General features: G+C 36.6%; 2 protein-coding genes across 2 annotated transcripts; both read right to left on the reverse strand.

Annotated features, from left to right (window-relative positions):
- Positions 1–28,870: 28,870 nt before the first annotated feature.
- LOC113764660 (ABC transporter G family member 17-like) lies at positions 28,871–31,582 on the reverse strand. Its single transcript, XM_027308629.1, has 4 exons — positions 31,223–31,582; positions 30,952–31,131; positions 30,611–30,879; positions 28,871–30,509 (listed from the first exon to the last, which is right to left on the reverse strand). The coding sequence occupies exons 1-4, from the start codon at positions 31,580–31,582 to the stop codon at positions 28,871–28,873; spliced, it is 2,448 nt and encodes an 815-aa protein (XP_027164430.1).
- Positions 31,583–36,217: 4,635 nt separating this feature from the next.
- LOC113766423 (probable bifunctional methylthioribulose-1-phosphate dehydratase/enolase-phosphatase E1) lies at positions 36,218–37,884 on the reverse strand. The gene is made up of 7 exons (XM_027310618.1): positions 37,838–37,884; positions 37,649–37,791; positions 37,445–37,569; positions 37,232–37,327; positions 36,997–37,116; positions 36,762–36,851; positions 36,218–36,280 (listed from the first exon to the last, which is right to left on the reverse strand). Exons 1-7 carry the CDS (start codon positions 37,882–37,884, stop codon positions 36,218–36,220), a joined length of 684 nt encoding a protein of 227 aa, XP_027166419.1.
- Between the last annotated feature and the right edge of the window lie 34,205 nt (positions 37,885–72,089).

The raw sequence follows: 72,089 nt of genomic DNA on the forward strand, positions 1-72,089 counted from the left end.
TCATTATAATAGCCGTTCAATAGGCTCAGAGTCATACAAGTACAAAATCAAGCCAGGAACATGTGCGGAAATGAAGTTTAAGTTGGAAAAGAAAAGACAGATTTGACGTCGCTTAGTGTATCGGACACTACCGAAGCTACGCTTATCGGACTGGGGTCCAATTTATACCGTTTCGAAGCTAAGACAAAGACCTACAACTTTGATGAAGATTACTTAGTCTAGTTCATAGTGTATCTAGGTCAAAATTTCAAATTACAGAACCAGAATCTCACAAACAGGTCAGTTAACCACACTATGCGTAAACGATAATAACTCAGGCTACCGAAGTCCGATTGAGGCATTTCTAGTGGCGTTGGGAAGCTAAGGCATAATAGTACAACTTTCATGTTTTGGCTAAATACCAGTTTAGTACATATCATGGTGAAAAGACCGACCGGATTGGTGAAATATTCAAAACTGATCACTGGATTCACCTAGGCAGTCAGGGTATTTCGGTCTTTTCATAGGTTATGTTGCTCCGATTGAGCTGAAATTTTGTAGGTAACTATAAAACATCATTCTATACAACTTTCATGTTTTAGGTCAAGCCTAATTCGGCCTCTAACATGGTGAACTAGAACCGGGCAGAACAGGGTATACCTTAACTTCAATTCTGGAAATTTGCTACAATCAAGGTATAAATCTCATTTTTAGCTTGAAACCATCACTACTACCTCTTATACCACCTTATATACATCATATACCACCCACACAATAAGTATGATAAGTGAAGCATTCAAACCCTAACTCAAATTCATCACCCCCCAACCATCCAAAATCACTTGATATAAGCATTACAAGCACCTTTGAACCACAAATAAGCTAACAACGAATCTAGTATTAAAAGTAAAGAGAGATTTCTTGGCAAGATACCTTAAAACCACAAGAAAGTAGTGGTTTAGTCTTTCCTCCTCCAAAACAACTCCACCAAAACCATCAAGCTTCCTAGTTGAGCACTTGTATGGTGTAGTTTCAAATTTAGTTGGCTAAAACTCAAGATTTGAGCAAGTTTGGAAGCAAGAAATTGAAGAGCTCTCTCTTGTTTCTCCCCTCAACAGAGTCGGCCAAGAAGCAAGAAAAATAAAGATATTTTGGGTCAAAATTTGGTTTTTAGTAAAGGTGAAAATGAGGTCAAAGTCCAACCTCCAATGGTTTTGCAACACTTGGCCCTTCTAGTGTTTTCTCTAATCCTTTGGCTTCCAATGGTTACATCATATAACAAACCTCTAATTATCCTCTAGCACCTTGTATAATAGTAACACTTAGCACAAAAATCACTTAGTCACCAAACTTATATCGCACTAGCGGGTCCCACGTTTATAACGCACTTCAAATTAATGTACACTAACTCATACTAGGAAAAATGATTTTAAAACTGTACTTGCTTGTAAAAATGCATAGAAATTTTAATATTTCCAAGGAAAGTATAAAATGTAGGCAAAGAAATAAAATAATGCTGAGAAAATGTGAAAATTTTTGGGTTCTCACAGATATAATGTCTCTAAAGAGTTAGTCAAATGCAAAATAGCCGAATGATATTTTGTTGTTAATCATAACATAATGATGTTTGATCTTATCAATAAATTGAATAATTCAGGTTTTAACATGAACCACTGAATTAAATTTTAACTTAATTCTCTAATCTCTTTTGGAAAGCATTTCTCAATTTGTGATGAAGTTCAATATGAGAAAAACGGAGGTTCCTCTCATAGAATTGATCAATATACTAAAAATTGCGAAGGACAGAATATTAAAAAAAAAGCAGGGGTGACAATGATTGTTAACTCTTCTAAAATCAAGAAAAGGTCTAAAACTAACGTTAAGAAGGTCAATTCTGTTGTGGCAAAAATGGCCACTGGAAAGAGAACTATAAGTTATATCTTAACTCATTGAAGCAAAAGAAGCATGTTGATGTTTCTACTTCAGGTACATTTATGATTGAAATATTATCTACTTTCAAATCTAGTTCTTAATTTTTAGATACCGGATCATCATTCCATATTTGTAATAATATGTAGGAATTGAGACAAAATATTTCATTGACAAAAGGAGTAAGAGTTGCTACACTAGCCGTAGAAACTTACTATCTTCCTTTACCAAGTGGGCATATACTAGAAACATCATTTCTATTTCTCTTTTGGATTTAGAAAGTTTTTCTATTACATAAAAGAGTAATTGTTGTTCTTTTTCTCTTAATGGAATATTATATAGTATTGTTCCATGCATTTATGGTCATTATATTTTGATTACTAATGATCCTATTCTCAATATAAATGACAAGAAACACAAAATATATAATGTGAAATTTTCATACATTTGACATTATAGATTTGGTCATGTAAATAAGAATCCCATTTTTAATTTACATAAAAATGGCTATTTGAACTCATGTGATTATGAATCATATAAGATATACGAACCTTGCTTACTTCAAAAGATTATCAAAACTCCTTTTGGTGGAAAGGAGATAGGTCTAATGAATTGTTTGAAATAATACATAGTGATGTATGTGGACCCATGTCAAGTACTGCTATGAGCGATTACTCATGCTTCATCACTTTTATGGATGACTATCCTAGATACAGTTATGTGTACTTAATGAAGTACAAGTCCAAAACCTTTAAAAAGTTCAAATGGTATAAGAATAAAGTTGAGAAACAACTAGACAAAAGTATTAACATACTTCAATCAAATCTCGGTGGTAAATACTTGAGCAATGAATTTCAAAATTATCTAAAGGAAAATGAAATTTTCCTACAAAGAACTCCTCTTCACACTCCAAAATTTAATTGTATACCAGAGAGGAGAAATTGCACTTTATTAGATGTGTGGTGAGGTCAATGATAAGTCATGTGGAACTTTCCAAATCATTGTATGTTCTAGAAACTACCTCCTATATTTTAAACTATGTTCCAACAAAAGTGATTGATATAACTCCATGTGAAATATGAAAAAGTAAGAAACCAATCCGAAATACATAAAGATTTGGGGCTACTCTACTAATGTGAAATGGGTGTAATCAAAGAAACTTGGAGCTAAATTCGATAAATGCATATTTGTGGGATATCCAAGATAAATTTGTGAATACTATTTCTATAATCCCATTGAACACAAGGTATTTGCCTCAAAACACACCATCTTTCTAGAGAAAAGAGTTTATTGTAGAAGAAGGTAGTGGAAGCGAAATAGAATTTGAAGAAATTCAAGATGCACAAACGTGTATAGTTCAACCAAAGGAACAAGAGCTTTTATCTCATGTTGATGAGGTACAACTAGAAGTTCAAAATACATAAGTACTTCATAGATCTAGCAGGACACATCATGCTTCCAAATGATATGAATTTTTTCTAAGTGAGCATGATGATGTGTTAATCATAGAAGATGATAAACCTATTTCTTATGAAGATGTTTTGTCTAGTGTAGATAAAGACAAATGACTTGAGGCCATGAATCACGAAATGAAATTCATGTACAAGAATAAGGTTTCAATCTTAATTGATCCACTTGAAGGGGTAAATCCAATTGCATGCAAATGGGTCTTCAAAAAGAAAACAAACATGGGTGATAATGTAATTAGCTATAAAGTTACATTAGTAGCGAAAGATTACAATCAAGAACAAGGTGTTGATTTTGAATAAACCTTTTCACCGGTCACTATGCTTAAATCCATTAGGATTATACTTGGTATAATAGCACATTATGGCTCTGAGATATGATAAATGGATGTAAAGAATTACATTCTGCAACGAAAAGTTAATTGAGAATATGTACATGACACAATCGGATAGTTTTACACTAAACAAGTAAATGAAGTGTGCAAATTTGAAAAATCAATTTATGGATTTAAACAAGTACAAATGAGTTGAAATATTCGTTTTGATGGGCCAATGAAATAGTTTGGTTATCTTAAAAATGAAGATGCACCTTGTGCATACAAGAAGTTTAGTAGGAGGGCAAGAATTTTTCTAGTACACTATATTGATGATATATTACTAAAGAAACAACATACCTATACTCTAATCAGTAAAGTTATGGTTATCAAAGAAATTCTCTATGAAAGATTTGGAAGAGACAGTCTATATATTTATAGAAACAGATCAAGGATGTTGTTTTGTCTTCCACAATCTACATATATAGATAGAGTGCTAAAGAGGTTTAGCATGGATTAATCTAAGAGAGGTTATTTACTAATCAGCCATGGAATACACCTTTTCAAAAACATGTTTCCTAATATAGATACCAAAAAGAATAACATGCAAAAGATCCCATATGCCTTACCTATTAATTTTATAATGTGTGTGATGCTATGTTCTATCTCCTATGCTTTAAGTGTTATGAGCAGATACCGAGTCAATCTTAATGAGAGTCATTAGACTGCTGTTAAAAGCATCCTTAAGTACTTGAGAAGGACCAAGGATTTGTTTTAGTTTATATAAAGTCTACTTTAAAGATTCAGGGATATATGAATGCTAGTTTTCAAAATAATAAAAATGACAGTAAATCACAATTTGGATATTATTTTACTCTTAAATAAAGATGCAATTGTTTGGAATAGTTCTAAATAAGACACTAATGCTGATTCTATAATAGAAGCAAAATATATTGCTACTTCGAAAGCTGTTAATGAAACTATATATACAAAATTGTTTATTTCTAAACGTGATGTGATTCTCTCCATCACAAATCTAATAGTTTTGTCTTATAATAATAATAGAGCAATTGCGCATGTAAAGGAGCTAAGATCTCATCAATGATCCAAATATATACTGACAAGTTTCCATTTGATTAGAGATATCATTGAAACAAATGATACGGAGATAGAAAAGATTTCTACAGATGATAATATTGGTGATCTGTTAACTAAAGCATTATTACAGAAAAAACATGAATGTCATGTAAATTCATTTGGTCTAAAGTGCATAAGTGATTGGATTTAGTACAAGTGGGAGTTTGTTAGTATTATGCTCTAAATCTAATTAATTTGAGACTTTAAAAACACATTTGTATTTATCCAGATTGATTTATGGCAATTTTTACTATTTATTCTTGTTGTTATTTTACTACAATTTAAATAATAAAACCCTTAGAATTAATAATCTTGAGAAGAAATCATAAGAATTATAATGATGAGATTCTTTTGATCCCTATGGTTATTATCCTTAAATATCCCTAGCTATAATATTAGTGAGAAAGGAGCATCACTAATATGGATAGTTTAGCATATACTAAATTTCTTTTTTTCGTAAGAAGTAGTAAATCTCATTGACTATGATGTGGGAACATCTGAACTAATATACGAACACTTGTAAATGACAAGTATATTAGATTGACTAATTGAGAATTTCATGGTGTGAGTGAAAAATTTCTCTATGTGACAATAAGTGTAAGTGATCTTTAGACTTGAGATCACAATAATATTTTGAATATGGATTATTGTATTTTGACTCTATCTAATATTATTAATCATTGAATAATTATATTTTAGATGTTGGGTATTATATAAAACACGAAAGGATGGTGGGTGATCAATAAATGATGATTCAATATAGGAGAGATACTCCTATAGCCACTTGTAAAAAATGACAACTCAATGAATGTCAGTGCAGAGTGGAAGTAAAATTGAAAGGTATGTTTCCAATTTCAACTATAAGGAGTTATATTTAGGAAACAAGAAAGTAATAAATAGCATAAAACTAAAAAAGGATAGCACTATCAAATAAGCTCTTCTATGCTAAATGGGATATATTTGCGATGAATGGATATTAGTTACATGGAAACTAATTCATGAAAAGGCATAGTCAAATCACTTGACTTGAGTGGTCATCACACATTGCTAGCTGTTAATGATGATCTATGTATATGAATTAAGTAATTAGTTGAATTATAAATTAAAAGAAATTTAATTTATTTTACCCAATTGAATCAAGAGTGTTATAACTCATATTCATTGCCAAGTTCAATGATAACCTATAGCATCATATAAAAATACTGTCCTTATTGAAGGATTAAAATGATATTAAGTAGGACTTAATAAGCTAAGCATATGATACTTAAGAGGTCATTTTTGTAGAGAAAAAAAATCTCAAAGAGTTATAGTGTTATTACTTACCCTATGAAGGTTTTAGTTGTTCACTACAAATACTTCTTATTGGCAATTTGTGTTATATACTCTCTCGCCTTGTCTTGTGAGAAAGAAAAAATCAGCACTCTCCCTAGGCTAAAAAACAACTGAAGGTCATTATTTAAACTAGCACTCATTTTATATAAGAGCTTTCAACCTTGGGTGGTTTCCATTGATAAAGTGGTGGTGTGGACTTCCATATGGAGAGCTTATTGGTGGCTACAATCTTGGAGGTGATAGACATTCTATAAATCTCATAAAGAAATTATTTCTCCTTGAAATAATCATCTCTTAACTTCTACACTAGTCATAAGATCTTTCAAGTAGATTCATGGGATTGGAAACAAATTTTATTTTTCACTTCTTAATGAAGGACTGCAAGCTGTCCAAGAGATTTAAGTTTCTACACGTGTTGATCCTGTCAAAGTTCTAGTTGACCTGGTCACTAATTCATGTGCTAAGAAGTTTAAAGACTCTTTGATGGCTTTAGTTCGTGTCGTTCAAGATCATGTTGGACCCTACAAACACATAGAAGAAGTTGGTACTGAGAAATGGACGGTTACCACATTGATTCGCGTGGAAGAAGGAGTCGTGATGGATCTGTGCCTGGATCCATCTGTGGATTGGGTTGTGGATCTAGTCCAATGCTTCGTTTCTCTTCGTTTTCCTTTGGTCGACATTCTACCACTAAACTGAGAAATGGAGGGTTACTACATTGATTCACCTGGAACAAGAAGAGTCGTGATGGATCCGTGCCTGGATCTATCTGCGGATTGGGTTGTGGATCTAGTCCAATGCTTTGTTTCTCTTTGTTTTCCTTTAGTCGATGGTCTACCACTAAACTGTGAGAGAATCTGCCAGGAAAATCAGCCGCGGTTTCTCATCAAATCAATTTTTAGTAGTTTTCTTATTTTCGTTCAATTTGTTACGTTTTTGCTTAACTAATTAATTATGAGTTATTAGCAATAAATGGCAAGCTAAATTAGCTATTTGTGCTACTAGAATAGTAGCTTAGGAAATAAGTGATGTATTCCATGTTCGATTTGGATTTGGGTTAGTTTCGGTCTTTTGGCTATAAATAGCCTTACTTATGCATTGTAAACAACAATTATTAGAGAGAGAATTTTCCCAGTAATAGTTTTTTGAGTAAAACAATTCTTTTGACAACAATTCTTTTGACTTATGAAAGCTATCTTTGAACATCTTAGAGCTGTGCTAAGGTGAACATTGACTTATCAATCAACTTGATTGTGGCATCGTTCTACCCTTCTTAATCTTTCCTGAGCGGTCCAAGATTGATTAAGAACTTCATCCCAAATGTTGAATCTAAATCTAGATCCGGGCTTGTAATTCTTGTTCTTAATTTTTTTTAGATGCTTGAGATTTGTATCAGTCAGTATTCAGAACTAGTTGCAAGTTATCAACATTATATCCTTTGTTCTTTTTAATTCCTAGGGTTCTTGAGTTGTCCTTAAGTTTTGTTGAGTTGGGTGTTTTTTTTTCTATTGTGTTGTTAAGTATTTGCTGTTTTCTATTGAGTTGGGTGTTCCTTGATTCGTGTCTTGTTTTCTAGTTTTGAGTATAGTTAAAAAAAAAAATCAATCGTGTGTTTTTGTTCTATTCGTGAATCTTTCTTGAGAAATCCAAAGTACTTACCTAGGGTTTCTTCAAGAAGTTGAGTTCTTGATTGTTTCTTGATTTGCAAATGTTATTTGTGCTTGATTCTTGAAGTCTTAGAAGTTTTTTTGAAGAAATTCCTTGTTGTCTGAAAATTTTCTTGAAGATTTCTTGAATTTCTTGAAACAAAAGTTTGGAATTCTTGAAGTTCTTGAAATCTTTATTGGTGGTTTTGGGAATCTTGAACAAATCTGCCATCTTCTTGAAATCAAAACCAATTCTTGTGCAAAACCCTAGAACCGAGGCTAAGTGAAAAAAAAAAGTTCAAACAGCCTTGATTCATTCTTGAATTTGTTAGCAACAAACCTGAAATTCAGTTTTGGAAGTAAGAACCAAAAGGCATGTGCAAGTGTAAGAAGAAAAAGCCACACATAACGAGGTTTCCAAATCAAAATCGAATTCGCTTGTGTGACTGCTATAACCGATTTTTGTTGCCCAAATTCCACTTGGAAACCAACTAACCACCTCCCAAATCCTTGTTCAACAAGGAAATGGACAGCAAACCAGAAAATTTTGATCATTCCAAGTTCAAGCAAATTCAGCTTTGCAAATTAGGAAAAAATTCGAACTTGTTGCTAAATCTATTTGATCCGATTTCTTGAATCTCAATTTCTGAAAATTCACATGAAATTTCCAGCATATTTAGTGTTCAAAATTTTGAAAATTTTCCAATCCATCATGACCACATCAGTGTTCTCATTTTGCTACTAAGTTCGAAACTTCTAATTGCTACAATTTGGTGTTTGTGATTGGTGGGTTGAAATTTACCTAGTGGGGAGCTTAGTTTATTCAAGGATAGCAACTATTAGAACCTGATTGTGAGTTCATTGAAGTGACTGAGTGAAAGCATGAGTCTTGAGAGTAAACACTAAGGGAGTGTGCGAGGAAATATATATTTGTTTCTTTGCTTACTATTTTTGTAGGTTATTTAACATGTCAAACGGAGAGGAATCACATATTGCTGACCTTAAACTCTCTATGAAAGCCATGATGAGTGAGTTTTGACGATTGATGAGATTGGAACTTGAGCCATTGCATGAACGGATAGATCACCTTGAGAACTCCTACAATAGAAGTGGATCAAGCCGTGGAAGGGATAATAGGGATGAAACTGAAGCATCGAATGATAAATTTAAGGAGGAAGAAAGATGGCCTAAGGCTGCCCGAAACAATAATAGGAGAGGCGGCCATCCTATTCAGGGTATAAAGTTCGAAATTCCTTTATTTCAAGAAAAATCCAATCCAAAAGCTTATTTGGAGTGGGAAAAAAACATAGAGATGATTTTCGAATGCAACAACTACTTGGAGAAGAAAAAAATAAAACTTACAGCAATTGAATTCATGGATTATGCCATGATTTGGTGGGATCAATTGTGCTTAAGTAGGAGATGAAATCATGAATGTGCAGTGGGAACTTGAGATAAATTGCAAGGGTTAATGAGGAAAAGGTTCATACCTAATTATTGCCATCGTGATTTACACCATCGGCTGCAAACATTCACTTAAAGGAACATGTCAGTGGAAGACTATTATAAAGAGATGGAGATAACCATGATGAATGCCGACTTGCAAGAAGACTTGGAAGTGATAATGACAAGATTTTTGAATGGCATGAGACCCAATATTACTGAAATGGTTGAAGTCCAACATTACATGGATATGAATGAGATGTTGGATAAAGTTGTGAAAGTGGAAAGGCGCCTCAAGAGGAGGGCTAAACTCACCCAAACACTAACTACCAAATTAGAAATTGGTGAAATTCCCAACTAAGGAGGGAGGATAAATCTACAGTTCCTTCTTAGTCAATAAACTTGAGATCCAATGCTCCAAAACCAGCACCTAAATTCGAAACTAAGGATGGTCAAGAAGATCCTATGCCATGCAATCGAGCAACAAATGTTCAAGTGTCATGGAGTTGGTCATATAGCATTTCAATGCCATGATCATAGCATCGAATGGGGAGGCAATAACAGGTAATGAAACTGAATATTAGGGCATGCCATTTTAAATTGAAGAGGAAGAAGAAGTAATGCCTACGAATGAGGACGTGCGTTGTGTGACGACTAGAAAAATTTCCTTATAGTTTTTCTTAAAATCCCCTTTTATTTGAAAATTATTACTTTATTATAGCCCTACTACTCAATCACCCCACAATAAGTGCAAATGAACCTAGAAAGTAGGGTTTCACTTTTCGTGTTTTAAGTCAGCATGAATTAGGGTTTTACGCCTATTCGTAGTGCGGCTATCCGGTACGAAGTGTGGATCAAATTTAGGAATTAAAAGTGAGTTTTAGATGATATTAAGTGTGTGATTAGAAGCGATAATAATAAGTTAGTGAATTATAAGTTAAAACCCTAGTATACGCGATTTAAGGAAAATCGGCTCGAACCGACGGGTACCGTTTGTTACCGGGTAAACACACCACTTGACCCATACTTTATTACCTTAATCTTCTCATTTCATTTCAGCTAATTAACCCTCAAAATATCTCATACATCAGCCACAATATTTGACCAAGAAAACAAGAGAAAAGAAAAAAAAATTGAGATGGATTTTGGTGGTGACAAGTGGAGGCTATCCAAGAACCTTTGACCCAAACCAAGACCAAGTCTTATAACCTTTCTTAGCCTCCAATCTTCTCCATTTTTCCAGCTGAAAACCGTGAGCTTGAGGGAGAGAGAGAGCAAGAGAAAGAACTCCATGTCATCTTGAGTTTGATCCATTTGAGTGAGAAAGCAAGATTCTAAACCGATTAAATCCTTCTTTGAGCACTTGGAAAGCTTGGTGTGCAAAAGGATTACAAGAAGAGGTGGTGGATAACTCTTATAAGCATCTTTGAGAGGTACATGGGCTGACCATCACATTTATTTTCCTTAGTCTTGTCTAAGTTGAGTAGTAACTTGTAATCTTGCTTGTGATGCTTAATTCATGTGATTTTGGATGATTGTAGTGATGAATTTTGAGTTAGGGTTTGAATGGTTCACTTGAAATTCCTATTGTTTGGATGGTATATGGTATATGTAAGTTTGTATAAGAGGTTGTGGTAGTGATTGAAGCAAGAAATGAAGAGATTTCCCTTTGAAATCCCAAATTCCAGATTTCAGTTTTTCACCTCCCCTGTTTTGACTGGTTTTGTTTGGCTAGGTTAGAGGCCGAATTAGGTTTAGTACAAAACATGAAAGTTGTAGAGAATGATTTTTTATATTTTTCTACAAAAGTTCAGCTCAATCCGAGCACTGTATCATGTGAAAAGACAAACATACCCCTGACTTCCATAGGTAGAACGTTATGGACAGTTTTGAATATTTCACCAATCTGGTCGTGTCTTTTCACCATGATATGTACTGAACTAGTATTTATCCAAAACATGAAATTTGTAGTATTATGTCCTAGCTTTCCAACGCCACTAGAAACGCCTCAATCGGACTTCGGTAGCCAGAGTTATTGTCGATTACGCATAGTGTGGTTAACTGACCTGTTTATGAGATTCTGGTTCTGTAATTCAAAATTTTGACCTAGATACACTACAAACTGGACTAAGTGGTCTTCATCAAAGTTGTAGCTCTCTGTCTTAGCTTCGAAAGGGTATAAATTACACCTCAATTCGATAAGCATGTCTCAGTTGTGTCTATTACGTAAAATAACGTCAAATCTGTCTCTTGTTTCTTGATGCAAACTTCATTTTCGCGCATGTTCCTAGCTTGATTTTGTACTTGTATGACTTTGAGTCTATAGAATGGCTATTGAAATGAGATGATTTTGTGTGTGACTTTGGGATTGATTGAGGAAAACAATGAAGTCATAAATGGCTGGAAAATAGGTAAATACAAAGGGCATGCTGCCCAAATTTTCACTCGAGGGTTAGGTAGATATACTTACGACTTGAGCAAGGCTTGAGAGCGAATACCATTTGAACCATTTAGGATATTGGCGTCTTCTTTTATCGAGATATATAAGTTAGAACTTAGCCGAAACTTGTACCCTTGGAAAAAATGAAATTTACGACTAATAGAAATACGTTTTCTTTGTCACTCCGACTCAAATGGAGATTTTAAAGTTTTACGAGTGAGCATAAGTTTTACAAATATTTTACTTATGTCCTTTGGTTTCAATGTACTCTTTTCACTACCAAAATCATATTTATATTTTGTACTAGTACGTATTCGAATTTTCTTTGAATCACTTAAATCTTGGGTAGTTGAAGCATAATGTGTTCTTTTGATTATATTAGGGTTCATCGGTGACTGACGGTATTATCCGGCAAGATATTTTGGATATTATTTTGCATAAATAGGTGAGTGTTCCTTATTTGTTATATTTTCATTGACTATATGGCTTGTTCTTGACTATATGGCTTGTGGTGGATGTATGATTACATGTTCCATGTTATCAATGACTGTTAAATGAATTTTACTAGGCGAGTGTGTACTTTATCGCACTCAACCTAAATAAATGTGAAATTTTCAATGATTAAATGATTAAATGCTAGTTGCGCATGAATGTAAGCCGTTTGGCTGAACTGTGCCCTTGCCCTTTGTTACCTGTCAACTCGAGCCAGAAGCAGACTCGGTCGGGCGATTTGGTGACCCTGGGTGAACGTTTGGTATACTCGAATATTACCTTGTAGTCTGGTGGAGCCTAACCAACGTCCAGGAGGGGGTGAATAAAATGAATGAATGAATGTCAATGCAAATGAGGGGTTTTACTTACAAAAATGCATTTCAAATGATTGGAGGAATAAGGGAATGAAAGGAGAATGAATGAACGAATGAATGAATGGCTCCCTGTGAGCACGTATCCTTTTAATGAATGTTATTATTGCTTTATATTGTCATGTTTCTTGCATTACTTGCTATTTATGGTTAATGCATTGGCTTTATTGTTTGATTATGTGTTCGGAACCTCACTGAGCTTTTAGCTCATCCCTTTAGTTGTTTTCCTTAATAGGGGAAGGTGAGCCAGAACGGGAGCTTTGTGTAGACTAGCTTAGTCTGGATTTCTGAATTTTGTAATGGTTCTCGCCCAAGTGCTTGGCACGGGCTGGATGTATGACGATTTGAGAACCTTTGTATATTCGATATTTGTGTTCCCTTTTGAGATGGAAATGTATATAAGTTTCGCTTTAAGTTTTGGATTGTTTCTATATTTATTCCTGTGGTTTTATTCCGGTCTTGATTGAGGACTGAAGTGAACAACTGAGTCCCGGCGAGAGTTGGGTAGGCGGTCCGCCAACCCCTTTGGTTCGCCTTAGAGGGAGGTGGGGCTGTCACACGTTGTTTGGTTGTTCAAAAAGTACTAGCTGCCCGAGACAAGGATGAAGAGGACGTGCAAAGGGATAATCTATTCTACACTCCCTGCCATATCACATATAAGGTGTGTAGTTTGATTATTGATAGTAGAAGTTGTACCAACATTTCTAGTCTGCTCATGGTTGAAAGGTTGGAACTTCCCACTACAAAACATCCCAAGCCACACCGACTACAATGGCTCAATAAAGGTTGTAATGTACTTGCGTATAGGCAAGTGAAGCTATCACTCCACATTGGTAAATATGAAGATGAAGTATTATCTGATATAGTACAAATGCAAGCTAGTCATGTGATTTTGGGATGTCCGTACGTGGCATTTTGATAAAGCTGTCAATTTTGAAGGGAAAAGCCAACAAATATTTCTTCATGCATTGTAATAGAAAGATTACCTTTGTTTCCATTACCCCTATATAGGTTTATGAAGATGAAATGAGGCTACAAAAGGAATATGAGATAGATTGTGAGAGAAGAAACAAAGAGAAAATTGAGAGAGAAAAGAAAGAGAGAGAGGCCGAGAATGGTGAGGAGAAAAAGGCACTTGAGAGCTCGGCCGTAGGAGAAAAGAAAGAAAGAAAACATAATCTTCTAGCAAAAGTCAATGATGTGAGAAGAGCTATAGGGTGTAACCAACCCTTACTTGTACTTGTGTACAAGGAAGAGTTGGATGTTTCTAATAAATCTACTAATACTTTATTTGCTAGTATTTCAATCTATTTGTAAGAATTTCAAGATGTTTTTCTGAAGGAAATATTGAATGGACTACTACCCATACGGGACATTGAACATCAAATTAACTTGGTTCCTGGAGCACCTTTACCCAGCATGCTCACCCATCGAATAGGACCTAAGAAGACCAAGGAGTTGCAAAGGCACGTGGACGAATTGCTAAGGAAAGGATGGGTGTGAGAAAGCTTCAGTCCATGTGCCGTACCAATTATCCTTGTTCCTAAGAAATATAGTGGATGGAGAATGTGCAGTGACTATCGAGCAGTCAATGCCATAATGATAAAGTATCATCATCCTATCTCTAGATTAGATGATATGATAGATGAATTGCATGGTACCATTATTTTCACCAAAATTGATCTTAAAAGTGGATACCACCAGATTAGAATGAAAGAGGGTGATGAGTGGAAAACTGCTTTTAAGACTAAACATGATTTATATGAATGGTTAGTTATGCCTTTTGGTCTCGCTAATGCCCCAAGCACATTTATGAGATTGATGAACCATGTTTTAAGGCCTTTCTTGGGTAAATTTATTGCAGTTTATTTTGATGACATTTTGATTAATAGTAAGAGTCAAAAGGAACATGTTGAACATCTCAAAGCTGTTTTTGTAGTGTTAAGACGGGACAGGTTGTTGGCTAATCTTAAAAGGAATATTTTTTGTACTAACCGTCTTGTGTTCTTAGGATATGTGATTAGTGAATAGGGTATACATGTTAATGAAGACAAGATCAAAGTTATAGAAAGCTAGCCGACTCCTAAGTCCATAGGAGATGTGCGGAGTTTCCATGGTTTGACAAGTTTCTATAGGAGATTTGTCAAGAACTTTAGCACAATTGTTGCACCTTTGACAGCTGTGCTTAAGAAGGATGGAAAGTTTGCTTAGGGAGATGAACAAGATAAGGCTTTCCAATTGATTAAACACAAACTCACACATGCACCACTCTTACCATTGCTTAACTTTGATTTAACTTTTGAAATTGAATGTGATGCATTTTGACAAGTTTCTATAGGAGATTTGTCAAGAACTTCAGCACGTACAATTGTTGCACCTTTGACAGCTGTGCTTAAGAAGGATGGAAAGTTTGCTTAGGGAGATGAACAAGATAAGGCTTTCCAATTGATTAAACACAAACTCACACATGCACCACTCTTAGCATTGCTTAACTTTGATTTAACTTTTGAAATTGAATGTGATGCATCAGGTGTTGGAGTGGGAGCCATGTTGATGCAAGAAGGAAGGCCAATTGCCTGTTTCAGTGAAAACTAAATGGGGCTGCTCTTAATTGTTTCACATATGACAAGGAGTTATATGCCATAGTTCGAGTATTAGACTTGGCAACATTATTTGAGAGCTAAGAAGTTCATCATCAACACTGATAATGAATCTTTCAAGCATTTGAAAGGACAGATTAAGTTGAGTAAGAGACATGCTTGCTGGGTTGCCTTCGTTGAGACAAATACGTCATCAAATACAAGTCAGGTAAAACTAGTGTTGTTGTTGATGTTTTATCACGTAGACACTCTTTACTAACCGCCTTAGATACTAAGTTGCTTGGAGAAATCTAATGAAAAAATTGTCTCTTAATGATTTTGACTTTGGAGAAATCTACAAATCATGTATCATAGCTGCCCAAGGCAAGTTTTATGTGCATGAAGGTTATTTGTTTTACCTTTATAAGTTATACAATTAAGAAGTCACATAGAGGTGGACTAACAGAGTACTTTGATGTTGCCAAGAATTTAGCTGTTTTACAGGAACACTTCCATTGCTCGCATATGATAAGGGATGTCGAGCATATGGTAGAATGTTGTGGAGTTTGTCATCATGCCAAATCAAAGGTTAATCCATTTGGATTGTACACTCCACTTCCTATACCTACACAACCTTGGGTTGACATCTCAATGGACTTTGTTCTAGGTTAGCTTTATTTGTGTTGCCTACGTATTATTGGTAAATATAAAGGGTTTTATATTCCCAAAACCATTTAGAAGTCATAAATATGAAGCCTTGTCTAAGTATTATTGGTAAACGGTCATATATAAGAGTAGTGTCAAGTTTAGATATTTTGTGTCAATATCTAGCAGTATGAAATGGTTTTGGGAATGACTTGGAATATAAAGACTTCTAAAAGTAGTTTAAGAACTTGACATTTCTATCAGACACAATTGTCCTAGACTGATAGACAAATGGAAGTAGTCAATAAAACCTTGTCTACTCTTTTATGAGCAATAATTAAAAAGAATCTTTGTTCTTGGGAAGAATGTTTCCCACATATAGAATTTGCATATAATAGGGTAATGCATAGTGCTACACAATTCTCACCTTTTGAAGTTGTGTAAGGATTTAACCCTTCGACCCCTTTGGATTTGTTCCCATTAGCTGTGTCTAAACGTGTGAACTTAGACGACAAAAGAAAGCTGAGTATGTTCAAGCTTTGCATGAAAAGGTTCAAGCCAACATTGAGAGGAGAACCGCCCAATACGTGCAACAAGCCAACAAAGGCTGTAAGAAAGTTGTCTTTTGTGAGAACCCGTAATTCCCCTAATATTTTTTCCTAGGGTTTTTCCCTTTAATGACATGTTTTCTGCATTTTCTGGCTTAGGAAAATATTCTTGGTGGATTTTATGAGAAATTATAGTTTTTAGATGATTTTTCTAGTATTGGATAGTTTTTAAAAAATTAAGAATATATAATGGACTTGGGACCCACTAGTGCGAAAAGTTCGGAAATATTCGGCCAATAAGGTTAAGTTTCGGATACTGGTTGAACTTTACCGGGTGTTAAGAGATAAGTAGAGAATGTGATGTGATTGATGTGAGAGGAAACAAAAGGATAGAAATGCTTTAAATGAAGTGACAAGTGTCACTTGAAGAGTGGATGACAACTATTCACTTTTTTGACTTAATTGACCCATTGATTAAATATCTCAAAATTACCACAAAAATCACCATTTCTTCACCATTGTGGCCGGCCCTCTCTAGCAAGGAAGAAAGAAAAACTCTTCAAAGAAAAACTCTCCATCTAGTGCAAATCATCCAAACCAAGTGCTTAAATTTGTTTCTACTCCATAAAATCCCTCCATTTGGTGCTAGTAAGTGTTTTTGTGGAAGTGTCCAAGGAAGCTAAGGTGTCCTACAACTCTCCCTCTCTTGTGTTCTAGGTAAGTGGTGATTGAACTTCCTCCTACACCTAATGAAGCTTAAGTTGTGCTTAGTGGTAGCTAAAGTGCTGAAATTTGTGGTTTATTTCTTGGTTTGAGATGAATTGGTGAAGTTTTCAATTTATTGATGAATTTTCTGGTTTCATATGAATGTGATGTTGTGGCTATCCTTGATGATGGGAATTGTTGTTTAATGACTCTAGTAGGTGTATATGATAGATAATTGTAACCAATTTTGGATTTGGAAGGAATTTGAGAAAGTTAGGGTTTTATATCCCCAATTCTGGCTGGTTTTATATCTCATGGTTAGAGGCCGAATTGGCCTTTGCTTAAAACATGAAAGTTGTAGGTATTGATGTGTTTGAGGTGCCTACAAAATTTCAGGTCATTTGGAGTAGTGTAGAGTGAGAAATGTCGAAATTACTATTGCTGTTCTGGGTTCATCAGGATGGCCGAACTGCGCCTGTAATCGGCTGTTTTGACTAGAATTTCTTTGGATTTGGTTGTTGAGGTCTTCTGATGAAATGTAGCTTGATTTTTTAGCTACCGTCTGCCTTTGGAATCAATGAATTTGGACTTGTACAGACTGAGTTGGACTAATTACAGCATAGTGTAATTTGTAAACCTGCAATTAAGGTTCTGGTTTGGTATTTTGCATATTTGACCTAGTTGTGCTAGGATTTGGACTGAGTGGCCTTCTACATTGTTGTAGCCCTGTTTTTTAGCTTCGAGATGGTGGGTCTTGTACCCTCATCCAATAAGCGTAGCGCAATTTGTGCCATTACCGCATAATGAGGACAAAACTATTTTTGTTGTTAGGGCCAAGTTAGTTACATTTCCTGATTTTCTGGTTTGCTATAATGCTTATATATGCATATGAAACCCTATTGGGGTTGTGATTGGCAGGGCTTTATGACTCGTTATCGAGTCTCATTGTATTTGTTGTATGTTTTAGGACGTGACGGGAGTTCACGACGTCCTTTTAACGACGGTGCATGAAACATCACCTACTTGAGTGGTGAGTATACTACTCACTTGGATGTTTATAATGTGGCTTTGCTATATGTGATTGTGATGGCTTGAAGGCTTGTTTGGCTATTGGAAATGATTAGGGTGAGGGTGTACTTGACCGCCCTCATTCCTTTTATTCTTGTGAATGACTGTTTACCGTTTCACTGTATTACGGTACTTGCTATATGAGTTATTGGATTCCATTCATGGGAAACTGTTTGGGTGTCGGTTGGACGAGTATCCAACGGCCCTACTGTACTACTGAGCTCGACCCCGTTGGTAGTCAATTGAATCGAGCCAGCGAGGGTTTGGTCGTGAAAATTGACTAGCCACGGGGACTGAAATGGGAATCTTGTGGTAATGAGACCCTTGGTTCCGGTGTACTCGAGTATCACCTAAAGCTACTGCTTGGAGTGCGGGCCCGGTTGGGGTATGTTGGGTGGAAGGAATGGAAGTGAAGTGAGGTCTACGGTCGGGTATTCTTAATCATTGACGGAGGGTCAATGAGGTTGGATCAAGAATGTAAGCGTGGAAATGGGCTCTTGAGAGCCGTCCGTATCCTTTTACTGATTTGTTTTATTCCTTAGTTGTGTACTTGAAATGAAAGGTTATGCTTAAGTGATCTTTGTTGCTTATGTGGTAGTATATCACTGGGCTTAAGCTCATTCCGTTCCATTTGTTTTCCTTACAGGGATATAATTACTTTTGGGGTTGGATTGTCGATTGTAAAGTTGAGCTAGTGTAAATGTCTTTTGTTTAGCTCTTTGGATGAAACCCTAATGTGTATTGGGTTCAATGACTTTTGATTGGCAATCCGAACATGTATATCCATGATGAATAGTTTTTGACATGCCAATTTGGTTGTAAATGTTGAATTGCAATGTATTAATGTTTGGTGGGATTTCGGATTCTACTATTCCAGGCACTATTCATCATTTTCATTTTTTTATTTTGTTATTTTGGTTCTTGTGGCTTGTTCGAGCGCGCTTTTACTTTCCCGAAACGTTTTAGATCGCGTGTTACTGCTCGTTAGTCCTGGCGAGAGTTGGGCAGGCAGTCCGCTAACCCCTTTGGTTCGTCTTAGGGGAAGATGGGGCTGTCACAGGTGGTATCAGAGCCTAGGTTTGAATTAGCCTGGGTGTTATAGGAATGCTTGATTTGAGGATTTGTTGTTTATGGCCTTTAAGCTTATATTTATGGTTAATTGTTCTTGTGGTGTAGGATGGCCGGACAGGGTGAACCTAGTGCTAGTCCTTCGGGCGTGAGACCTCGCAGAGCACTCCCTGTGATCCCATATCAGATACGGCCGGGAGGGGCCGTTATTCGTTGGAGCCCGTCTAACCGTCTCCGACGGTGTGCGTGTAAACCGAAGTATGCCTATCCGAACGCTCTTGTGTTTGCTCTGGACAAGGAGCGTAAGGTGTTGGACAGAGAGAATGCTCGACTTGAGGCCGAGGCGATCCAGGATAGGGCGACCAACGAGAAGCAAGCTGCACGTATTAAAGAGCTAGAATACGACGTGCTTGAGGTCGAAGATAGGGTTGACGACCTCTGCGCTCAACTGAGGGAGGCACGAGAGCGCGAGATTAAGCGAGCTCGCAAAGTCAGGGGTCGCGCTGAGTTGATCCTTAATCTTTGTGACGACGGCCTTGAGGAGTATAGCGATGAGGCTTCGTGTGCGGGGACCGAGGCTGGGGAGGAGTCTACTCCGTCGCCTGGGTCCCTGAGCCCAGCAACTGACTAGGCCTTGACTTCTAGGCTTCTTTTGGGATAGTTTGGTGGTTTTTGTTTGTACATAGGGATAGGGATAGAGCCTTAGCTAATCGTTTTGGTTGTTGGATTAGCTACGTGTAAATTTCTTTTGATAAGGCCATTCCTCGGGGGATCGTCTATGTTTGTTTCTGACTTGCCTGTACTTGACTCGACTGATTGTATATATGTGTGTGGCTTGATCTTGCTTGGCTTGTATATATATGTTTGTGATCCTGTTTGGACTGTATAAATATGTGTTATTGTGAAAGTTTTGAGTGTTACTTACATGCCTTGTTACTACTTTGGTTTAGTATTCTTGCCTAGACCAAGTAAACTTATGGAAGGTACACGGAGTGGTCGGGGACGTGGGCGCGGAACTAGACAACCCACACCGGTTAGGGGTACGGGGGAAACCTCTACTGGACCCAACCCTGAACCCCAAGCAGACCCTAATGTGCAAATAGCTGCTGCTATGCAGCAAATGACAAACCTGCTAGCACAAGTAGTGCAGCAACAAGGCCAGAACCCAAACCCTAATCCTGGAAACCCTGGAAACCCTGACCATCATGTCGAGAGCGAAGATAGAGCTCTCGAACGCTTTCAAAAGTTCGCTCCACCGAAGTTTGTTGGGGGACCCGACCCAGACGTTGCCGAAAGATGGCTTGAAAAGATGGTTGATATATTTGCAGCCCTACACTACCCTGACGAACGGCAGGTGACTTTTGCCGTGTTCCAGCTTGAGGGGGCAGCCCGTTCCTGGTGGAACGTAATCCGACAGAAATGGGAAAGGGAGCAGACGCCCAGGACTTGGGTGAACTTCATTCGAGAGTTTAATGCGAAGTTTTTCCCTCCTCTAGTCCAGGAGAGGAAGGAGGACGAGTTTATTAGGCTCCGCCAAGGGGCTCAAACTGTGGCGGAATATGAGAGTCAATTCACCCGCCTGTCCAAGTTTGCGCCTGAGTTAATCATGACGGAACAACGACGGATTAGGCGCTTTATTCAGGGTTTGAATGTTGAGATTCAGAAAGACCTCGCGGTGGCTCAAATCACTGCGTTTAGCGAGGTTGTAGAAAAGGCCCAACGAGTTGAAAGTGCACGGTTGCAGGTCCGGAACTTCCAGGCGAAGAAGCGTGGCTTTCCTGGGAGTAGTTCTGGACAGGGTGAGAAGAGCACTCCCTCTAAATTTGGACGAGGAACGGGAGGTGGTCGATAATCTGGTTCAGGTAGAGGGACTCCATTCAGGGGTGGCCAAGCTGGGCGAGGACCAAGGGGAAATGCTCAGAGTGGCTCGGCTTCAGCACCTCGCGGTCCCTGCGGGCATTGCGGGAAGCCAAACCACACCGAAGATAACTGCTGGAGGAAACAAGGTAAATGTCTGCGATGTGGAAGCGCGGACCACCAATTGGCTACTTGCCCGGTCCTGAAACAAGATGGAAAGGGAAGCCAACCACCGCCGAGGACCAATGCTGGACCAGCAAAGGGAGATGGGTCCAAACCTAAAGTGCCAGCTAGGGTGTATTCCTTAGAGCCCCATCAGGTCCCAGAGTCTTCAGAGGTCGTAGAAGGTACGATCCCTATTTTCCACCGCTTTGCCAAAGTTTTAATTGATCCTGGTGCCACTCATTCGTTTGTTAACCCTGATTTCATGTGTGGCATCGATATAAAACCTGCTAGTTTACCATATGACCTAGAAGTTAGTACACCTACGGGAAATCAACGTTTGGTGACTAGTATGGTTTATAGGGATTGTGATGTATGGGTAGGTGAAAAGAGATTTTTAGGAGACCTGATAAGCTTGTCCATTAAGGGGTATGACGTGATTCTGGGTATGGACTGGCTAGCCAAATATAACGCCTAACTGGATTGTAAAACGAAAGTGGTAGAATTTCGCATTCCTGGCGAGGCAACCTTAAGGTTGGATATAAGGGGTAGGTTAGCCTCATCTGCTTTAATTTCGGGCATTCGAGCTAGGAAACTGATAAGTAGAGGGGCGCAAGGATTTTTGGCCTTTTTGATTAACACCCCTACAGATAAGTTAAAAGTGGAAGACGTGGCCGTAGTGAGGGAATTTCCGGATGTATTCCCTGATGAGTTAGTAGCTTTACCTCCAGAACGGGAGATAGAATTCCAAATAGATCTGTTACCTGGAACCTCACCTATCTCAAAAACCCCTTACCGAATGGCGCCTGCAGAACTTAAGGAGCTTAAGTTGCAATTACAAGACCTTTTGGAGCGGGGATTCATTCAGGAGAGTGGGTCTCCTTGGGGAGCTCCTGTCCTATTTGTGAAGAAAAAGGACGGAACCTTGAGGATGTGTATTGACTACCGGGGCCTGAACAATGTTACGATCAAGAATAAATATCCACTGCCTCACATCGACGAGTTGTTCGACCAGCTGCAAGGAGCAGTGGTCTTCTCAAAGTTGGACCTCCGACAAGGATATTATCAGTTGTTAATTAGGAAGGAGGATATTCCGAAAACTGCTTTCAACTCGAGATATGGGCATTACGAGTTCGCCGTTATGCCCTTTGGACTGACCAATGCTCCCGCCGCCTTTATGGACCTAATGCATAGGGTTTTCAAACCCTATCTAGACCGATTTGTCGTTGTGTTCATTGATGACATTTTGGTCTACTCTAAGACACGCGAGGAGCATGAGGAGCATTTGAGAGTGGTGTTACAGACGTTAAGGGAACATCAGTTGTACGCCAAGTTTAGTAAATGCGAGTTCTGGCTGGAGAAAGTAGCATTCCTAGGGCACGTAATCTCCCACGAAGGTATTTCGGTGGACCCGGCAAAGGTAGAGGCCGTGACAAATTGGAAGAGACCAGAAAATCCCACGAAAATTCGTAGCTTTCTAGGGCTAGCTGGGTACTACCGACGTTTCATTAAAGATTTCTCCAAACTAGCAGGACCTTTAACTGACCTGACGAAGAAGCATGGTCGGTTTGTTTGGAACGCCCGATGCGAGACAAGTTTTCAGGAATTAAAGAGAAGATTGACCACGGCTCCGGTACTGGTCTTACCAAATGGAGTGGACGGGTTCGCGGTGTATGCAGATGCGTCGCGAGAAGGCCTGGGGTGCGTTTTGATGCAGAACCGTAATGTGATTTCTTTTGCCTCTAGGAAGTTGAAGCTTCACGAGCAGAATTACCCGACCCACGATCTGGAACTAGCCGCAGTTGTGTTTGCTCTGAAAAAGTGGAGGCATTACCTATATGGGGTGACCTTCGAAGTGTACTCGGATCACAAAAGTCTTAGGTACCTCTTCTCCCAGAAGGAACTGAACATGAGGCAACGACGGTGGATGGAATTTTTGGAAGACTACGACTGCACAATCAACTACCATCCGGGAAAGGCAAATGTGGTAGCCGATGCCTTGAGTCGTAAGGTGCAAGTAGCAGGGTTGATGATTAAAGAGTGGGATTTATTAGAATCCGTATGTGAGTGGAGACCCTGTCTTGGGAGCCATAAGGTGCTATTTAGCAATGTTAGGGTGACCTCCACTCTACTGGAACGCATTAAAGAGGCACAAAACGAAGATTTGATGGTACGGAAGTGGGGAGAGAAAGTGGAGAAAAGAGAAACAACGGACTTCAATTTGAGTCCTGAGGGCATTTTGAAATATCGAAACCGAATAGTGGTACCGAAGGAGGAGTCGTTAAAAATGAAGATTCTGGAGGAAGCCCATCGGTCCAAGTATACAATCTATCCGGGCAGCAGCAAGATGTATCAGGACCTGAAAGGAACCTATTGGTGGGACAATATGAAGAGGGAAATCGCTCAGTACGTGCAAAAATGTCTCGTTTGCCAACAGGTGAAAGCAGAGCATCAAAAACCATCGGGTCTGTTACAACCCTTGGAGATACCCGAGTGGAAGTGGGAAAATATCACAATGGACTTCGTTTCCGGTTTACCGAGGACGCAAAGAGGACACGATGCCGTTTGGGTGATCGTTGATCGCTTAACCAAGTCGGCCCATTTCTTGCCGGTGAACATGAAGTATTCCATGGACAAGTTGGCCCGACTGTACATGGACGAAATCGTAAGGCTACACGGCGTGCCTGTGAGCATCGTCTCCGATCGGGATCCACGGTTCGTATCTCGATTTTGGCAGAAGTTTCAAGAAACCCTGGGGACTAAACTCAATTTGAGCACGACCTATCACCCTCAGACGGATGGACAGTCAGAGCGGACGATTCAAACTCTCGAGGACATGTTACGAACTTGCATTCTGGATTTTGGTGGCAACTGGGGTCAACACATGACCTTAGTAGAGTTTGCGTACAACAACAGCTTCCATTCGTCGATCCAAATGGCTCCGTACGAAGCCCTCTACGGACGCAAGTGCCGGTCGCCGATTTACTGGGACGAAGTTGGCGAAAAGAAAGCACTAGACCCGGCAACTATTCCATGGATGGAAGAGGCTCAAGAGAAGGTCAAGTTGATACGGCAACGACTTCAAACAGCTCAGAGTCGACAAAAGAGCTACGCGGATAACCGAAGAAAGGACTTGGAGTTTGAAGTTGGAGACCATGTGTTCCTCAAGATCACACCCTTACGAAGTATCACAGCGGGCAAAGGAAAGAAGCTCCAACCGCGGTACGTCGGACCCTACAAGATCCTCCAGAGGGTAGGAGCGGTCGCGTATCGATTAGAACTGCCATCCAGTCTCTCTCGAATTCACGATGTGTTCCACGTCTCGATGCTAAAGAAGTATCATCCCGACCCATCCCATGTATTACAACCGGAGGAGATTGAAGTAGACGAATCGCTTGCTTACGAAGAGAAACCTGTCCAAGTGCTTGACCGGAAAGTCAAAGAGCTCAGAACCAAGCAGATTCCGTTAGTAAAAGTGCTATGGAGAAACCATGGGATAGAGGAAGCTACTTGGGAAGTGGAAGAAGAAATGCGAAAGAAATATCCAAACCTTTTGGGGAGTTAAGGTGAGAAATTTCGAGGACGAAATTCTTTTAAGGGGGAGAGAGTGTGAGAACCCGTATTTCCCTAATAATTTTTCCTAGGGTTTTTCCCCTTTAATTGCATGTTTTCTGCATTTTCTGGCTTAGGAAAATTTTCTTGGTGGATTTTATGAGTAATTATAGTTTTTAGATGATTTTTCTAGTATTGGATAGTTTTTGAAAAATTAAGAATATATAATGGACGTGGGACCCACTAGTGCGAAAAGTTCGGAAAAATTCGGCCAATAAGGTTAAGTTTCGGATACTGGTTGAACTTTACCGGGTGTTAAGAGATAAGTAGAGGATGTGATGTGATTGATGTGAGAGGAAACAAAAGGATAGAAATGCTTTAAATGAAGTGACAAGTGTCACTTTAAGAGTGGATGACAACTATTCATTTTTTTGACTTAATTGACCCATTGATTAAATATCTCAAAATTACCACAAAAATCACCATTTCTTCACCATTGTGGCCGGCCCTCTCTAGCAAGGAAGAAAGAAAAACTCTTCAAAGAAAAACTCTCCATCTAGTGCAAATCATCCAAACCAAGTGCTTAAATTTGTTTCTACTCCATAAAATCCCTCCATTTGGTGCTAGTAAGTGTTTTTGTGGAAGTGTCCAAGGAAGCTAAGGTGTCCTACAACTCTCCCTCTCTTGTGTTCTAGGTAAGTGGTGATTGAACTTCCTCCTACACCTAATGAAGCTTAAGTTGTGCTTAGTGGTAGCTAAAGTGCTGAAATTTGTGGTTTATTTCTTGGTTTGAGATGAATTGGTGAAGTTTTCAATTTATTGATGAATTTTCTGGTTTCATATGAATGTGATGTTGTGGCTATCCTTGATGATGGGAATTGATGTTTAATGACTCTAGTAGGTGTATATGATAGATAATTGTAACCAATTTTGGATTTGGAAGGAATTTGAGAAAGTTAAGGTTTTATATCCCCAATTCTGGCCGGTTCTATATCTCATGGTTAGAGGCCGAATTGGCCTTTGCTTAAAACATGAAAGTTGTAGGTATTGATGTGTTTGAGGTGCCTGTAAAATTTCAAGTCATTTGGAGTAGTGTAGAGTGAGAAATGTCGAAATTACTATTGCTGTTCTGGGTTCATCATGATGGCCGAACTGCGCCTGTAATCGGCTGTTTTGACTGGAATTGCTTTGGATTTGGTTGTTGAGGTCTTCTGATGAAATGTAGCTTGATGTTTTAGCTACCGCCTGCCTTTGGAATCAATGAATTTGGACTTGTACAGACTGAGTTGGACTAATTACAGCATAGTGTAATTTGTAAACCTGCAATTAAGGTTCTGGTTTGGTATTTTGCATATTTGACCTAGTTGTGCTAGGATTTGGACTGAGTGGCCTTCTACATTGTTGTAGCCCTGTTTTTTAGCTTCGAGATGGTGGGTCTTGTACCCTCATCCAATAAGCGTAGCGCAATTTGTGCCATTACCGCATAATGAGGACAAAACTGTTTTTGTTGTTAGGGCCAAGTTAGTTACATTTCCTGATTTTCTGGTTTGCTATAATGCTTATATATGCATATGAAACCCTATTGGGGTTGTGATTGGCATGGCTTTATGACTCGTTATCGAGTCTCATTGTATTTGTTGTATGTTTTAGGACGTGACGGGAGTTCACGACTTCCTTTTAACGACGGTGCATGAAACATTACCTACTTGAGTGGTGAGTATACTACTCACTTGGATGTTTATAATGTGGCTTTGCTATATGTGATTGTGATGCCTTGAAGGCTTGTTTGGCTATTGGAAATGATTAGGGTGAGGGTGTACTTGACCGCCCTCATTCCTTTTATTCTTGTGAATGACTGTTTACCGTTTCACTGTATTACGGTACTTGCTATATGAGTTATTGGATTCCATTCATGGGAAACTGTTTGGGTGTCGGTTGGACGAGTATCCAACGGCCCTACTGTACTACTGAGCTCGACCCCGTTGGTAGTCAATTGAATCGAGCCAGCGAGGGCTTGGTCGTGAAAATTGACTAGCCACGGGGACTGAAATGGGAATCTTGTGGTAATGAGACCCTTGGTTCCGGTGTACTCGAGTATCACCTAAAGCTACTGCTTGGAGTGCGGGCCCGGTTGGGGTATGTTGGGTGGAAGGAATGGAAGTAAAGTGAGGTCTACGGTCGGGTATTCTTAAACATTGACGGAGGGTCAATGAGGTTGGATCAAGAATGTAAGCGTGGAAATGGGCTCTTGAGAGCAGTCCGTATCCTTTTACTGATTTGTTTTATTCCTTAGTTGTGTACTTGAAATGAAAGGTTATGCTTAAGTGATCTTTGTTGCTTATGTGGTAGTATATCACTGGGCTTAAGCTCATTCCGTTCCATTTGTTTTCCTTACAGGGATATAATTACTTTTGGGATTGGATTGTCGATTGTCAAGTTGAGCTAGTGTAAATGTCTTTTGTTTAGCTCTTTGGATGAAAACCTAATGTGTATTGGGTTCAATGACTTTTGATTGGCAATCCGAACATGTATATCCATGATGAATAGTTTTTGACATGCCAATTTGGTTGTAAATGTTGAATTGCAATGTATTAATGTTTGGTGGGATTTCGGATTCTACTATTCCAGGCACTATTCATCGTTTTCGTTTTTTTATTTTGTTATTTTGGTTCTTGTGGCTTGTTCGAGCGCGCTTTTACTTTCCCGAAACGTTTTAGATCGCGTGTTACCGCTCGTTTGTCCTGGCGAGAGCTGGGCAGGCAGTCCGCTAACCCCTTTGGTTCGCCTTAGGGGAAGGTGGGGCTGTCACATCTTTGAACCTGGTGATTGGGTGTGGTTGCACTTTCACAAGGACAGGTTTCTAGCAAAACGACTAAACAAGTTGTCTTCTCATGGAGATGGTCCTTTTCAAGTGTTGGAAAGGATAAATGACAATGCCTATCGACTTGACCTACCTGGTGAGTACAATGTGAGTACAACTTTTAACGTCTCTGATTTGACTGCTTTCCTTGCAGACAATGATATCAATTTGAGGACAAATCCTTCTCAAGAGGAAGGAATGGTGAAGGATTGTAAGCTGTCCAAGAGATTCAAGTTTCTACATGCGTTGACCCTGTCAAAGTTTCAGTTGGTCCAGTCACTCGTTTGTGTGCTAAGAAGTTTAAACACTCTTTGATGGCTTTAGTTTGTGTCAGTCAAGATCACGTTGGACCCTATAAACACATAGAAGGAGTTGGAACTGAGAAATGGAGGGTAATTACATTGATTCGTGTGGAAGAAGAAGAGCCGTGATGGATCCATGCCTAGATCCGTTCGCGGATCGGGTGGCCAATCTGGTCCAATGTTTCGTTTCATCTTCGTTTTCCTTTTGTCAACATTCCACCACTAAACTACGGGAGAATCTGCCAAGGAAACTGGCCGTGATTTCTCATCGGATCAATTTTTAGTAGTTTTCTTGTTTTCGTTCAATTTACTAGGTTTTGGCTTAACTACTTAATTATTAGTTATTAGCAATAAATGGCAAGCTAATTAGCTAATTGTGCCATTAGAATAGTAGTTTAAGGGTATAAGTGTTGTATTCTATGTCCGATTCGGATTTGGGTTAGTTTAGGTCTTTTGGCTATAAGTAGCCTTACTTATACATTGTGAACAACGATTATTAGAGAGAGAATTCTCCCAACATTAGTTTCTTGAGTGAAACAATTCTTTTGGCTTGTGAAAACTATTTTTGAACATCTTAGAGCTATCCTAAGGTGAATATCGACTTATGAATTGAGTAACACATTTGATTATGGCATCGTTCTACCCTTCTTAATCTTTCTTGAGCGGTCTAAGATTGGTAAAGAACTTCTATCCCAAACATTGAACCTAAATCTAGATCCGAACTTGTGATTCTTGTTCTTGATTCTTCTTGGTGGGTCGAGATTCATATCACTTCCCTTGTATTGTATGTTTCTTATTTGTTTCCTTTCAACTAGGACATCTTAAGAAGATTCATCTCGGAAACAGGGGAACACACACTTGAGAATGTTTTGGAACTAAATAACGGTATCTTTTATTGAACCACTATTAGTCTACGTAAGGATGAATTTAGACATTTAATATGACTATAAAGGTAAATACAACAATCGAGAACTTTCATTTTCTCTCATTCTTGGAGTAAAATCTGAGAACCAAGTAGAAGAAGAAGCGGTAGAGTACTCCCCATGCCAGTAAAATTGCAATGTTGTACCAAATGTTCTCCAGGTCAATACCCATGGTGAACAAGATATCTTCGCCAATTAATGTGCAGTTTTGGGATGCCAACGATGTATTATGCAGCTTGCTGATCTTCACTTCCCCTAAAGGTCCCGGTGACAGCTCAGTAGGTTCCCCAGTATAACAATGTTCATTTCCTTTGAATTCATTTATCAGCAATGCTTCAAAAGGGTACTTGATTGCAGATATGTAATGCAGCCATATCCAGTACTTTGGTATTTGGGATGCCTTCAGGAAGAAACCGCAAGTTAAGAAGAATAAAGCTGTTGTAGCTATCACAATTGCGTATCCAGTGATATAGCTCGGAACTACTGCACTGACTAGCATCACATAAGCATTGGTAGTTATCAGTGAAGCATAAAGAATCAACCAGAAGTTTATGATATTGCTTCTGAGATGAAGCATATACTTAGTAATGACTGCAAAGGTGAAGCCTTGAACAGCAAAGAAGGGAAGATAAACAATGAGGGAGGAGATGACATAGGTAGAAGCACGATAAGCATTGTGGGAAGTCTCTCGGATGAAGATGAATCGCTCTTGGATGAAAGTGGGAACAGCATCATTGGAAGAAAAGAAGACTAATGACACTGCAAAGATGTAGAAATTAAGAAGCCGGTTAATGGTTGTGAAACGGAGATCATGAAGCTTCTTAAAGAGGGTAGATAGAACAAAAGCCATAACTGTCAAAACTATCTCCCTGGAAAGGAAGAGCTCTGGAGTGCGAACAACATTGAGTGCAGTACGCCATGAAAGGACTGCAACCTCACGCAGCCATGGATTCGCGAATTTGTTCCTATGCTCGGGCTCGTCAAGCATTTCCTCTGCAAATTCTTGGAAAGATGGAATATAAGAGTCTTGTGATGGACTCATGACAACAGGAGGCTTGGTTTGCATAGGCGTTTGCTGAGGTGTTGGAAATCGGCTTGAAACTTGGCTTCTTGTACCAGAAAGAGGTGTCTTTGCTGGAGTCCATCCAGGGGTTCGTGCAGGCGTCCATGATGGTGCACGACCGGGGGTCCCCGTGACGCCATGGTAGAGCCAAACTGAGAAATCTTTGTAGAACTGAGAAGCCAAACGTGGGTTATATATACCACTGTGCATATTCATTGGCGTGTGGTTAATCTTTCGTTCAAGGGAGCTACCAAAATCATCTTCGTAATCATCATCGTCATAAGATTGAAAGCTTGCAGGATCTCCTCGAGATGTCAAATTTCCGGAGGAAAACTGGTTGCTACGAAGGCTGATGTGCTTGGGGCCAGGAGTCTTCTTCCCATAGGGAGTAGTAGGTGTTTTCAGAGCTTTTGGTGTCTTTGGAATTGGGGTTCTAGCCACCACATCAGGCTTGATGCCATCCCTTTGATAGAGTACCAGAGGATCAAGACCAACGTTTGACTGATCATACTCTTTGATCACATCTAGGAGGTACTCCAAGCTGTTCTCGCTGTCTGGAACTTGTCTTCCAAATCCAGCAAGATGGGCACCTAAAGTGGTCGGGCTTCCTAAATATATCAGTCTTCCCCTGTTGTACAAACTCCATTGTCAGTTTCTGTTTTTAGCATATTCGAATTTCCATTTATTATGTGTTTTACTTTTGACCATTGATCAGTACTTGTTTATTACCTTCCCAGGACTGTGATGCAGTCCAGAAGCATTTGGATTCTAAAGGAAGGCTGGTGGATGGTCATGAGAACAATACTTCCACCTCGTGCAATGTCTTTGACCTTTTCTACAACACTGAAGGCACTAGTTGAATCCAAACCAGAAGTAGGTTCATCCAGAAACAGAAGTGATGGTTTATGAATTATGTCAATGCCGATGGACACCCTTCGTCGTTCTCCACCTGATACTCCTCTCCTTCCTTCGTCACCAATGTAAGTATGTGCAGTACTCTGCATTGCCCAAAACAGTGGTAAGAATTTCAGAATATTGAAGGTGGGAAGAAGAAGGGTGGTGGTTTATACCGTCAAGCCTAACTGATCAAGGAGGTCATAGACTCTTTTCTTCTTTTCAGACCGAGACATGGAAGGTGGAAGCCTGACTTCAGCTGCAAACATGAATGTCTCAAAGACTGTCAGCATTGGAAAGAGCTGGTCATCTTGCATCACATAAGAAGAAACCATCTTCATATAGCTAGTTGTTACCTGCAGATCAAGTATAATTAAGATCTAATTGCTGGTTTGTACACATGAAACAAATGGGACATACTAGGGTAAGTGAAGATTGCAGACTTACTGGCTTTCCATCAATCCTAACGGATCCTTCAAGACTCCCTTGAGCAATTCGACCAGCCAAAGCATCAAGAATAGTGGACTTTCCAGCACCACTAGGCCCCATAATGGCCATGATTTCACCCCTCATGGCCTGACCAGAGATATCATTAAGAAGATAGGCTTCTTTAGTTATCCAAACACCATCTTTCTTCTGCTTCTTCATGACACTGTACGAGAGGTTGTTGAATTCAAGGCCTTGTCCGGGTATCAACTTCCTTGTTGGTTGCTTGACCACATTCTTGTTGATCAGCTGGGCGCTTTTATCCATGTCCAGCAAGGTTTCTAGGCTTCTGTTCGGGTCCGTTCTTTTGAACTTCGCCATTCTGTCCAATCTGTTGCTCTCCTCTCTTGGCTAGCTTATCAAAGTTCTACCAAGTTTAGAGAGAGCTAAGGTGGAACAACAGTGCTGAGAGTATATATGGTGGGCAGGCAAGAAATGGGGGTGGGACAAAATGGGACAGTTGAAACCAAAGACCTGTTTTGGGTAGTAATGAAGGATTTGAGGAAAGCCATTACACAGATGGGACAGCAATGCGGATCGAAGATGATGCTTTGTTAACTGCTCCCTGTACTTTGGATTTGTCGTTGAAAGCTTTGATCATACCGAAAGCTTCTCGTACAATTCTTGTTTCGTGGTGTAAAGGCAGTTCTCCATAATTCCATCTACATTTGGTTGCTCTAATATATTTGGTAATCAAAATCTGATACAAAACTGTCTAACAATTCTAAGCATTTTGTACAAACAAGCCATAAGTACCATGGATAGAACCAAAGAAAACAAGAGACGTACTCTTTAAGAGAAAAAAGATTTTTGGTGAAAATTTTGTGAGTAAAAGATATTCCCATTGCAATATGAATATAAATGAAATCAATGCGCAAATTTAACTTTTGCAAATTGGGGAAGGAAAAGTAGTAGCAAAAGGGCATCTAGGGACCAAATTTTTATTTTTACTTTTTTATTTTATTTTTGTATTTAGGGAAATTTTAACCTTAAAAAAAGGAAGAGGAATGGAAGGCTTCAGAATCGAATCAAGACCAAATACTCATGAGTTGTCTGATGTCCATATTGTCTGGGTTTTTGGGACAACTATTTTTTTTTTGGTAGGGGTGGGGGAATAACGTTTTTAAAATGTAGACAAATATGTGAACTGTGAGTCTGTGAAGCGCTAATTGTCTTGCAAATTCAACTGCAAATTTAGGACCAGGTTACAACGTTTCTAGCAAGTTATCAAAAATTAATTAATACGATCGATTGGTTCCAAAGTATCAGGGCAGCAAATAATCTAATCCTTGAACAAGCAATTCCTTAGCTATTATAATTGCGCCAAGGGCATCAGCATTCCTTGCTTTTATAATTTAAAATTATCTTGAACAGACTGTGGTCAATCTATTCACCAGAAATACAGTTTCCACTTCCAACCTCCAAGCAACAGTTGACCGTGTATGTTCCCTTTTTTTGGTAACGAAGATAATTTCCTTTAGTTTAAATTACATTTTACCCTCGGGGATTAAAATTTTTGTACACAAGTTTCCTATGATTTCAAAAGTTATATATAATCATTTCAAGATTTGAATTAAGATGTCAACACGACGAAATTTTCTTTCCATAATGGAGCTGACTAAAATGTCAAAAATAATCCTAAATCAAGAGGTAAATTATTTATTAACCACAAGGGTGGTTATCTATAAATTTTAAACACCATAACTGGGTTATGTAAAAAAGTACTAACCATAAGGAGTTAAAGTATAATGCATATTAAATTTGTATATGTTGGCCACTTTAGTTATTTTAGTTTTTAGACAAGGGTAATCTTTACATAAATATTTGCAATTCCAAGGTCTGTGTGTATTTTCAAAAGGACTGATTTAATATATGCTAGTTCCAACCCAAGATGAAGTTTAAATCAAACTAGATAAATGTGAAAAATCCAAATCTGATAAAATAGTTATGAGAAACACAAATTTAACAAAAAAAATCTCACAAAAAATCTAAGGAGAGAGGAAATTCTCATTAAGGGATCTTAGAGAAGCTAAATTTATCATATAACTAAATAGAAAAAAATAAAGAGCTATGGGGAGAGACCGTATACTTTATTGGGCATATATGTAATGATTAGATTAAGACTTAGACGTGGTTTCTAATGGGATAATTTGTCGTCATTTGAGACATTTCATTGACGTATTCTTGCTATATACAAGTAAATACTAGTAACTACATAACAATACATCGTGATTTCGGATAATTACAAAAGATCCCATGTTTTATTTGGCTATTAATATGAGAATAATATTGTACAATTTTCAAACCCTGAATTGAGCATATAACAAGTTCATCATGACGGATTTCGTTAGACATAATAATTTCAAAGTAACATTGGAAACAACATCATCTTATTAGTTCTATGCCAAATGATTTCTGAATGAAATAAATGTTTCTTGATTTGTAAGCTAATGGCAGCTTGCATTTATGAATTATATTATGTTCAAATCATAATCAAGATAACAAAAACCTAAATGCTTTTGCTAATTGTCGTCTATACATTGCTTCTTTTGTCTTCCTAGAATGGCCGCCTTTGCCTAGAGAACCTCTCCAAAAATTGGCAAACACTTTCTTGTAACATTCTTCACGTCTTATTGGCCAAGGATTCTTCCACCTCCACACTTTTTTTCTCACCATATGGACTAAAGCAAAAGCCTAAACCATCAACTTTGGCAAACATTTTAAGAGTTGCATCTTCCCATAAAGCTTCAATCCCTCTATCAACAGCTTCATCAGCTGAAACACAATGCTGTCCGAGATGTTGGCACGGTTCAATCACACTCTGCTTTTAAGTATTTCAAGCAGGAGATTGATTTCTTCATGAATGTGCACGAAACCATTGACTTGTGAAAGAATAATCTTGTGGCTGCTCAACAAGGTTGTATGAACCGGGACAACTTCATCATACACTGCAACAGACATGTAATCAATCCCAACAAATGTGATATTAGTATTCTGTACCAACCATTGTGCCCCTGTTGCTGTAAATCTAGTATAACTAGGTGCAAAGAAGCCTTTATCCATGAGGCGATTATCAGTGTTTGATGTCTTAAAAATCACTCTTTTTGTCCCTGGAGGAATTTGCAGAGACTACATAACTTCACAAGTTATGTTCTTGTCTTTAGGCGTCTCGACAACCAGGACCGAACCCATGAGGGTTTTGAGGTCGAGGGCATCAACTGTGAATCTTGGCTATCGTAACAAGTCCGGGAAAATGTGTGCAGGGGCATCAACATGAGTTCCAAGATGAGTGCCCACGGTGATGCTACCAGTAAGGATAACTTTCCCTTCATTTTCTATTATCACATCTCTAGCACCTACTGAGCCTCCATCAAAAGTAGGCATATTATTCTTTATGGGATGAGTGATATCATATATTTTGCAGCCATCGGATTGTCCATTAGAGGTGGTGCCAAAGGAGGCAATGCAGGCCAGGGACAAAAGAACTAAGCAGGAGATTGATTTCTTCATGAATGTGCACGAAACCTTGGTGAAGGAGTTGGGAGTTTATTCTCCCCGGAATTTGGCAATGTAGACTACAATTCGGAGAGAAACTTGGAGGCAAGCAAGAAGAGATTGGAGGATGACAGGGAAGCAACATTTTGGGCCATTTTTATATTAATAATGGACTCAAAAAGTGGCCTAGATTTTTGGTTTGTTTGGTTATAGAGGAAATGCTGCTTTCAAGCACAACCAATGGTGCCATCTAGCCTATTTGTTAGGAGCAAATTGAATATCCCATGCTAGCGGATTTATTTATTGTAGTGCTTCACTCTTCATTTTATATAGGGATGGCAATGGAGTGGGTTTCGAGGATTCTGTAAAGGGATGGCAACGGGGCGGGTTTGGGGGATCCCTCCCCTGGCCCGTTGCCAAAAAACTCCCCCGCCTCCGCCCCGCCCCTCCCCACTTCCCCCACGAGTGCCCGTAGGTGGTAATTTGATTTTTTTTTTTCTAGAAGTTTTTATTCAATATATCAAAGTTGAATTCAAAAAATAAAATAAAATACGGAATTGAAAAAAATGAAACAAGAAAAGTGTTGACATAAAACACCAAAAAAATTAAGAAACTCAATTGGATTGTATAGATAACATTTGGAAATACTCATAGAATGCGTAATATGCTTGTGCCAAATATCAACTAGGAATTTGGATAGAAATGAGATAAAAGTTATGTTTAGTTATCAAATATTCTAAATTTATTATTATTATATTATATAATATATTACATTTATTTATATTCATAAATTGAAACGGGGGACGGGGCGGGGGTGTTGTCCCGTCCCTCCCCGCTCCATTACTCCCCCGCGGGGCAAGCATCTGCGGGCACCCGTCCCCATTGCCATCCCTAATTATGTATATTAGATATCAATTAAATTCAATTTCACCATTTTTCTTGAAATTGAAATTATGTGCCGGAAACAATATATTAAGATAAAGAAAATTCATTGCTAGTGGTTGTGGATGTTAATCTATTTTAACCACTAGTATAGTGCTAAAGTGTAAATTTGATTTACTATCTTGCTTATACAGGTCTATTTCAATCTGCTTAACTGGGAAAGTACGTTGATGGATGGTACAAAATATGTGAAGAGTGACAACTCATGTATATGGTCTTATATTGACCTATTACTCCAAATTCTTTTTTACCCTTCTGGTGGTAATGTTCCACCTCTCTAAAGCAGATTCATAAACCCAGTTAGAGATTTAGATACCTGATGATCATGAACAAAAGGATGATGACAATTGCGATAGAGTTGGAGAATCAAATGCCCCGCACTCAATTACCTGTATGCCCACAAATTTTTGTACCAGGGCACTACCTTCACCATGTCATAGCATACATCACCTTGAAGTCCAAAATACGATTATCAGAAAGGAATTAATGGTGGAAGAAATATGAGACGTGCATCTAAGGTCAATAGGGAAGGCCCAGCTGATGAAACTTAATAGCCGCAGCGAGATAGTGGTAGCATATAGCCTGGCAAAGCGATTAACAATTAGAGAATAGGAAGAAATGGTGTTTAAAGAGACAAATTTCAACAAATTGAGAGTATTCAGTGCCATTAAATGCAAGCCAGAAGTGTAAAAATTATTATTGCAGTAGCACTAATAGAAAATGCAGAACTAGAATTTATCAGAGAATGGGAAGAAATGTTGTTCAAAGAAAAAAGCGCAACAAATTACAAAGTCCCAAATGCAGTTAAGTACAAGCCAGAAGTGCGAAATTACTGCTACACAATGCTAATGGAAAAAGCAGACATGCAGCCCTCTTGGAAGATGCAGACCCAAAATAGCACGTCTTTTTTGAAGTCGAAATATTGTAGTTCTATACAACTTAGAATCAAAGACTGGAAGATTGGTGAAAACAGTGAAAGCCAGTTTGCACCTTGACTAGTATGTCCGTCTAATTGAAGAACACTAAATGACGAAATAAGCATAGCTTGTTATACAACGCTAACCTGGGTTTTGGCACTAATCCAGCTGTCTCCCCATATGAACACACCATGCCTGCGAACGAGTACTGCAGTCGACTTTGGATAAGCTCTGATCTACATGACCAGAATGTTAAACTGTGTTAAAATTCTTCAATTGCAACCTATGCAAATAAAACTTCTATTGTACCATAAATTTGCCACCGTCCTCTAGATTATCTAAAATATTTTGCTGAACTAGAAATTTGTTGGCAGAGGATACCGCTTTAGTTGGTGACTCCACAAGCTTCCCCTCACTGAGAGCATTCTCAATTATTGGCACAACAAGTTCGTCATGGTAACCATGCCCTTGAATACCCTTTATCATCTCCATGTTTCTGATCTGTATCCCAACAATTCCAGATGTACAATCAACAGAACCAAATTTAAGATAATAAGAAGGCAAGGTCGATGCAGTTGTCTTTCAATTAGAAATGTTTTGGGAGAAAGAAAATTACGCGGAACTCGTTCGACGAAGAATTAATCATTGTTACAAAGCAAGCATCCAATCCATGACTCTGAATCACAGCTCCTGCATTACACATTTCATAAACCTATAGAACACAAGAAGTCAGGGTAACATACTTGGAAAAATGATGAATCAAGAAGTTATCGAGGGTAATTAAAATGTATTGGGGTAACAACAAATGACCAAGCTAGAACTGATGTACCTTGAGAAATAGAGGAGCACAGTCGGTACATTTTGGAGGGTTATGAGGATATGTCTTGGTAGGAGGCGGAGACATAGAAGAAAGAACATACATGTCCTCTGGCGACATCCTATCCTTCTGTACATCTACGATGCATTATATCGTATTAGCAGAAAACAGGAGGGAGAGAGCAGGCAGATAGAGACAGAGGAAGGGAGAGAAAACTTGAAGGTAACATGACTATGAATTGATTCTGTCTGGGGACATTATGCTCATGGACTTTCAGGGTTACACTACCTCCAGTACCTGAAAGCCATCCAAGTTTATAAAATTGCAGAGATAGTTCTGACACTAAAGCCTTTTTTTTGCTTCAAAGAGTTGCTTTGAACTCTTAGCCAATATGCAGCTTCAAACACTTCTGCTGGTACTTCAAACACTTCCGCCTGTGGGAAACTACTCATGCTGGCTTCTCTGCAATGGACATTGATGTTGATTCAGCTTCTCAAGTTTCAATCAGAATGCTACTATATCTACAAGAAGCATATTCAATACAATTATGCACTAGATTTACTGCATATTTCATGCCTATTTGGCTTTGAAATCATTTTCGCATTTGCAAGAACCTGAAACAAAATTTTTCACATTTTCACATTTGCAAGAAGCAGAAACAAAACTTTTGTTTCTTTTTTTTCCCATCTATAACAAGTTTGCAGGGGGCGGCGCAATAGCAATCCCAAAAGTTTATATGATTAGACGAATGTTAAAACAACCTAAAATATGCAATTTTGGTCACATTCTCATTGACCCCGTGGCCAATAAAACCAGATAGATTTTCCTACATGGAAGTCATTAATTCAGATCTAAACGGCCTCAGTCTTTCCAAGCTTTATGAACAGCCATATATAATTTGGCTAATTCAAACTTCACAACCATATACTCATTACAGAAAACAAAGATAGTTACATAATTTATCCCACAATGAGTCACTAACTCGCTCCAAGCCTTTCAAAGAAAACTCTATAACATCATCCACTAATTAACTCTTTGTAGAACATTAGCCTGATCTAGTCAAAAGATTTGAACTTTCAATAAGTTGTCAAAAAAAATTTTAGAAAAAAGGACACCTCTGTCAAGAAAGAAGATAGCAGAATTTGTGGAGGTAATAGACAGTAAAATGTGAAATGCGTTGAGATTATATGAAGATTTAAGGGCAAATTACACTTTACCCCCTATGATTTAGTATTTTTTTGTACATAACTCCCTAATAGTTTCAAAAACTATACATAACCTCCTTCTAATTTGGATTAAAGTGTCAAAGTAACGAAAATGAACATTAGTAGTGGAACCTTTGAAATGTCAAAATTACATTTATTTAAAAATTAAAATGGTTGAAATGACCAAAATATATAAACATAATGTATATGATATACTAACCTCGTATGATTTAATATTTTACTATATAATCCCCTTATGATTTAATGTTTTATCATATAATCCCCTTATAGTTTTCAAAATATAGACATAACCTCCCTATGGTTAATAAATAATTTTCAACTTTATTTAGGAGTATTTTGATATTTTAGTTGAATCCTTTACGGATTGCAAATTCCCTTTTTTTTGACAATTTAATCCAAATCATGAGGGGGTTATATATAGTTTTTAAAACTATAGAGGGTTATGTATAAAAATACTAAATCACGGAGGAAAAAGTGTAATTTACCCAAGATTTAAACACGTAATGCGCAAGACTGAAAAAATATGTTGAGGGAAACCAGAAGATGGGACAGCTGTGACGTCTAGATAACCAAGCAAGATTTTTTTTTGTGCACATCAAGGATGGCCATTATTGTTCCAAGAAATGTCTGCATGCAATGACCAAATACATAATCAAGATACAATAAAGCTCCAATTTCCTTGTACATTCAATATTCAATGTTCCTTCAAGATTAGATTTTGACCTTATAAACAGTTGTTCTAATCTTTGAGGTTTTTTATGCGAATTTAAAAAGACGATTACACTTTTCTTTCTTTCTTCTTCTTTTTTTTTCTTTTTTTTGGGGGGGGGGGGGGGGAGGGGACGGTTGGAATTTGCAATGGCTATCTCATTGTGTATGCATGCACCAGATTCGCAAACTCGTTTAAATTACAGTAACCCATAATGCACTCCTACCAATTAACTAAGCATGCAAATGGACAACTGGTCATTCTGTCGTCAATTCACACGTAAAAAGCTAGCATTTTTCTTCAGGTATGTGGGAAATGTTAAAATTAATAAACATGCTTATGTTCTCCATATTAATTGTTAGCTTCACCTAGCAGGAATTTTTACTACTTAGATCATAATATAGACCAAATGCCATGCCGAAAAAAAGAACATTGGCAAATTAGCTTCTGGAATCATTGTCTAACAAAATTTTATGTCCTCTTCAAAGAATTCTGCAAATTCGCGTAATATTTATAGCTTATTAAATTTGATATCAAAGATTCCGAAATTCTGATTTATAGAAGGTTTAGAAGATGATGAATTCAATAAAGTAATTCTCATTTACACACAAAATATTTCTAATTGATTCACTTTTTAAGCAAAACTAGGAGGAGAACACCGCGCGATGCGCGGTGTAATTTTCAGACGTGCCCAGAAATGCGTAGTAGGATTTCATATTATTCCCCATTTCTGCCCAGCGTGCAAATGCAAAAGGAAAATTACTGTACATCAGAAGGTGAAAAAATATTTGCAAATGCTACCAAATATTCTCAACCTTGTGTAATCATGCCTGTTCAGGCAACAGCATGAAATAATACAACTGCAAACTGGAACAATGATTCTAAAATAATAATAACTACATAATTTTGGAACAGTTTTGGAAATTACATCTCATTCTAAAACCACCAATGCCACGCTTTTCTCAATTGGAGGCAAGGTCTACAAACTCACCAACAAACTATATTACAACCCTCGGCTAAATTCACAAAGAAGTTCCGAATTACAAATGCTTGTAAAACTCAAGAGGGCAGTCTTGCATGGTTTGTTTGGACATTTTATTGAACACTTGTACGAGATGAAGGTGGCATAACAAAATATGCATGATGAATTGACCAATCTTTCTCAATTTTCATATATATATATATATTTAAGCACTAACATCATTTTCCCCCAAAACTATATAGTTTCAATTTCAACACCAGGCAGTAAAAATAAAAATCTCTTGATCACAAGGTAAAACATCAATGAAAAGAAAGTACCCAAACAAAAAGGAGAAAAAAGAAACTGTTAATAAAATACTGCTTGTGCACCGATAGGAAGACATATTGATCAAGAAATAGTGAGAAGAATAGCTGCAACGTACAAGTGGGTAGAGTATAGCCATAACTCCATAGCTAACTAGAGGAGAAAAAGAATACAGCTAGAATACAAGGGGATCCTAAAAGACAATTATAAAAATACAAACGAATAATCAATAATGCATCTAAAAAAAACAGCAAAAGACTAAAATAAATGTATTCTAATTGCTTTGAATTTCAAAGCATCCCTCACAAATTTAAAAAGTTTTCTTCTACCAAAAGGCTTCAGCTCCATATATTCATCAAATAAAATCTTCCATGTTTGCTATGAGAGACTGCATAGTGACTTCAGTGACTAAGAGCATTAGTACTTTCGCATCTTTTGTCAATAAAAAAAACTTTCATTTAATAGAAACTAATCGTATAAAAGTTTGACAACCTCAACCATTCAGCCATGTACGAACCAAACTACCAATGCAGGTGAAGGATATAGAAAACAAAAAACAATGATCATCTATACGACGCAGGTAATAATTTACTTTATCACCAACAAATCTGACTGAGAAATCCAAATTACCGTGCAAGCATTAGAAAGGGAAGAACACACACCAAGACCTACTTATACATAAAGACAAAGAATCAACGCCTAAAGCCCCACTACCTTCAATAATATTTTGTCTAGGAATATGATCCGGAATTAGACTTCTTATAGCATATCACAAAATAAAAGAGGCGTGCAGGGGAATTTTTTACTGGGGGCGGGAAAGGGGAGAGGAAAAAGAGGAACAAGCTGGGCCAACAGGAATGCTGTAGTTTCAAGTTGAAAATACACAGTTCAATGACATTCTAGTAATTGTAAACATGTTAATAGTATCATCAAATAAACTATATGTAATTTTCACTCTAAAGGAGAATTTGAACTCCAATTAGATTTTAGCAATATGTATTGAAACAAAAGGAAAATAATAAAGAAAATTTTACTAAAACCAGCAAAAAAATCCAGTTTGATTAAAAAAAGGCCAGCCTCTAGTCCAAACTCAAATCCGAAAGATTCCATTCATAACTGAGAAACATAAAATTAAGGACACGATCTTTTATCTGAATTATAGCAGATAGGACACAACAAAAAAATATTAAAATTCCACCACGTACTCAAAACAATAGTAAGCATACATCCATGAAAGAAGCAAAAAATTTACTGCTTTTTCAATATAGGAAATAAATCCAATAACATAAACTTGTAGGCAGCCTAGAAGGCAAGAGCTAATTATCATTAAATCACAAGAATTGAGAACTTTATCTTCTTGAAATATTAAAATCTATTTCACCTGGAAGAAGAAACTTAATAGGAGTATTGAGCAGACAAAATCTTCATCATTTGCACCTGCAAAACCAGAAAAATACATTATTAACAAAAATAAATTCATAAAAGAATAGAAAAGAAGAAATTTTGAAAAATAGAAACCAATGGCTAAGAAATATGCGCATGTCACCATTTAATTTGAGAGCAAGAAGAAGAAACACTAACATCATAACAATCCCGAAATGTTCGGGAACACTTAACTCACATTTCATGTTCAGTCAACCTCTCTTGGTCCTAGCAGTATGCAACAAAATTAGCAAAGGCTACAACAACACATTAAGGATCTTACCAGGAGTGAACAAGGGACAACTTAATTCAAATTTTAGGTTGTCTATGATGTGGCGATTGACATGACGATATGCCCCTTGTATCCAATGCTCTTAGCAATTAAGAACACCTAAGAAAGTGCTTAAAATGTTAAATTTGCACCCAAAAAGAAAGGACTTGGGAAAGTGCAATACTCACAAGTGTGTCCACCAGGAAATTATCTTGTGTAAGATGAAACAATAAGACACATGGCACCTATTTAGCACAAAAGTTTATTAAATCTATCGACAAACACCAGGCCACGTAATTATTTCTTGAAAGGTTTGGATTACAAGCTATATTATAAACTGAGTACTTTTATACCATTACGGTCCATTTCCTCCACAAATTCGAGTTCTATGGACCTTACCAGTGAATACACCAACTTAACAAACACATCTTTGTTCAAAATCCATCAGTTCTAAGAAGAAGAGACATTATCACTTGTAGAGCAGCATGAACCGCATCATTAGTATATGCCTTCTTCTTACCTTTATAGCTTATAATAGTTGACAAAATATATAACTTTTAGCTATCCACTTGAAAAATAGAGGGACTTGCTTAGGAAAACAAAAAACATATATAACAAAATTAAAGAAAAATACATGGTTGACAGCTGAAATCTAATTAAATTAGACAAAAGGAAAGAGAGATCAAAAGACCCAAATATCCCAATATGCACACAATAAAATGCAGTATAGCCCCAATCTTCTAGACTCGTGGGAAAGTATCATAACTCCTAAAATCAGATTTTGACATCTTTTTTGTTATTTTGGCTTCAAAAAATTATGTAAAAAAATTTCACCATTCTAACAGATGAAGAAACTGGAAAGATCAACAAGCAATTAAATTGCAAAATGAACTAACTGTACCCCTCTCTCTTTCTGGACCCATCACAATCACAAAAAACAACCAGTAAAATCAAAATAACCATCAAGTGATAATTGGAGACTAAAACTATAAGGAAAAAAAATAAAGAATCACAGCCAAGAAAAATATACACAACGATAGAAAAGAAAACCTTAGAAGTCACTTGATTACCATGCACAAGTTTGATTTAGTCAAAGTGAGCGTGTCAGTGAAAGCTCAACTGCGAAGGAAAAACAAAAAATTTTAGAGAAAGAAAAATCAACCAATAAATTTGCTGATATTCTCTTGAGAGCTTTAGCTCATAGAAAGGGCATTTAGAAAAAATTGAAAATCAGCGATTAAAACAGACGTGGTTTCCATTGTTGAGAGCACCATAATAATTCTTACAAACTGCAACAACACAATTGAAAAGCAGTAGCTACAAAACATGAACTTTGGTATTTAAGACCACGTTTTCTTTTCCTCTATTTCACAAACTCAAAAATGGAGATTTATACAAACGCTACCTGTTTGTTTTGGTATTTTGCAAATAAACGATGCAGTATGCTGTGCTACTTGAAGTGAATGATTAGGAAATAAGTTGAGGGGAAATTTTGAAAAAATCATAGAAAACTTTTCAGCAAGGAAAGTAGATATTAAGGCATTAAAATCCATTATATTTTCATGAGTTCTTTTAGCCTCGAAGATAAAAACATGAAATCAAACAAAAAGGTAATAACCTTTTTTTGCCACGTTTAACGAGTTCTTCGATCTTAAAGATGAAAACCTGAAATCAAATATAAAGGTAGGAACTACTTTTTGCTACTCATATATAGAGAAAAATATATAGAAACCATAACTGCAAATTAGAAAAGTGGACAAAAAAAATCCTCCAAATATAAACAGCAACAACACCTATAACAATAATAAAAAACTTAAAATAGAGCTCAGGAAAAAAAATAAAAGTAAGCACGGATGCAAAAATTAGAAAACTCACCATGAGGAAAGTGAATGCCGGAGAGAAGAAGGACCAAAAATTTTCTAAAAAGAAAAAGGCACATATCAATAACAAGTTAGAGAAAAACACAATAAAAGAATAATCACACAACAATAAAGGTAATAGTGTATAGGAAAAAAATCGATAATAAAAAAAGTATTTGTCAGATCTTAAAGATAGAAGGGAAAAATAGCCGACTCTCCAAGATAGAAACAAAATGATCACCAATTAATTTGTAGGAAAAAAACTCAGGTCTACCTTTTTTCTCATAAAATATGAGACGAACAACTGTTGACTTCCAATCTGCCCAAAAAAAAGAAAGAAAAAAAATGATTGAGTAACCTGAAGTAATCATAATTTTTCCCTCTTGTATTAAAAAGATAACTCTATTAAATGAAACAGGAAACATCGAACAGTAGAAAGTTGTAAAAAAAAGAATGCAAAATTTGAATCCCAAGACTGGAGCAAAAGCTAGTGAATTTCTAATATCTGGGCATCCCTAATTTTGATGCAGACCATCCAAATTAAAATTGGGGGTGTAAAGAAGATGTCTTTGGGATGAATATTAGAGCAGATGGGTTCGAGGAATCATGCGCGGAAAAATGAAAAGGGGAAAAAAAGATTTTTAATATGGTTGAGTAATCTGAAGAAAAGATTATGATTGAGTAACCTGAAGTAAAATAAATGTTTGCTTATAGAAGAAACTTACCAGCAACACAGCAACAAGAGGAGCTCTGCAAGACAAAACAAATGCAGAAAATTAAACCAATGCGCGAGAAAAGAAAGAAGCGGATGAATGAGGAAAAATAACAAGGTACAAAGCCGAGTATTTTTGGGGGAAAAAACACAACAAATGCCGAGAGAGTAAGTAAAATGAGGTTGGAGCAAGACACTCACCAGCAACACACCAGCAACAGCAGCTTTGCAAGCTGAAACAAATTGAGAAATTAGCAACGAGAAAGTCTAGAAAAAGCGAGAGCAAAAGAAGAAGCAAGTTGATAGCCCACCTTTTTTGTGTCGACCGAAAAAGCAACTGGAAAGGATTAGAAGAAAAAATGCAGCAGCTGCACATCTACCACCGATCATGATGGTAAGCCGCCGAGCTCCTGCTATGGCAAGGCAGGCAATGCTAAAAACCACTGTGCAAAAGGAAAGCACCGGATTATCCCTGAAGAGAGCAAGGTGAAAGGCGATTGCTGGCAGGACTCCACAGTGACGGCCATAGCTTTTTTACAAACATGACCCTGATTAAGAAATAGAAAAAGAGGAACCGCAATTAGAGAGAGAGCAAATTGAAATTCAAAGGGTGGGTAATATTGTAAAATAGACGTCCTAACTTGTCCATCAAATACAACTGTCCACCAAATGAAAGTAATCGGAAGTGATAGCTGAGGCAGAAAATAGATTCTAAAATCGATGCAAGTAACGGGAAAGTGCAACTTTCCAGGCAAATATACGGAAGAAGTTTTTTCTTAGGAAAAGATTAATAAAGAGGTATTCTTTTATAATAGGTAAAAACGCAGGACAACTAATTAAGTAACTATTAACAATAACAAATAAAATGACAAGGAAAAACCAACAATTAAACAATAACTAATTGCTAATAATCAATTGTAAAAATTGATAATCATTTTGTTTTAGGAGAAAGGTTTTTTTTCTAACAACGGCAAGAAATCGCTAATTAAAGACTTTTTTTCTAACAACGGCAAGAAATCGCTAATTAAAAACGATCCATTTGATGGCCAAAACGAAAAGCATTATTAAGTAGCTACTAACAATTAACTGCAAAGTATTGGTAAATAGATGCATTTTCGCGAAAGAGAAAAAGGGCAATTTTGTTGTTAACATCATCAAGGAAAAAAACGCAATTTAAAAAACGCAATTAAACGGAACATTTTTTAAATACGATTTACTGCAAGAAATTGCCAATTAAATATGATCTTTTCACCATTATTAAGTAAACATGAACAATAAATTACATAAGGAGATTTAAAAAACCCATTTTTTAAATATAATTCGTTGGATCCCAAAAAAAAAAAGACCCAAATAACCAACGAATCATTAATCGCAGAAAAAGGCATTTTTTTGGATAAAAATAAAAAAAACTGCATTAACATCTGACAAATCAAAAACAAAACAATTCACCCGAGTATAGCAAAAAAAGAAATCCGTAGGGGAAGAAAAAAAGAAGGACAAATTTCATCACAATTGACCAATCAAAACTGGCCACATCACTATTTTCATAAACAATTGGGAGTACTACCACCAATCAACCAATCAGAGGAGGACAACTCATCAAATTGGAATCAATTGGAGGACTACCACCAATCAACCAATGGGAGAGCGCCACGTCAGCAATTGGGTTCAATTGGAGGCAATTGCATTCACACATTTAGGTGGCGTTTGGTTCGCACATCGGAATTGGATTCGGATTCGGAATCGGATATCTTGGGTTTGGAATGAGGTCATTCATTCCAATACATTTGTTTGGTTCAAGTACCTGGAATGTGTATCATTACTATAGTTGATGTTTGGTTCGTCGACTCTTTCGGAATGGAATATAATAAATATATTATAAATCACATTGTAAATGATAGTTATTGGCTCTTTGTAAATGAGATATAAGAAATTTTTACTAATTAAATATATTAGTATAAATGTATTAGTAAATTTAGTCTAACTGATTAATAATTTCTATTAGTAAACATGTATAATTATTAGTATAATTGATAATATTAATTATATTACACAAATTAATATACATTATATAATATATATAACTAATATTATCATTATTATAAGTTTGTAACTAATTAAATTAAATATTATATATATAATTAAATATAAATATACAAATGTTATAATATAAATATACAATTATAATTATCTAATATGTACAAATATTTTATATAAATGTAATATATATTACATATTAAATATAGTTGTTATTATATATTATTATATTTAAAATAATAATAATAATAATAATAATATAATTTATTAATATTACATACATGTATATATTATAATTATACGCACATATAATATACATTTATAAATATACATATATATTATAAATATATTATTATATAATATTAATAAATTTATAATATATATTATATAAGTATAATTATATTTAACTCAATAATTATAATATATAATTATATAATATAATAATATCATTATTATAAGTTTGTAACTAATTAAATTAAATATTATATATAATTAATTATAATTATATGAAAGTTATAATATAAATATATAATTATAATTATATAATATATAAATATTAATTGTACTAATATTTTATATAAATATAATGCATATTAATTAGATATAGTTATTGTATATTATTATATTTAAAATACTAAATATAAATATAAATATATAATTTATTAATATTATATACATGTATTTATTTTAATTATATGCACATATAATATACATTTATAGATATACATATATATAATATATTATAATATATAATATATATAATATATATAAATATTAATTATATCATTGTATAATTATAATATGTAATTGGATTTGTTTCTTAGAATCAAACTTGGGAATCGGACAAAACCCACCAAAATACTTGGGAATGGAGAAACACCAAATTTTTATAAATCATTCCAAGATTTCAATTCCCATTCCAGTGAACCAAACACCATTTATGGGTTCATTCCATTCCCCGAATCCGATACCCTCTTACCAAACGCCCCTTTACTATATATGTTAATAAGGAATGATTGCCACTGCAAGTAATGGAATGGGAACTATGCTAAATCGATCAATTAATTACCCACCAGTTATGAGTAATACTAATAGTTTAAAAATCTAACAGAATCTTTTTGTATCCCTTTTTGAGGGAAAACATGGAAACCTAACACTAAATTAAATTTACCAAATCGGATGGATCTTCTCTTATAAAAATTCACCACGAAAAAGCCTTCATATTTCTATACAACCCTCGTTAAGTCGTTAATTATTCCGTTGAATCGATTTTGCAGAAGAAGGAGAAGATGAGTCTGCAGATAACTTCAAGCGAAACGATGGAGCCAAGTCCAAGACAAAGGCATTATAGGGCTTTAATTTGGCAACTCATAACTTTATTGGGTGCTGCAATAATGGCAGCAGTAGAAATATGGTTCTTGATCGAAATTGCTGCTCACGAGTCTTATAGAACAACTTTGTACATCGTTCTTGTTACTCTTTTTGGAGCTGCAACCCTAGTGTATATTGCAGTCTGGCTGAAGAAGTTTGCTCGTTTCATATCTAAGGGCCATGAGGAAGCTTGAAGGATATGATCAATGATCATAATATGTCGGATTAATGATTTATCAATGATGTTGTCTGACACCAACTAGGGTTGGGCCAAGTGGTAAGCAGCTTGGTTCCGCTTAAGCAGGTCTCGGGTTCGAAACCTGGCGTATGCAGCTATCCTTGTTGGGAGACTCACCCACCACAGTCAGGTGTGCGACCCGGGTCGACCAACGGATTAGTCAGGGCAAAGCCCTGGATACCGTGGCAGGCAACCAAAAAAAAAAAAAATGATGTTGTCTGACCAATTTCGAAACAACTTTGTAGTTTTCTAATAAATTTATTGTGTTTTCTTTTGCTTTTTGTTTTCTATGTAACAATGTTGTTATTGGTTTATGCTCAAGTTCAACCAAGATGAATTTTTTGTGCTTTCGAAGAATTTCTCTTTAGTTTTTTTCTCTTTTAAATGTCAGTTATGCTATTATATCCAAGTATTTTACTATTATTGGCCAATCCAATAACAGCTCTAAATTCTATATATCCGCTTGAGAAAGGATCGGATTCTCAAGTTTGAATAGTTTTAAATTCCCGTAAGAATAGCTCCCCCATTTCGTCAAAACCCAAAATAATGTATAGTATTATAGCAATCAAAACTAGATTTCCAGCCTTCCCCTTTTATTTCTCCTAGCTCAGTATTCGTCGACTAATTTCTTGACTTCCTCCAACTCACTCTCCCCAGTACCGTCTCTTTTCCCACTCATCCAAAACAAATGGCCCTCTCCAGCCATAAATATCCCATCAATATTCATGGAGTGATTCTGTTTCGTCAACTAGTCATGCTATTTAACTCATCATTTGCACGCTTTGCGCACACCGATATACTCTTAAGAATTTTGCTAATCATCTTACAAGCACATTTGGTCAAAAGTGTGAGGGTTTTATAGGTGGAGATCATAGAAAATGCAAGAATATTGACAGGGAAGAAATGGTGATCATGGGGTCTGATAACAGTCGAAAAGGTTTAGCACAAGTTCAACAGTTTATTTGCTATGCTGCAACGAGGAGGGACAGCATTCCATGTAACCGTAGAGGGCATTCCTATAACAATTGTGATTATCATGGACCAGCTAATCCATACACCAGGGGTTGTACTGATATTACAAGATGTCCAAGAAACACTGAATGATCATAATGCTGATGAAAATTAAGAGCTAGCTAGCTATCTTTTGATATGTTTTGAAGATCTATTTCTGAATTTGTTATTTATTATATTTTTCCTTTTTTTTTGGCTAGATGAAATTTTGATTAAAGATATGAAAAAATGATTGGTCAAGGTAAGAGGGATTTCTATAGCTTATTAATTAGCAATTATTTTAGAAACTTTCATTGAGATTTGTGATAATTTTATTTAATTACTCTCTTATTTCCAATATTGCATTTACCTCCCCGTTGCTACCAAATGAACACATTCGCCCCTATCTAAAACTCAATTCACAAACCAAATAAGAGGACCTAATACAATTAAAGAAAAAGGAAATGGAAACGGGTCACCTTGTTTTTCCTTTTTTTTTTTTTGTGGTACGTTGTTATAGTGATCTTTGATGTACTTTAATTTAAGCCACTTTACATCCTTGTGTAATTTTTTTGTCTGATTAACATAAAGGCTAATTTTCAGTCCAAAAAAGTCCATGTTAATACTTTATTTATTTATTACTTTTTTTTTTTGGTTTGCTTGTTTTTTATTATTGTGGTGGTAGTAAACATGGCATAGTGGTATAGCGTGGTGTTGGTGGTCGTATTGGTTCTATGTCCTTTCTTTCTTTTCTTTTTCACCCAAAAAAAAAGTAGTTTGGGAATTCCATTTGAAAGTTGTGCTATTTATGAGGTTTTGTTACCTAAACAATAAAAACTGGGGAAGGAAGTGTAGCATTCAAAATAAGAGGACTGTTAGGCGAAATTGTCATAAATACCAGGAAAGTTATTGCAATGCTTTCTGTTTATGATTATTTTGGCCATTTCCTTATTAAATCTCATCATTTCTTCTTGATTTCTGCATTTTGGATTAATCAGAATTCTGAAACTTTTCAAGTCGAAGGTGGAGATAACGAACGAGTTTGTATCTCTACAAATTGCACAATATGTTTTATCTCGTTTTACGTCAGTAAATATGTCTCTTTGTTGGAGAATCTAATTATTGAATCAGATTCATTGATGCTAGTACGAATTCTCTGGCAAGAGTCCCGTTGTCCTTGGTCCATCGATGGGGAGGTGGAGAAGATTTTGCATCTAACTCGTAGAAGGGTTCAGTTCGTGTACTGTTACAGGGAAGCTAATACAGTGGCAGTGGCAGATGTATTGTCTAATGTGGGCTGTGCCCATATAGATCAGAGAATTTGTGTGTATGACACCTTCGTGGGCCTCCCATTCTTAGCCAGGGATAATTATCGTTTAAACAGATTGGCTTTTCCCTCCTTTCGTAGATGTAGGCCCCTGCGCCAGAATTTCATTGTGTAACATTCCTTTTTTAATTGAATAAAAGTCCGAGAGTTTAATTAAAAAAAAAATGTCTCTTTGTTGCAGATCCATGTTTAATAACACCAACCACATGATTGTAATTGTTTTTCTGGATATGAAGTGAATGCTCATATTTGGATAAGAACATATTGAATATGCTCAATCTCGTCATATAAAAGGAGTATATAGTGGATTCCATCCTTAATTATCCAAAAAGAATACAAAACTCTCTCAAGTTCTATAAAGCTTCTTTATACATAATCTGAACGAGTGAAGTTGACTTCAAACCTGTTTAAGAAATGATTTGGTTTCAAGAAGGATTTGGAAAGAAGGGAAGTGATATTTGTGCTCCCCAATAAATCTCTAATACTCTTTGAAAACTATAGTTTTAGTGAGTAAATTGGAGTGTAGAAAACTAAATAAGAAGTGTGAATGTCAGTTTTCGGAAAGAAATAGCTGTCAAACTTTAAAACTAATTCAATTTGGCAATCAAAAGACCTTATATTGCTTACATGCTTTGACTTTTTTTCTCAACAGAAATGAAAAAGAAGAAGCAGAAGATGTTAAATTTTTTTTAAAACACAACTCTTATTTCTTACTTAAAGAAGAAAATAATTGATTGTAGCACATGAGGTGTGAAACTTCTTCCATGCTCACTCATAGCCTAACATAACAGGAGGATACATTTTTTGTCTTATTGATATAAAAGATTTATTGTAACCGGAGTAATTCATACATGTGTATTAGTAATAGTAGACTTTGTTTTTAAATCTTGTACACATATCTTTTATTTATTCATTGCACTTTTATTTATTTATTTATTTTACTGAAAAGTTAGATTTGATTTTATTCCTGGTGAAGTTCAATATTTTCTAATTTTTTCAAGTGTTTATAAATTTGAAGATGTATTTTCATCCATTGCATCTGGATTCTCCACACAATTCCAAAATCAATTACCTTCATACAACCCCTAAAAAAAATCCACTCATTAATAGTCAATATCATCTTTTTCCCTTTGTTACAATCACTTGATCATCGTTATGAGATTTCATTAATTTTCAGAACCGATCAATAACCAAAAATTATCATTGACTTATATTAATTACATGAGGTAGTTGCAACCAACTGATGAATTTCTTTTGTCCACACGTGAAACAAAATCTTCATCCCAATCCTCAATAAAAACAAATGTTCATTACTTCATTGCATACACGGCAAATTCACATTTTGACACGTTAAAGTAAATAGAGGAATTAATTACATTTTCACATATATAGATGAAAGAACACAATAACACTAATGTCATATAGGAATAGAAATAGCCTAAAAACAACTTAAAATGGACAATAATCCTAATGAATTACAAATAATCTACTTTTCTGCAATACAAGATGCAGATGATCTACGCGAAATCAGTAACCAAAAGCAAATATGACCAAGAAGAGGCTTATTCCCAACAAAGAACCAATTGAGTCACCAAAAGTAGTTGATGCGGCAGATGGAGACGGTGCAGGAGCAAAGGGCTGAACGATCACTGGCGAAGGGGGACTCGCGGCTGCAGGAGGAGGAGTGTTAGGCTTAACTGGTGAAGAAGTCAGGGCGAAAATTGGAGCTGGAGATGGAGAGGGAGAATGAGAAGGAGAAGGAGAGGGAGGATTGGCCGCAACTGGTGATGGAGCATTGGTAGGATTACCTCTTGGATGCAAAACGACAATGATAAGCCTCTGACCCTTCTGGCAATTATCTGCATAACCACTAATGAAAAAGAATGGACCGGACCTGTTAAACTTGAACACTGATTCCCCATCTTTGAGAGCTAAAAAGGGGTTTTCCTTGTTACAGTTGTAGTAATCATCTTTATCTACTTCCAGAACATCATCATAGCCTTTCTTGTATCTAAAAACTGCAAGAAAAAAGAAAACATTATTAAAGGGCTAAAATTTTTGATGAAAAACCAAAAGATTTTGCATGCAGAATATGTAGATGGCCAATGATTAATCATGAACAAGCAAAAAGGGTTTTAATACTGAGGGTGTCATTAATCTGAAATCGATTTCTTCCAGCCCACTGATTGTAATCTTCTTTGGGTTTTAAGACCCAACCATCCCTGCCACCAACATAGAAGGTGTAAGATTGAGATATGGAGAGAAAAAATCCTAGAAAAGTCACCAAGAAAATGGTGAAGGCTATTCGTTGACCAAATTCCATAAGTTTTAGAGGGATAGATTTATTGGAAATTTGAGAAATATCTAAGTTTCTTTTAGCAGTGATCTATGGAATATGATCAAGTTGGCAATGGAAACGAGTATTTTGCACTAGCAAAAAAAGAGAGAGAGAAAGATGGCTAAAGACTGAAGACTGGAGAGAAAAATCGAGAAATTTTAGGATGAATTTAGGGAGCAAGAAATGAGAAGAGTGGGGTATTTATTATCAACTTGAATGAGATTACCGTTATATTATCAATTATGTGATAAAAATAAAATATGTGTGAGTCTTCAATGCAAAATTTGGCGTTACTATGAGTAAGCAATTTTTGGCAAGTGATTACATTTGGCATAATCTGAGAGATTTAACGGTCATAGGTAATTCAAAGCAAAGCTCGATTTTAAACCAATTTTTGAATGCTTTTCCAAGAAAGATAGAGAAATAAATTAGAACCAAAGCTGGACTTTTAATTGTACTTCACCTTTTCAGAGTCCAAGTGGTGTGATGGCCCACTTTACATATTTTGAGGATTAATTTCAATTTCGTGGCCCATATTACTGTCTTAGAAGCACAAGCAAAAATGACAAAATGATTCAAATTAAAGTCCACAGTATAATTTCTTGATCATTGCTGGAACCTTAAATAGTTTTACCTTAGCCAACATGAAACGTGTCTGAAGAATATGAGCAAATAATAGGAAAAGCAAGTTTCAAAAAAAAAAAAAGGAATAGCCCTTAGGTTGTAAGAATAAAGGAATTAGAATTTCAAATATCATAGTATGATGTTATTGTCCAAACTAGAGTGACCACCCTTCACAGGTTCTTTTTGGGTTAGGTTTGCAACGCAACTATGATAGAATATGATTGTAATCAATTATCGGATTAGGCCATAAGTTTTGTTATAATAATTACAAAGATGAACACTCGAAAAGATATTAGTTTTTTTATTACCTTCCATTACTCCTGAACAATAGAAAGACAGTCCCAATGTGGCGCCCCCACTTCTCCCTAAGGCGAACCAAAGGGTATCCGCGGGACGCCTGCCTAGCTCTCGCCAGGACTCAGGCAATTCCATTTCAACTTATAGCCGGACCACACAATACAAGCCAATAACTTAGATACAATAAATACGGAAGCGTTCAAGCTTAATAATCGTCATCCATTATTCAATCCACACGTCGGTATACAAAATACATTTCGCCCCAAAAGTTACATTTCCATACCCAAAAGTACAATCCAAAATCAAAGGCATAACCAAGAGTAATAGCAAACCCTAAACAAAAGTACATCAGGAGGGTTTCTCCATTTCACCTCCGAGTTCAAACCTATTAAGGAAAACAAATCTACAGGGTGAGCAAAACGCTCGTGAGGCCAAGAACACACATGCAGGCACATAGCTCAGGTAACAAGCCCAATTTACAATTCAAGTAATAATTTGAAAGCAATTAATAATGCCAACAAAATGTAACCAAAAACAATTCAAGGATATAGTAGCTCTCAGGAGCTAAGTTCCACATTTTGCCGATGTCATTCGTATATCTCCCCGTGATGACTCTCCGTCATCCGGGTTGATATTTTCATATCCGTAGTTCACCACTTACTTCTCATCCGTCCACCATACACCGCTTCGAGCCCGCACGACATTTATAAGGCGATACTACACGAGTATGCCAAGCGAGATCTCTCAATAGATCAAACTTATCCTGTGAATCTCATGACTCACCGAGATTCTCGACCAAGCCCATGCCGGCTCGAGTTCCAAGGTCGGCTTATGAGTTTGGGCGTCCCCCGTGTATCATGTAAGTGTCGAGGAGGTTCACTCCAACGACGTATGCAATCATAGCATACTATGTCATGTATTCAGGCATTTGACAGGTTTAAGCAGTATTTCAAGTCATGTAAACCAGGTAAATCATATTAAGCATGAATCATTTGTTTCAAATGAGAACGAGTGCGATAAAGTACACACTCGACTCCATTTTCAAAGAATCAAGTAGGCTAAGCATGTAATCAAGACCATAGAGTTCAAGTAGTCAAACACTTGACACTCACCAAGATATGCAAGCAAGTAGGTTGGATTGAGAGTTCAAACTTCCACGGTAGGGTCCTCTTGGAGTCCTCGTGCGTGCCTGAACATTGAATAGTAGACAATTACTATAGGTCCCCAAGTGGTGTGAAAGGTTGAACACGAGTAGGGTTCAGAAGTATTTTGAAATTTCGTTTAAGCTTGTCTTTGAAGTTGGATTCTCGAAAAGGTATGAGACTCGAGTAATATCGGATTTTTATTTATTTTTTAAAATCATTGGATGGAAACGAGTACGTGCGAAACGATTGCAAAACGAACGATCGAAATCGGAAGGGGGATGGCCACGTCACAATCCAGCCGGAACCTGGCCAGATATCCGGCCGGATTCTGGTAGAATAGTTCCCATGCGGATTTCCTTTGAAATTTCAGAATTTTTCGATTTTTAGTCAAAATTTGAAAAATCATAACTTCTTTTCTACTAGTCAAAAATTGATAAACTTGGTACCGTTGGAATCATCTTTGAAAGTACTAAAAGTTCCTAAAAGACACTGTTCCACGAATCTAAATGGAAGGTATTCAAAAATGAGTTTAAAGTTGCTGTCCCAGATCACCCAGGATTGAGCCGGGGTTGGTTTTTTGCTAACTTTGGAAATTCGGCAGAATTCACTCGTTGCAAACCAGCCCTTGAAATTTATAGCTCAATTAGAGGTGCAAGTAAGGTTTAGGGCAGAACCAACGGATCGAGAATCGGAGTTTCGAGCACCAAGATATGGTAGCTCAAAGTTGGGAAAAATTCAAGACTGTTACAAAATTTCCAGATTTGGTTCCGACTTTGGACCTTTTGTTAAGTGTCGAAACGGACTTGAATTGACACCAAATTTTGCAGTATGGTACTCCTATATGAAGGGTATTTCTCTATCAAATTTCGTGGAAAAATACCTTCGGGAAGGTGGTTAACCAATCAACCAAAGTTTGGAAAAATTCTCAAGGCAATCTGCCCTTAATCCTTTTCTTCCCAAATCCAATCGTTTGGCTAAGAAAATCCTCCAATCATGGTTCATATGTGAAAGAAAAGTTTAAGAAACATTCATGGTACATTTGGTAGGTGTTTAGTATCAAGAAATTCATTTAGTAAGACCACCACAAATGTCACGTCAAATCTGTTCAAATCCAAGGCTTTCAAGAACAAAACAGTCACCGTATTTTGATCATAACTCACTCAATTTAACTCGGATTTGAGCATGGTTGATAGTGTTAGAAAATACATGCATAGGACTATAATTTCACAGAAGAAATAGTTTTAAGTTTCAGCATGCAACTAGCTCGAAATTAAGCCTAAAGTTGCAGCATCATCAAATCATTTCGGCAGAACGGCGAAACAGGGCAGCTGAATTCAGATGAGTGGTGCGGTTCACACACATAGAACCAGAACGTGCATTATATACCGTTGGAAATATGGGAATGTCTAGTTTCAAATGCCGCTAACGGCACTTGATTTTGACATCGGAGTACGGAGTTATGGACGAAATACGAACACTGGTCTGGATTACGACGAAACCGTTTTCCAGATTACTAGCTTTAGGAATAAATTCGTTTGACCAACCAAAACTCAGTATTTTTCAATGAAAATTTTTACACAACTACTACAACATATAAACAACACAATCAAGCCATTAAATCCTCAAATTTCTGCATTAAAGTGACCGAACAGAGCAGGGGTAAAATGGGAACTTTTTGCTTCAAGAGCTCAATGAAGTTTCTGGCGATAATGCACCTTTAATCTACTCCCTTAAGCACTAATTCAACAATAAAACCATCATCAAACATCATCACAGCCATCAACTCAAAGTGGGAGTTCATAGAGCCCACATTTAACAATTTCTAACAATAATAAGCTACCCATAAGCATAATCAAGCTCTTAAGTGTGAGTTGGCCTTCAATGAACAAGATTTGAAGAGTGGATCATGATTACCTTACTTGTGTGCTAAAAGGTCAGATTTTGGTGTCCAAAAGCCCCAAGAAAAACCGTGAATGTGCAGCTCCTTCTTTGTCCAAGTGATTGTCCAAGTGAAGAGCTAAGTGTGTGTGAAGTTTTGGTTGAATTTGGTGGAGTTTGTAGAGGAAATGGTGGAAGTTTTCGGTTGCTCTTTGCTGCAGTTGCTAGCCGTCCATGAAGCTTGCAGATATGAATGTTAGTCTGATTCCTTTTTGCGTACAAAGAACGCCGACCGTCTAATATTTTAAGTACGAAAAATTTAATTGCAACTAGTGCCCCACTCGCGCGTTTTGTGTTCAATTTCCCTTAAGTTTGTTGCACTAGTGCACTAAACCTCTAGGGCACTTACATTCATATAAATATTATTCATTCTTAATTGTCCCAAAATAATTGTCCAAAGTCCCTCAATTAAGCGCGCACGTGAAAACACGTATTTCCAATTTAGGCGCAATAAAATGAAACCTTCGAGAAATTCTTATAACGATCGTACCACTAGCTATCACTTGTGTGCTTAAATCTAAAATTATCTATTTTAGGACCATTGTATATGTCTCAAATTTTTGAACTTATTGTACTTCCAATTGGCCAAAGTTTTCAGACACGTTTTCACTTTTCACTATTCAGGCTTTTTTTTAATTTTTTTTTTAAAAAAAATAATTTTTGAAATGAAACACTTTAAAAATATAACGATACTATAAACCATGTACTTAGGTCCAATAAGGCTAAAAAATATTATTCGTGACAAAAATCCAAATAAATAATTAATTTAACCAAAATTGGGATTTTTAAAATAATAGAATTTTCGAGTCCTCACATCCAAACTATACATATATAGGCTGGAAGTTAGGGTTTACAGTAGAAAATGTAATAAAAGGAAAAAGCAAAATATACAATAGTTGGACTTTATACATAGACAAAAACACAAATAAATTTAGACTATGCCTTCCAATTGACCCTCACTAATAAACTAAGCTAATAAACTGACCTAGTAGGGCAATTGATATCGACAAAGTGGACAAACATTACTTACTCCAAGCCAATTCACTATGCAACTCCCATGATAAACATGCAAACATGGCATTCTTGTAGCTTCACAACCCTCTTCAAGTTTCTCCATACATATCATACAGTGGCTAGCTCCAATTTCACAATCTTCAACCTTGACTTTCTCTAAAGCTTCAACTGCTTCTTTGCTCGCAGGGTTTGTTCTCAACTCAGCTTCCCTTGATTCTCTCATTGCCAAAAGATGTTCTTCTCGTGTATTATCCACAACCACTCCAATCGAGACAATCATTGGTAACACTTTTCGTGTTCTATTTTCGACTTTGCTAGCAATTTCATCTGCACATCCTGAGATTTTTTGTATCATAAAAGGTTGTTTATGTGTTGGAACTCCTAATCTTGATAGCATCCTATGGATGGTGTCCCAAGTCAAGTTGTTACATGATAATTTTTCACAACGTTCCCAAAATTGATGACAAAAATTTATGCTTTGCAGGTTACCAGATAGATAATCAGGCTTATCGTCTTCCTCTTGTTCTTCTTCCTCCATTGCCATCACATATGTGAACTCAATTTTGAATTGAATGTAGAATTGATCGTAAGGTTTCAATTCAACTCGAGGGATGTCTAAGTAGCTACCTTCCCATGCATGACAAAAATCGTCAACTGGGGTCTCTTGATCACACTCCATAGTTGATTAGTTTTTGAGAAGAATAAGGAAAGAGAGAACTTAACGAAGAGAAATAAGGTTATTGCGTAGCTTCGGCGTTTGAGGGTTTTAGTTATATTTATCTATGTTTTAAACCGGTTTTCAAATTCTACAAGGACCAGGACTCTTACTTCCGGTAAAATAGGAACAAGATATTGTTTTTGAATCTTATCTTGAATTTTATTAGGATAGTAATTAGTTTAATAGTCGATCAAATCTTGGATGAATTTACAAATTGGGATATTTAACATATATGAACATTTGATATCCCCTTACGGAGTTAGATTTCAAAGATGCTATGGTATCATTCCTCACCACATTAACCAGCGTTCATTCAACCCAAGAGAAAAGTAGCAAAATATCTTTCTGCTTCTCAGCCACTTAAAAGTTAAAATCTTAGGAATTGTCTAAGATGATCTATGGAGTCTACTACTTTGAAAATTTCCATAAAATTTGCAAACATGTATGATTGGCAATTTTTTATTTTTTATTTTTTATTTTTTGCATATCATTGGAAGTGGTTGTTTTGATTTTTAGGGGAGTAATAGAATTTTGGACCCAAGGATTAAAGTTCTTATGCTCCAAAGCATCTTCCAAGTCTTCCTACACTTCCCTCCAAGATGAAAATCAATACTCTTTGTACAGGGTTATAATTGAATCGAATTGAGTTTTTTACCGTTTAATTTAGATTTAATATTTGGTGGGTTCAAATTCGATCGAGAGCTCGAAAATTTATTTAATTCTTCAATATTTAATATTAAATCATGGCTAATACATTATATATAATAAAATAATAAATATACAATTTCATATAAAATATTAACAAATATTTTGAATATAAACTATTAAAAATTATTCTAATCGAATCAAGCCTTAATAAGTCGAATATCTACAAGTTCGAATTCTATTCGATACTATAAATAAATCCTAATTCTTACTCAATACTATAAATGAATTCTAATTCTTACTCGAATTAGAACTTGAATACATTAAAAATCAAATTTGAATCAAATCCTTAGTGAATCGGTTTGTTAAAAGCACGGTTTGTTTATAGCGAATCGAATTATAAGGGACACAAAATCTATGTAGTCCAATCAGAAAATCAATTTCTTCAGAAACCTTTTCATTTTTTTTTCCTCAGGAAATTGAGGGAGCCCAAAACAGAAGACTCTAAAATCTCTCAGTTTTAAGAAAAAATAAAAAGAAAAGAAATTAAAATTCCAAACTCCAAAATAGGCGCCAGGCGGTTTGTCAGTTACCGGAAACAAGTTATATATTTTGAAAACACCCCAGAAACATTTGAAAGTTTTCACAAAAACAGAAACATTCAAAACAGAAACAAAAAAAAAAAAAAAAAACTCCAGAATTTTAACCAAAATTGTTGCAGAAACATTCAAGATTTTGATCTCAATCTCCAATTTTCCATGTCTTTGAGCACTTTCAAGGAGACCCTTAAGCCCTGCAAAAACAACCCATCTGCATCATCCTCTTCTTCTTCATCTTTTTCTTCAATTTCCCACAATTTTGACTTCCATAAATCCTAGGAACCCCCCCAAATCTTCACTTTCGCACCAGCTTTTGCGCCTTCAACACCAAGAGTCCACCTGAGACCCTTTTGGGACCTGAAGCTGAAGATAATGATGATGAAGAAGAAGTGGAGGAGGGAGAAAAGCAAGATAGGATTTTTAGGCCAAAGATGGAGTCTTTTCATACTGGCATTTTCCTTTTCGATTTCTATGATTTCCATTTTTCTATAACTTGTATAGAGAGCGATGAGGGTCAAAACCTGGTATGTAGCCCAGGGGAAAGGTTTCTCTCGTTCTTCGAGTAGAATAATGGTTTATGGCTGTGTTTGAATATCAAATTTTTTCAAAAAAATTTTTTCCATTCATGATAAACATATTTTTTTAATTCACTTTTTTATCTCACATATATCATATCACAAAAAATACTATAATAATTATTTCAAATAATTATTTAAAATAATACTTCAAAACAAAGCCTTCTTCATTTTTTTTTTTTGAAGATAATCAACGAAGACTTCTAAATGTGCATTAGAAGAAGTAAATGTACCCTACAGATTTACCCTATTGACTCGTGGAAATTGCAAAAGTACCATTCCTTCATTTTCCCTTTTTTTTGGGAAAGATGTGGATAAATCCCAAATGTGATGTTTTGTACTGGAGCCTAATGCAATATTATGTTTCAACTCTTATTAATTGGAATTTATTAATTACATTAATGATGGATTTATTATTTCCGGATAAGGAGCAGAAGTGGACCTTTACACGACTAGTTTAGGATGACAACAAATTTGTTTGCCAGGTGAGAGAAAAGTCTTATTGTTAGACAAGTAGTTCGTGGAAAATGGGCATTGATACCAAATAAAAAAGAAAAGAAATTACAAACATAATTCTACTAACCATCAATTTTTGCCAAATGATATCACCACAGCTCATGTGACAGGATGATCTTGTAGAAATAGTTGAAGACTCTGTGAAGGAAAATCCTATGGCTGGCGTATCTAAAGCAGGCAGGTCTTCTTCTTTTTAGCTTGTCAATAAAGATTATAGTTTGCTTTGAGCTTGGTAGCGAGTTTAATGTTTCTTTCAAATGTAATAGTTCTGAAAAATTTTAATTTGTTTCTCTCATGATTCTAATTGTTGAAAACATGTTCAAAGGATGTTTGGTCTAGATTTTTCTTTTTTAATTAAAGTTTTTAAAAGTTCTAGACATGAGAGTGCCAAAGCTTGGATAAAATCTGTGAAGATCTCAAGTGTTTTGTAGACATGTTTGTTGCTCAGGAAGAACAACTTTTGTAGACCATGGCTGATCTATTTCATCATACAAATTATAGACACGAGACATTTAGAGACTCCATGTATGAATAAGCAAGCTTCTTGGATGACAGCGAATAATCATCTTTCCATGGAGAAAAGAAAAGCTTAATTAGATGCCAGTTATTCATATCAAAAGATTAATTTTGTCTTGAAAAAACTAATTTCCTTTGTCTAGTCAAATTGCAGGGTGATCTGGTCAATGTTTCAATATTTTGTTTGGTCAGACATTGTTTAGAAAAAGTTGTGAGATTTTGGCCATAGCAAACCATATAAAATGTCATGGAGGGAGTGATGGATAATTTCTTCATCATCATACCAGTTTAACAGAATGAGGTCCCAGGTCCAAATTACTTTTAGGAGCTTTGGTGCAGATGCTGACTAGCAGCATTTTCAATGCCAATTCTGCTATAGAACCGTGTAGATTTGCCTTTCCTTCTTTTGAATGTTGTCGCTATTTTAACCTTCATAATTAGTTTTCTTCCCAAAGCGCTTCCCATTCATGAAAGTTTTTGCCTTCTTTTAAGTTAGTTAACTTTTGGTAAACAAAAATTGTATTGCAACTGGCATTATAACGTCGACAAATTTTTGTTAATCCTTGAATATTTTCATGTGAAACAAAAGCTGATTTTCCCAGTTCATCAAAGGCTGAAACTACCAGAACTGGAAATTAAGATGATGAATATGCTCGTATATTCTCCAGAATTGTTGAACTTGAAAAAGAAGAAGAAGAAACTGAGAAGGATGATGAAAATAAAGAGGATGAGGATGATCTAGATCACACTACAGATAAAAGAGATGATGAAGCGGGAGTATTAAGCGATTACACTTTAATTCGTTTATATTAGGATTGAACATATAATGGCAGAGGAAACTGCACCAAGTTTCATTTACTTGCCAGTTGCCAAGAAAGTACATGATTAAGTAGTGTACGCAATTAAAATTTCAAGTCAAACGACAAGAAAAAAGAAATACACGACAAATATGTAATATATAAATTTAGGAAAATATGTGGGTACAATCTCTGGAATTTTCTCAAACTTATAGAGAGTTTCCTTTGATTTTTCTCCCCGAACGCTAATCCAAGGGTTTTGCAGCTTGTTCTTGGATCAACCACCGACTCCTTCAAATCTTGATATGGAAGATTTAAAGAACTTGAAAATATTTGAAGGCTCAAGCCTTCATATATGGAAGACTTAAAGAGGTTAAAGACTCAGACCTTCGTAACTTGGAACTTCAATACTTGTGCGTATGAGATGCCTCTTGGTGTGTCCCCTGACCTGGTAGAGAGACTCTTATTTATAGTTGTAGTATGAGGTAGAGGTTGAAAACATATATACCACTCTACTTGTCTTGCAAGACGTGCAGTCATATTAGGACTGTGCCAGTTAAATATTATCTCTTCATTTTATATTTAATAATAAAGAGATAAGTAATTCCTCGATTGGCCAAACTCGTGGGGACACGTGACGTGGCACCGTTTGCCTGGACAAGCTATTGCAGTATATAAGAAATATATATGGATTAAACAATTCTAAATATTATCTCTTTAATAAGAAATAAGTATTTAGGTATCTATCCAAAATTCTGTCAAGTCATATAGACATGTGACATGATATGATTTGGTTGGTGGAGATATCCTTGCAATTTGAATTGATTTGGAACATCTCAACTTGACATGTGGCGAAATATAATTGGCCATTTAATAACTAATTTTTCCTAGTGTACATGACATATAGCAATATCTAATTGGATAAAAATAAGCTATAAAAATAATTTATAGACCAATGGTAATTTTTAGAATTTAATTAAAATTCCATTGTCTACAAATGCCCCCTCGAAACTTGTTCGTGATTGCTGAAGACCGAAGCAAGATTTGAACGGACAAGTTTCGACATTTTTTTTCCTTCAATTGGATTTGAATGCCATTGGAATTCTAAAGAAAATGGACTAATACTTGAAGTTTTACAAATCACCTGACCGTGGCTTTGGAATGGATATAGGATGGCCATGCAAAGGACTTCCCAATTCATCACTGCTATACATTAAATGTATGCATAGCTTGGTGTGGGCCAATGGTTTAAATTTCGAAGACCAAAACCTTTCCATGCAATATCTATACCATGGCTATATTACAAGTCCAATGAAGTAGCTATGATTCTCTCGTGGCTATATTCCAAGGCCAATGACTTCAATTTCCAATATGACTCTCTCGTGGCCCACAAGTCTTTTCCTACATCAATTATGATTGCTCAATTCCAAGCCAAATTGGAATTCTTCGCCATAGCAAACTACTTAGCCGGCTATTACTAAGTAGTCCACAAGACCTTTGACAAATCAATTTCGGATCAATAAAGTCATTCCAACAAGGAATCAACTTTCTTCCAAATTCGTATGGAAGAGGACTTTCTTTTTGGCTCGGATCCACATCAAACTTTCCCCCATAAATAGACGTGTCTAGGTCACAAACTCTTGAACGAGTTTATTTCTTTCTTCAGCTGCATCATCAAGCGGCCGTTGCCGCAAGGGACAATCATCATCCGCTGGTTGTACTCCAATAAATACTTTCTTTTCGCTTGCCAGGTACTTCAAGCCCTTTTTTTGTTTTTGTTTTTACTCACAACATTTAATTGTTACCAGAAGTTTCAGTCTAGGCTTTTACATGCTTCATCATTAGAAGCTTTGAATATGATCAGTTCTTTGAAATTGTTTGTCTACTCAACATGTGCTTTAGACTTGTATCCCCGACATGTTACAAGATAGACTGGCCTTTGGATTTATCTACTAAAATAACGCCAAGCATGATATTTGAGCTATTCCTCATGGCTGAAAATTTAATCTCAATTTTCGTACCAGTCTTTTGAGTCCCAAATATTCCTATCATACATGATTTCAATCTAAACTTTGTTAACTTGCTTCTTCGTAGATAACCAAAATCGTGCTTGAAACGGGGTTTGAAACAATTTCGGGGACTTGAGAAAAGGGCAACCAATTAGGTAATTTAATTACCAAAATTTTGTAAGAATTTCCCTTCGTCATCTAACATCTTCTTTTACAAAATTTCAGCAAGCATGCAAATTAAGAACTACGCCACGCCATTGCCATATATTTCACTGACAGATGAGAGGGGAAGACCTCAATCGAAAAGTTTGTCATTACATATGAATAAGCCAGCAATCGGTGCCTTTGCTGTGCCCTTTATACCCCTTGAAGGATGCTTTCATCTTGAAGATTGGACTAGCAAGTGGACTAAAGAAGTTGTAGCACCATCGACTTTCCCCACTACGTCGAGGGAAGAAGGAGTGGTCGTATTAAACTCGTCACTTCATGATGGAGATCCAGAAATAGCTAAATTCACGCTTCTATTCGTGGGATTTAATATTGACAAAACTACATAGAAGATTCCTTCGTCCTTCTTTGGCGAGTCATGCTTCACTTCTCATTATTGGGAATAGGTCGAGGACATCCTTGGAAGGCATAAAGAGGTGCTCACGCGTGCTGGCATATTTGAAGCCGTCTACGCGTCGAGATTCTCCTATGACCACTGTGAAAATATCTTGCGAGTTTTCTTCAAATATTGGTGTCCCTCGACAAATACACTCTATACGCCCATTGGGGAGTTGTCGATCACACTTTGAGACCTTTATCGACTTGGTGGTCTTTTGATCGATGGCTCGTTCTTTGATGAAGTTGTTCTTTCAGCGCAGGAACTTCTCATTCGTGACAAAGAAGGGAAGCCACTTCTCCTCGAGAGTTGCAGGCATCTCTTTTCGGCTTATTACCACCTTTGGACGAATGACCAAGGAGTATGGATGAAAGACTGTATCCGCTTCGGGTTCAAAGGAGAAACTAGATATAGGGCTTCTCCGAACAGGGCGAATAGAAGGAAGACCACATCTAAGCCAAAAATGACCTACAACCCTTCTGGAAATGTAGAGCCGCATGACCTTGCTGATACAAAGGACTTCAACGTCCCTTTTGACACATTGGATGTCTAGGGTTTTTACGAAGGAAATCTATATTGCGGCATTCATAGCGTGTTGGATTTGCAAGTTTCCTCTGCCAAGCAAAAATTTCGATCGCATTCGCCCAAAATGTCTTCAAGGTTGCATGCCTAATAGCCACAGGAAAGAAATTTTGCCTCGTGATTTCCGTTCTTGCGAGCATATATCATGGGTTGAGGGAGATCGTCTACGCCTCTAACCTTGGAGAATGTGGGGTAACTTTTCCAATCCATTACGTCTATACTTGGATTGGCCAATACTTTGACGTATATTATGAGAATAATCAAGTGAGTAGCCATCACGTGCGCATGACGAGATTTAGCGGTGAGAAAATGGCAATATTTTATGGTAATTCAGAAGCCGAGAAAATCTTCAAAGAAGTGAATCCTTTGATGCTTTCCAAATTGTGCTGGACTGAGAATGAAGAAAAAGTGTTGATGGGTGATGGATCCTTATCATCAAGGCTCACGATCTACTTTATTAGTCAACGTTCTTACCACTTAACTCTACATAAGGACAATATTTTCATTATTGAAAAATATAATCCTTGTAGGTTTAGCAGACAATTCGGCTTCTGTCAGGATATTCCAAATAACTTGAAAGAGATCACTCACACTTATACTTTGGATGAGACTTCAATTATGGGATTTCTCAGTTCGCACGCAGACGCAATCTCAGATGACTATACCTACGCATAGAAAGCATCTATTGATCATCAAAGACTATGATGCCTGGTGGTCAACACGGTCAAATAGCGTCTCTTCAACTTCCTTTAAATTCACGGTTAAGATCCCCCAACAGTCATCGAAGAAGGGCAAGGTTACTTCTATCAATGAGCCGATACATCACAATGGAGCTATAGAGACTGTAACAGGTTTTACTGCATCTACCTTTCAGGAAGGCAAAATGATTGGCACTCGCCTGAAAAGTGTTGTCACAAAAAATAAGCTTTTAAAGAATTCTCAACGGGCTCTCAAAGAGATGAATTTAGCGACTCCAATAAAGAAGGCGCCATCCACTATTCCAAAATCTTTAACCATGACTTCCATGGGAGAAAACATTGAAATTGAAATGTTGGATGATTACGATTCTATCAAGACAATTGAAAAGGAAGAAACTCAAGTTCAGGGCACCGAATCTACCCAAGGAGAAACCAATTCATTGGCAAGCGGCAGTAGTAGTCAAGATCGTCATTGGAACCGATCAAAGAAGAGGACATCTTCTGATTTGGAGGAGATTTCCTTTATACCACCGTCGGTTGGAGTGCCGCCACTTAAGATAATCATCTCTCCATTTTTTTTCTTTTTTTTGTAACCTTTTTTTTCTTTCTTTTTTCCTCTTTTTTTTTAAAAAAATTTCATAACTTTTTCCCCTTTTTTCTTTTTTTCAACCCCCATTTCTTGAATTCCGTCAAGAAAATGTTGGTACCAATTCACCAATTGAACTTGAAACTGATGATACAATTTCAAACAAGAAAACTGATGAAATCGTTATCAGCATTCCAAAACAACTTGCCCCCAGTGGAGGTACCTCATCAATGCATAAGAAGGAGCTGACTAGTTCGCACGAGATCCGGAAAAGACCTAAGGTAGCATTGGTCTTAGAATTTCATGGCAAAAATTGATCCAAGCGCATCGAAGGATGTACATCCAGAGTTTGTGGATGAATTTTCGCGGACAGATTCTTGACACTCCTATTGAGTAAATCTCTTCTTTAAAAGAATATGCAGAGGAAATTATTGCAGAAATCACAAGGACGGATCCCACCAATGGTCTCCCTTTAAAAGACTACTTGATAGAATTGTTTGTCAAAGCAGAGACGTACGATATTTTGGCATCTTCATCATGGAAAAAGATGAGTAGAGAAACACATGCAAAACTCCATTCCAAAAGTGACCGCCCAACTCGAAAGAGCCAAGGCAAAGGAAGAACTAACTTGTCATTTGCAAAATTTGGAAGAAAAGTTGCAATCTATTGAATATAGGAAGAAAGTTCTGCAACAGGAACTTATTGATTGGAGAAACAAAGCATGGAAATCAGTTCAACCATCAATCAAAAGCATGAAACCTTTAAAGAGATCTAGACTGAGATAAACCAAACACATAATGAGCTCTCTTCTATTGAAAATGCTAGCATTTTGACTGATGACGCAGTGAAGGAACTTGAAGACATGAAGTCTGCACTTGAATCATGTAAATAGCTGTAGTGGACTACAAATTTGACATTTAGACTTTTTACCATGTTTTTTTTTCTGAATTTTTTTCTTCATTTTTTTTTTCATGTAATGAAATTTTCTATAAATGGTAAAATGCTTTTCGTTCCTTATCTTCAAGTTTTTTTTTTAAGATAAAAGAACTCAAATGTAGCATTTTATTTTTTAAGAAAGATAAGATTTTTTTTCAAGAAAAAGAAAAAAAAAGAAAAAGGGAAAGGATTTGGTTTGAAGTGGTATAACTGAACTTAGAAGTTGCCCTCCAAACTGCTTATGTATCACAAAAAGGAAATCAAGTCACACGTAGTTCCTACCATTCACACTTTAAGCTCATGTGGGTCAGGAGTATCTATTTGCTTACCACCTTAGATTTGGTGAAGTGTTTCAACAGTTTAATCATATACTATACTATTGGTGGTTGCCATCCACAGTTTTAGCTCATGCGGGCCAGGAGCAACATGCGGTTCCGATTACGCAGAGTGCCTTTTTAGATATTTGTTGTTGATGGGTTCGACCTTTAATCCATCATCAGCAACTAATTTATATGAACATTTGTATATACTTCTCGAACAACATATGAACCATCCCACTTAGGAGTAAACTTCATTTGTCCACCATGAGTGAGGATGATCGGTTTTCGAACAATGAGTACTAACTCTCCAATTTGGAAAGAGCAAGGTCGAACATGCTTATTGAATGCTTTTGAAAGGCATGCTTGATAGCACTCAATCCGTTGTTGAGTTTCTAATCTCTTTTCGTCGAGTGCTTCTAACTCCTCAAGACGAAGACGAACATTATCTTCTTCACTGAGCCCTTCTTGAATCGCAATTCTTAGCGAAGGTATTTGACACTCATGTGGAAGAACAGTTTCAACACCGTAAACAAGCGCGTATGGGATTACTTACTTGGGAGTTCGAAAAATAGTTCTGTATGCCCAAAGAATTTCTCCAATTCGAATATGCCAATTCTTTTTCGATTTATTCACGATTTTCTTCAACAGATTACATAATGTCTTGTTGAATACTTCAGCGAGTCCATTTGCAGCAGCATAGTACATGGAAGAGTTGTATTGTTTGAATTGAAACTTTTCATAAAACTTATTCATTACTATATTGCAAAAAGATTTACCATTATCAGTGATGATATAACGTGGGACTCCATACCGATCAATGATGTGCAAATTAATGAAATCTACTACATTCTTCTTTTTGACCTCTCTTAGAGGAACTGCTTCAACCCGCTTTGAGAAGTAATCTGTCGCTGCCAAAATAAAAATGTGCCCACCAGAAGATTTTGGAAGCGGTCCAACTATATCCAAACCCCAAGCATCAAATAGCCAAGAAGCCACAGTTGGGTGCAATGGTTCAGGAGGTTGATAGATGAAATTACCATGAAATTGACAAGAATGACATCTTCTAGCAAAATCAATGCAGTCTTTTACCATCGTTGGCCAGTAGTATTCCATTCGCTTGATACGAAAGTGTAATTTTGGGCCAGATTGATGAGCACCACATATCCCAGAATGAGCTTCCTCCATTGCTTGCATAGCTTTGTCCTCTCCTAGACAACGTAGGAATATTCCATCAAACGATTTTCGATAAAGCGTCCCTTTATAATAAATGAAACGTGGTGCTCGTCGGCGTATATCAACCCTTTTCTTGGGATCTTCTGGTAACCTTCCATGATTAAGGTAATCAATGATGAGATGACGCTAATCCTCCTTTTCAATCTCATGGACAAAAATATGATAAGTATTTTCTTCTCCACCATTATCTTCTTCATCGAACATCGGAGATATGATCCAATTTTGACATATTGAAATTTGATTTCAATGAGAAGGTAGAGTGATCATGGACGCCAGTCTTGCCAAAGAATCAGCTTGTTGGTTGAATTTTCGAGGGATATGTTCTATAGTGATATTGTCTAAATATCTCATAAGTTGTCATGCATACTTATAATATGAAATCAATTCAAATTTCTTGACATCATAAATACCCAAAAGTTGATTTACCACTAATTTGAAATCACCATAGACCCTAAGATGCAACTGCTTCATGTCAACAGCCGTTTCAAGACCGAAAATTAACGCCTGATATTCGGCCACATTATTTGAACACTGACATGTTAAAGTGAAAGAATACGGTAATTTATCTGCTTGAGGGGTATAAAAGACGACTCCCGTACCAGCTCCATCACGATGAGTAGGCCCATCGAAATACATTAATCATGGAGATTCGACCATAAACACTTTCTCATCGGAGAGTTCATCAGTCAACTCTCACTCGGCAGGCATGGGATGATCAACTAGAAAGTCTGTCAATACCTGTCCTTTGACAGTCTTCGCAGATACATAAATAATTTCGAATTGTTGAAATTGGAGGTACCATCTCGCAAGTCAGTCAGACAGTACAGGTTTTGTCATGACATATTTAATGGGATTAGACTTGGATATGAGTCGGACAGTGTGTGTTTAAAAACAATGCTTCAACTTCTGAATAGCAAATATAAGAGCCAAACATAACTTCTCGATGGGTGAATAATTCAACTCGTTAGATGTCATCGTCTGACTCAAGTAATACAGCGTATTCTCCTTACATTCATCATTTTCTTGAGCAAATAAGACCCCAACCGACTGTTCTTGTGCGAAAATATAGAGGATCAATGGTTTGCCTGGAGTTGGCGCAGTTAACACAGGGGGATTCATGAGATACGTTTTAATGCTTGTAAAAACATTTCTACACGCTTCATTCCACTCAAAGGGTACCCCTTTTTTCATCAATCGACTGAAGGGTTGGCATCGTCCGGTCAAATTAGAGATAAATCTTCGGATGTAAGCCAATTTTCCTTGAAGGCTCTTCAATTCATGAATATTTCACAGTTCAGGTATGTTCGTAATGGCATCAATTTTAAATTGATCAACCTTTATTCCCCGTTGATGAACGATGAAATCGAGAAACTTGCCATAAGTGACTACGAATGCGCACTTCAAAGGATTCATCTTCAGTTGGTATCTTCGAATGCGTTGAAAACCTCTTCGAAAGTCTTGAATATGATCTTCTTGCTTCTTTGATTTTGCCACAAGATCGTCAATATAGCACTCCACATTTCTATAGAGCATATCATCAAAAATTCTTTGCATTGCTCTTTGATATGTCGCTCCAACATTTTTCAAACCAAACGGCATCACTTTATAGCAATAAATTTCCTTGGGAGTGTGAAAGGCAATGAGCTTCTCATCTTCGGCTACCATGCGTATTTGATTGTAGTTAGAAGATCCATCGAGAAAAGATAGTGTTTCATGTCCTATTGTAGCATCTACTGTCAATTCTGTGATATGGAGTGAAAAATCGTCTTTCGGGCAAGTTTCATTGAAGTCTCGAAAATCAACACAAATTCGAATTTGTCCATTCTTCTTCCTCACATGGACGATACTTGAAATTCATATTGGATATTTCACTTCTCGTATGAATCCAGTGTCAATCAATCTATTTATCTCATTTTCTATCAAAAGAATTAATTCGGGTCGAAAGCGTTTTTGAGTTTGTTTGACAGGTTTTGTTTCTCGTTTAACAGACAAATTATGAACAACGATCTTTGGATCCAAACCAGGCATTTCTGAATAATTTCAGGCAAAGTCATCTTTTAATTCGAGCAGCAAATCAACATACTCTTTATCTTCTTCAGGAGTCATATAAGAACTTATGTAAATTGGGCCAGGGTCGTCGCTTGTGCCAAAGTAAATCTCTTTTAACATATCGACTGTATTTTTTACTCCTTATTCAAATTCAGAGGGAGCGTCATCCGTATCTTCTTCTTTTTCTTTAGGATCACTGATTGTAATACGATGGCAAGAAACAATACTTTCTTGACCCTATTCTTCAAAGATGGTTTCGATCCTTACGTTAAACAAGTTTCCATAATGAATAAAGAAATTAGAAAGTCATTTTCTCAGACCATTCTTCTTCATTGGAGTAAGATTTTCTTCCTTGACAACTTGGTACTCTTGTTTTTTGCTGCCTAATCTCTCATAGACGGACGGTTTCAAATTCTTCAATTGTGGGCCAAGTCTATCAAATACAGAAATACGTTTTGACTTATTTCCCAA

Source organism: Coffea eugenioides, chromosome 3 (genome assembly GCF_003713205.1).
Source record: "Coffea eugenioides isolate CCC68of chromosome 3, Ceug_1.0, whole genome shotgun sequence".
Taxonomy (NCBI): Eukaryota; Viridiplantae; Streptophyta; class Magnoliopsida; order Gentianales; family Rubiaceae; genus Coffea; species Coffea eugenioides.

Coding starts and splice junctions, on each gene's coding strand:
- LOC113764660 (XM_027308629.1), bottom strand. CDS start 31,582: ATGGCGAAGTTCAAAAGAACGGACCCGAACAGAAGCCTAGAAACCTTG. Junction 30,880..30,951: donor TTGATCAGTTAGGCTTGACG/GTATAAACCACC, acceptor TGGGCAATGCAG/AGTACTGCACATACTTACAT. Junction 30,510..30,610: donor TGCATCACAGTCCTGGGAAG/GTAATAAACAAG, acceptor TTTGTACAACAG/GGGAAGACTGATATATTTAG.
- LOC113766423 (XM_027310618.1), bottom strand. CDS start 37,884: ATGAGTAGTTTCCCACAGGCGGAAGTGTTTGAAGTACCAGCAGAAGT. Junction 37,328..37,444: donor GTGCTCCTCTATTTCTCAAG/GTACATCAGTTC, acceptor TGTGTTCTATAG/GTTTATGAAATGTGTAATGC. Junction 36,852..36,996: donor TGGAGTCACCAACTAAAGCG/GTATCCTCTGCC, acceptor CTGGTCATGTAG/ATCAGAGCTTATCCAAAGTC.